The 69,807-nt window shown below is 48.7% G+C and overlaps 3 protein-coding genes across 3 annotated transcripts in view; 2 read left to right on the top strand and 1 right to left on the bottom strand.

Annotated features, from left to right (window-relative positions):
- The window catches only part of MTMR9 (myotubularin related protein 9), a 17,715-nt gene extending 12,951 nt beyond the window's left edge, over positions 1 to 4,764 (top strand). The window contains exons 7-10 of the mRNA XM_014892581.2: positions 1 to 36; positions 1,190 to 1,410; positions 2,832 to 2,983; positions 3,421 to 4,764. The exon at positions 1 to 36 is cut by the window's left edge and continues 106 nt beyond it. Coding sequence (XP_014748067.1) covers positions 1 to 36; positions 1,190 to 1,410; positions 2,832 to 2,983; positions 3,421 to 3,584 — 573 coding nt within the window. The 3' untranslated portion in view covers positions 3,585 to 4,764. The remainder of the gene's footprint in view (positions 37 to 1,189; positions 1,411 to 2,831; positions 2,984 to 3,420) is intronic.
- Positions 4,765 to 24,394: 19,630 nt separating this feature from the next.
- LOC106863199 (L-threonine 3-dehydrogenase, mitochondrial-like) lies at positions 24,395 to 35,748 on the top strand. The gene is made up of 10 exons (XM_088162562.1): positions 24,395 to 24,432; positions 26,801 to 26,914; positions 29,148 to 29,349; positions 29,668 to 29,710; positions 30,828 to 30,898; positions 31,398 to 31,547; positions 31,859 to 32,031; positions 32,980 to 33,070; positions 33,516 to 33,785; positions 33,987 to 35,748. Exons 3-10 carry the CDS (start codon positions 29,166 to 29,168, stop codon positions 34,124 to 34,126), a joined length of 1,122 nt encoding a protein of 373 aa, XP_088018688.1. The 5' UTR covers positions 24,395 to 24,432; positions 26,801 to 26,914; positions 29,148 to 29,165; the 3' UTR covers positions 34,127 to 35,748.
- A 29,746-nt stretch (positions 35,749 to 65,494) lies between these two features.
- FAM167A (family with sequence similarity 167 member A) overlaps positions 65,495 to 69,807 on the bottom strand; it is a 21,024-nt gene continuing 16,711 nt past the window's right edge. Inside the window, exon 3 of the mRNA XM_014892583.2 lies at positions 65,495 to 67,833. Within this exon, the coding sequence (XP_014748069.2) occupies positions 67,570 to 67,833 (264 nt within the window). The 3' untranslated portion in view covers positions 65,495 to 67,569. The remainder of the gene's footprint in view (positions 67,834 to 69,807) is intronic.

Raw genomic sequence — 69,807 nt, 5'->3', positions numbered from 1 at the left:
GGCTTCGAGGCTCTTGTCGTGAGGGAGTGGCTGCAGGTGAGAATTAGCCCTGGACAGAACAACAACCAGTTCCAGAGACACTGGGGTTGGGAAAGAGCCTGAGGCAGCAAACAGGTTGGGCCTTGTTGCATCCCTGCTAAGTGTGAGTGTCCTTTGTCCTAAAGAGCAGCATCATTACCTGAGTCATTTGTCCCTCTGGCACTCCTGGGGCCTCTGCCTCTCATGGCAGGTTTTTTGATTTTGGGGAACTGCCTGTTTTGTGTGGTCTGGGTGAACATCTCTTATCAAGAATGGTTTGGATTGGAAGGCACCTTAAAGTTCCTCTCATTCCAACCTCCTGCCATGGGCAGAGACACCTTCCACTGGACCAGGTTTCACATCTTCCATCTCATTAGAGAAAACTTGTTCAGACCAAACCACAAAATCTGAGTTGTGCTCTTTGTACCTTGGCAATCTGGTCCTCCAGTGCACCCACACCAGCTTGTTCCTGCTCACATTCTCTGATCAAACACAGCCTGAGAAAGGCAGGGAATTCAGACATAGACTCACAGAACAGGTTGGAAAATATGTTTAAGATTGTCAAGTCCAGCTGTCCCCCAGCACTGCCAAGGCCACCACTCATCTGTGTCCCCAAGTGCCACATCCATGTGGCTTTTTAATCCTTCCAGGGATGAGGACTCCACCATTGCCCTGGGTAGCTGTGCCAGGGCTGAACAACCCTTTTCATGAGGAAATTTTCCCTAATATCCAATCTAAACCTCCTCTGGTGCAGCTTGAGGCTGTTCCCTGTCATCCTGTCCCTGTTCCCTGGGAGCAGAGCCCGACCCCCCTGGTTGTCCCCTCCTGTCAGGGAGTTGTGCAGAGCCACAAGGTCCCCCCTGAGCCTCCTTTTCTCCAGGCTGAGCCCCTTTCCGAGCTCCCTCAGCCTCTCCTGGTGCTCCAGCCCCTTCCCCAGCTCTGTTCCCTTCCTTGGACACACTCCAGCCCCTCAATGTCTTTCTTGTAAGGAGGGCCTAAAACTGAACCCCAGATTTGAGGTGCCCCAGCAGTGCCAGCACAGGAACAATGGTTTCTAACAGCTTGGTCCTGGCTGCCTGAGCAGCTGCATAGGCAGAACTCGCTGAAATGTTTTTTCCCCATCCTCCCATCCCATTCCTTGGTGTGTGATGCTGTCCCTGATTCCCTCCAGGCTGGCCACCCTTTCCAGCAGCGCTGTGCCCAGTCAGCCTATTCCAACAGCAAACAGAAGTGGGAGGCCCCGGTGTTCCTGCTCTTTTTGGAGTGTGTGTGGCAAATCCACCGGCAGTTCCCCTGCTCCTTCGAGTTCAACGAGCAGTTCCTCATCCTGCTCTTTGAGCACGCCTACGCTTCCCAGTTCGGCACTTTCCTGGGAAACAATGAAAACGAAAGGTTGGTAAGGATGCTTGACTTGAATCCTTTAAATGTTGGGTTGAATTTGACTAAAAGAAGGTCCCAGAATCATGGATTAGTTTAGGTTAGAAGGAACCTTAAAAATCATCTTGTTCCAACCCCCTGCTGTGGGCAGGGACACCTTCTGCTGTCCCAGGTTTCTCCAAACCTCATCCAACCTGGCCAAAGATCTCCACCCATCACCAGTTTATTTAGTTTCTCACACAGAAACTCTTCCATAGAAGAGTAACCAGCTGGAGTTGATGTGAGTCACAGCTGTGGGAAGCAGACTTGTCCATGCAGGCCTGGAGGAGGAGGTTGAGGCAGGCAAAGGCTACAGGTGACAATTCTGTCCCTCACCTGTGAGGGAGGAACCTTTCTCTGTAGCCTGTTGTTCATGAGATCCCCCCCAGGAGTAGAAACAGGGTGAAACACTGGAGCTGCCCACAGCTGCCAGGGAGGCTTGGGTTCCTGTTTGGAGCTTGGCAATTCTGCCCTCAGGACTCCTGTCTCCAGTAAGGCCATGGCTGAACGTCTCCAGCTGGACTGAAGGCCACTGGACAAGAAGGGAAAACCAGAAGTGATACCCCAGAGAAGAAAGGCAATTTAAAGCTTCCTCTCTGTAAACCTCTCTGTCCTCAAAGTAATCTGGGCTTAGGAGAGACTCTGCTGCCTTCTGCAGGGCTGCTGAAGCAGTCATCTGCAAAACCAAGTTAGACTTGTAACCAATAAGCTGAAATTTGGAGGAGTATTGCATGTTATGTGTAATAACCTGCCTGTCACATCTGAGCACGTCAGCCTGGGAGCACAGACAGGGCTTGAGTCTGATGTTAAGCTTGTGCTGTCTGAAGCATTCACAGGGGTTGTGAATCTCCTGCCTGGCTGGCAGTTCAATTTGCCAGGGCAGGCAGAATGAGACGTGCTGGAATCTGAGGCATAGGGATCCCTGTAACTGCTGGAGGTGGGATTGCCCCAGGAAAACAGCCCTGCTTGCTCCGTGTGCTCAGTTCCTTCCTGCCACCAGAGGGACCTGTCAGACGTGCCCGTTCCAGCAATAAAACTGCTTTTATGTGCTTGAGAATTCCATTTCCATCCTTCCAGCTCTACCTTCACACAGGAGCCTGATCCCTTTCCAAACCTGGCACTCAAACCACAGTGAGGAGGTGACTGATTCTTCACCTGGGCAGCAGGCAGCCAACTTACAAGTGTTATTTCCCCATCTTTTATTCCAAATTAATTGTAATCAGCCAGGCTGAGTAAATTGCTTTAGGTTTACACCCTGTGTCATGATGGCGAAGGGATTCATTTGAATTATCTGGGGGAGTAGCACATGGAAGAACTTGTGGCCTTGTCTGTGTGGTTCTAACAAGAGCCTTACAGATCCAAGTGTATAAAACTGACTTTTCCTGTGGGTTTCTTAGGGCTAAACTGAAGCTGCCTCAGAAGACCATGTCCCTCTGGTCCTGGGTGAACAGGCCTGAAGAGCTGAGCAGGTTCCAGAACCCTCTTTATGAGGCCAACAGCCTTGTCATCTGGCCCTCTGTGGCCCCACAGAGCCTGCAGCTCTGGGAAGGTGAGCCATGTTTGCTTTCTCTTTTGTGATTTTTTTATTTTTATTTTTATTTTTTTTTTTTTTTTTTTTTTTTTTTTTTGGTCAGACTTCATTGCTGACCATTCTGGAGAATCCATGTGCAGTGAGTTCCCTGCTGCAGAAACTTTCCCCATCTCATGGGTGCTGAAGAATTCATGACAGTGACACAAGCAGGCTGTCATGGCAGGGTGGGGACTGAAAATGGAGTGGAAGAAAAAAAGGAATGAACCCCCCCTCATTTTTCTTTTATTAAGCTTGTTTAATAGGCTGGTGAGCTTGGAGAGGAGTGGGGGAAGCCATTTAGGGGGGAGGGAAAGGGAAGAAAATGTGAACTGTGAGCTGCTGGAATGTGAACAACCTTCACGAATCCCTCCTTGTTTCAAGAACCCCTTGTGACCTGGGTGTCTCTGGGCTTCCAGGTGTCTTCCTGAGGTGGAACAGGCCTTCCAAATTCCTGGAGGAGGCTGAAATAGAAAGGATCAACATTATCAAGTACAACAAGGAGCTGCAGGCCAAGGTGAACGCGCTGAGGCGGCAGCTGGCAGAGATGGAGGCGGATGAGGAGGTGCAGGAGGAGCCCTGAGCTGGGCTTTGCCTCAGGCCTTTGCTTTGCCCTTCACATCGAGGAAGAGACATGGAAAGTGCATGTTCTGCTGAGCCCTTGGGTACAGCTGATCCTCCCACTGCTGAACCCTTCACTCCATGAACCTCCCTGCCTTTTGGGGAGGGGTTTTTGTTTTGTTTACAGCTGGGCACAATGTCCCCTCTTGGCAGCTTTTCTGTCTCAGAATTGGGTACAGTGTCAGCAGAAGCTGGAACTCTTTACCTCCAACTGTGTGGATGACTAGGATGGGCCAAGAGACAGGATGTCTCCAATTTATTTTGGACTTTTTCTGGTTTTGTTGAACACTCACAGGATTAAAGTACAGAATTCTATATAGATAGGTAAAGGCATTTTGTCTGGAAGCACCTTTTCTCTCCCAGAGTAGGTAAGGCAGCTTAGTTCTTTAATTTCCTAGGAAATCTAGAAATTGTTAAAATCGAATTATAGGTTCTGCCAGTCTACACAATACTCTCAGTAGCTTTCACATCTCACACTTGGGTTTTTGTGTTCAGCATTGGCTCGGGAGCAGGAAGTTAAATACCAAACCAGAGCAAGACATTTCAGTGCAATACAGAATTGAAGGAGGGATTCTGCTGCTAATGTTTAAGCCATGACCTTCATGTGGAATTGTCCCTCATGGACAAGGATCTCCTAAGAAGGAACAAACTTTTTTTTATTCTACCTGGAAAACACAAAGGTTTAGTAGTTGGTGGGGGTGTTCACTTGCAGAGCAGGGCTCAGAGCTGTCCTTTAAACCAGAGCCAAGCTGCCTTCTTGGAAATCCCAGCCCCCCTGGCTGGCTTTGGACACTTGGCCAGGTTCACAGCATTGCAAGGGTGCAAGAGCAGCACTTCATTTACAGCTCAACAAAACACTTTCGTGGTACCTGATGTGCTTTTCCTTCTTGTGCTCTTATGCCCATCTTGTGAAACCTCAGAAGCAAAAGCTGGAAGTTCAGGTGACCTCACAGATCTGCTGCAGATGAAGGGGCCATCACACTACAGAAAAATATTAAGAGTTTAGATGATTTGTAGCTGCTAAAACTGCTTAAAGACTTTAGGGATAAGCTTTTTCCCATTTCACTTTGTATTTTGTAGCTGCTCTTTCAGTTTCTGTGGCTTCAATCTGCTTTTTATAAAATCAGAGTTCTCTCTTGTGATTTTTTTTTTTTCTCCTTTAAAGGAAAAGACAGGTAAGGGTAGGTCTGAAATACTGCCTGAGGCATTTTTTCAGCTTGATTCTGTGGGTAGCTCCACAGGACTGGGAAAAGTTGATTTAACAGCAGCAGATGTGGCTGGGATTATCCAGAAAAGAGCTTCCTGTTAGCCTGGTTCTGCTGGAATGAACAGAGCTGCAGCAGGTCAGTGGTGGGATCCCTCTGGAAACTGCTGAGCTTCCAAGTTGATGGAATGAAGCTGCCTTTATTTAAAAGCCACTTCACATAGATATGTGTGAAAATGCAGGGTCTGTAGTTGTAGAAGTAGCTGGGCAGGAACCTGCAAAAATCATGTACCCACTAAATGCAGTCTAAGAAAATACTATAACCAAGGAAATGATATAAAATTATGTGATAGTGGTCAAGTGCTACCTTAATGCCTTTTGTTCAGTCCTTATTTCCTTAATTATTTCCTTCTTGCCTAAGCTAAACTTAGCCCTGAAGTCCTATGGCTTAAAGAATAACATGATCCCTTTTAAAGCATTGCTCACTTAAGGCAGAAGAGATTCCCCTGCTTGCAATGCCGATTTCTTTTTGGGTTTGGAGCTTTGTTCCCTAAATCCAGTCTGACACAGGGAATGCTGTTCAGGGTGGCTGGGGATCTGTTCTGGATGACAGGGGAGGCAGAATTGGGCTGTTCCTCCTCCAAACCCAGAGATTCTTCTGGGTTTGTTGCTCATCTCGGCCCTTAAAATGATTGTTCACCCTTTGAAATGATGTCTTTGGGATCTGCACCTGCCTGGGTGGTGTTTCCCGACCCCATTCAGAATTTCTCCATCTGAAATCCATTATCCCCAGCCAGATGGGAAGGATTCAGAAGGCACTATTTTCCCTGTAATAGACTACACATAAAACACTCCTAAAGGTTATGCAATTCCCTAACACAGTAATTATAGATTGAGCTAAATAATAGAGAAGCAGAGAGGGTTTTTTTGGATCTAATTGCCTGGCTGCTCCAGCCTCTCCTGCAAACTGCAGGCATCCGAGGAAATTGGGAAACCAGCTGTGACAGCCAACAAAAGGCAGCACATTCCCTCGGAGCTGGCATCAATTTCAGCTTCCACTTGTGTTGAATCCACACCCGAGTGCTTGGGAATGTGGGTGCTGGGACTGTGCCTTCCTGTGGCAGTGCTGGTGTCCTAAACAGCCCCTGCAGTTTATTCCACAGTTCCTGGGCCATGCAGCACTCTGTCCCTCTGTGTCACAGGCCTGGGAGGGCTGGCAGGAGGTGGATGTGGGTGCTGTAGGTTCCCCTGGGACACTTCCCAGAGCTGTCCTGCCACGCTGCTCCCACATTCCCTTTGATCTTTCCCATTCCCAGGAACCTCCCACGCTCCAGGTTCACAGCAGATCATTCTTTGCTTTGCTGCTTGCCTGCCCTATTCAATCACAGATTTGGTATCAGTGATGGGTTTGCTCCCTCAGAGGGGGATCCCTGCCCCGAGACATCCCAGTTGCAGATTCCCTGTGTCTTCCTGAGCTGGGGCAGTGCCCAGCTCTGGCTGCTCCCTGTGCCACTGCCTTACACCCTCGCTGCCACCCCACTCCTGCTCTTTTGCACACACTCTGTGTAACAAGCTGGACACTGAAAGCCCCATCTCCAAATTTTGGGGCCAATCCACGAGGACACTCTGCCATTTACCAAAAAAAGAAGGGAAAAGGAACTAACTTGCACAGTTTTCATAAGGGAAATACGAAATATGTACCTTCAATATTTTGATTGTATCGATTAACTCTTGAATGTGGCGCTGGTTTTGACGTGCACTATTGTCCCTGTTGCATAGGATCTAATTTAAAATTGCACTGTACAGCATTTTTGGTGTCTCATGTGTGCTTTGCTAAAGCCTTGGGCAGTGCTGTGGTTGTGTGAGGGGTGAGGTTTCTCCCAGCACTGCCTGTGTTTTGTCCCAGCAGCACTGTGTGATTGATGTGAGCTGTGTCTGTTCCCTATTGCCCGTGCAAAGTGATGGGTGCACTGCTGGCCCAACATCTGGAACTGCTCTCTGGACTTGGCTGCTGCATCAGTCTTGATTTTTTTTATTTTTTTTTTCCTGTACAATTTGAAATGCCAGGGCTGGGAGTTGTGTGCTGGTGTTAGGTATTTGCTGTCTGTGTGCAGAATCCCAGCTGCTGTGGCGTGGAATTTCTTGCAACAACAACAACAAAAAAGTAACAAATCTGAGGAAAAGGAAGATGATGGCTCAAGGTTCAGCCATTTGGGGGGAACAAAACAGATACAAAGTGGCTGTAAACTTTGCTGTAGATACCTTGAGAGCATAGTAGATGTGCTGTTTAAATTAAAACCATGGAGACTAAAAAATTCTTTAATTACACTGCTGAATCTTCTTTATTACTGTGTCCTTTGCTTCCCACAGGAGGGAGGTGGGTGGGTGTGACTCGGATTAAGCTTTTGGTTGAAATTTTAGCTTTTCAGCTCAATTGTGTTTTATTTTACAGCTGAACAGGCCCTGTGGTTGTAGAAGGGGGGATGAAAGAAGGGTGAGACCCTGAGGCTGTGAGGGGCTTGCAGAGCTCTGCTCCAGTGACTTTGGGCCTTGGACAGCAGCTCTGCACGTGATGGATAAACATTTTGATTAGCCAAGGTTTTATACTGGTATTGATCCTTTTGTCCTGGTATTGATCTCTCCAAAGGAAGAAGGGCAGGGCTGCTCACAGGGAGAAGGGTTTGGAGCAAAGCAAAGGTGGGTGGTGAATGGACAAGGGGCAGCGGTTTTAAACAAAGCCAGGAGAGATTTAGATGGGATATTAGGAAGGGATTCTTCCTTGTGAGGGTGGGGAGGCCCTGGCACAGGGTGCCCAGAGAAGCTGTGGCTGCCCCTGGATCCCTGGAAGTGTCCAAGGCCAGGTTGGATGGGGCTTGGAGTAACCTGGGATAGTGGAAGGTGTCCCTGCCCATGGCAGGGGATGGAATGGGATGAGCTTTCAGGTCTCTTTCAACCCAGCCCATCCTGTGACTCTCAAGTCCATCAGTGGCTGGGGTCACAGTTGCCTGTTGGTTTTAAGGCGGGGGGGCACATTGGTGCCAGGGGCAGGAACACAAAAAGGACAAACAGCTCCTGGGAAATGGAGTCTGGGAGCTGTGGGAACTCCTGGATCTCTCCTGGATCTCTGGTGAGTCAGGAGGCTGGGAACTACTGGGCCATCTGTTTCCCTGTGGCATCACTGTGGTCTCTGCAGCTGCTGGGGAAGGTGATGAGTTTTTGTGGCTTTTGGGATTGGGGTAGATGGAAGCTGGGGGTGTTTGTGCTGCCCTGCAGCCTGTGCAGCCCATGAGACAACACAGGGATGGGTGCTGAAGGTTTTGATGAGGAAAGATTGACACTCAGCCACTATTTGTGCCCAAAGTCCCAGCTGAAACAGAGTAGGTCTGTTTTTAAATAGTTTCAGCAGTGATCAGACAGTCTGATTTGGGTTACACTTGATTTTTGGGCGGGGGGAGGGGAAATAAAATAACTAAAGAATCATAGAATGGTTTGGATTGGAAAGGACCTTAAAGCTCGTTCAGTTCCACCCCCTGCCATGTGCAGGGACAGCTTCCACTATCCCAGGCTGCTCTAAGCCTATCCAGCCTGACCTTGGACACTTCCAGGGGTGGGGAATCCATCTGAACAAGTGTGCAAATCTTTCTTTAACCTTTTCTTGAATCTGTTGGATTTTTCTCTTGGAAATCCCAAGGTTTTTTTGCTCGGTGCCATTGTAGGAGTCTCTTCCATGCTGCCCATTTTTCCCCGAGCAGTGAGAGGGGAAACAATGAGGAGGAATTCCCGTTGCTCTGGATGGAACTCGGGATGCTGGGCTGGGCTGTGCTGGGCTGCTCACAGCTTCCCCTGCTGGAAAAATGCCACCACAAACCCCTGGCATTTGTCTTTCAGAGCTGAGCTGAGGATCTTCTGATGCTCTCTTGAGAGGGTCTTGCTGATGGCTTTGGATGCTTTATCTGATGCTGCAGATCAGCTCATGGAGGGTTTGCTCTTAAAGCTCCAAATCTGCTCCCTCAGGATCTTAAAATACAGACAGACAACCTGGGCACTGCACAGATGTAGTTACACCACTAAAATCTACAGTGTAGTCACTAAAATAATGGTTTTTATAGCTTGTCACCATTTACATGACCAGTTGGCACATCCCAGTTGGTACTGGTTCTGTTTGGGGGATGGTTTCACGTTTGAAAGGTGTAGCCTGTAGTCACTCTGTGAAGGAAAAAAGCTCTTCTGGCAAGTGGCTCATCCAAAGGTACAAGAGATAAAGGAAATCTGCTTCCTGTTGTTCTTTCCTGATATGGGAAATATTTGTTGGGGTGCCCCAGCAAGGTAAGTGCAGCATTTCCACAGGGAATTTTCTGGATTTGGCTTGTAAGTACTTGATGGAACAAAATAAAACCTTTATGGCAGGAATAAAAGTTGTTCCAGAGTTTGAGTTGGTTCGTTTTGGTTTTTTATTTTTAGCAGAGAATTACCTAGCTTTTCTGTACTGTGCTCCATTTTTGGGGGTCCAACTTGAACACTTCCAGAGAATGGGGCAGACATCCATCAGTTGTTTTGGGGACAAAGCAGTAATTTGTACTACAGTGGGGTAAATAAAGGGATATGGTTTCTACATTAGGGAATAAAACAAAAAAACCCCACAAACCTGTGCCTTACTGGGAAAAAGATTTTTTTTCTAGACATTCTTAGAGGACACTTGTGCAACATCAAGCACATGGAGTGTCCTGGCTGTGCTGCCAGCAGTTGGCAATGCTGTCATTTCTCAGTGGGGAAGGCTGTGGCAATCCTGAATTAAAATTCTGTTCTGCTCTCCTCCCCCTCTTTTTCTAACTCACTTGTGCTGGTCCAGCTGTTTGTGATTCCACGTGGCATGAGGGATTGGAGAAATGTATGGAAAAGTGACACAGCCAGGAGGGAAGAGCCCTGCAGGCTGAGTCAGCATCTGGGGTGTTACACGTGGCATGGATGCTTGGAGGATTTGTAAGGTGAAAACCCACGTGGAGCTGCTGGAGAGAGTCCAGAGGAAAGCATGGAACTGCTCCAAGGGCTGGAGCCCCTCTGCTCTGGAGCCAGGCTGGGAGAGCTGGGGGTGCTCACCTGGAGAAGAGAAGGATCCAGGGAGAGCTCAGAGCCCCTTCCAGAGCCTAAAGGGGCTCCAGGAGAGCTGGAGAGGGACTGGGGACAAGGGATGGAGGGACAGGACACAGGGAATGGCTTCCCACTGCCATTGGGATATTGGGAAGGAATTATTCCCTGGGAGGGTGGGGAGGCCCTGGCACAGGGTGCCAAAAGAAGCTGTGAGCTAAAAGTAGAAGAGAGGAGCAGACACAACCTCGGTCCTTTCCCCACTGCCACGTTACAGGAACCCTGCACTGAGCTCTCTGGGACTGTCAGAGGGACTAAGGGCAGCTGCTCTGCCCCAATCCCACACTGTGGGCAGAACTTTGTCCCCGACAGAGCAGGGAACCAAAGGGACAGCACGTCCCTGCTGTGTCCCCACGTGTTCTGAAAAGCTGGGAAGAGCCCCTAAGCTCTCCAAGCAGGGGGGGTGGTGAGGGTTTGCAGGTTCAGCAGGGCAGAGGAGGAGAACACAAAAACCCCGTGTGTGGGAGGGGGTGGGAGGGAGATCAATCCCCAGGCTCTGGGAGAGGCTGCAGCACAAAGCTTTGAAGGAGCAGCACTTCTGGATGTGGATCCATGGCAAGGGAGAGAAGGAAGGCAGTGGTGGAGAGTGGGAAGAGTGACAAGAACACTCGTGGAGCCCCTGGAGCGATGGCACCATGCTGCCTCTGAGAGGAAGGATGTTGGAATGTCTCCTGCTTTCTTCCCCTTGATTCCTATTTCCAAAATTCCCCCATTAGCCTGTTTCTGGACCTCAGGCTGGCTTTTCATGTTTGCAGTCCTTTGGACATGGATTTATATTTAAAAGATAACCAAAATCAGGCAACAGACCATCCCCACAAAACCTTAAAATCCAGATAACATGAGAAATAGAGAACATACAAACTACTCAGTAGCCTGTGAGCCTCCCTCTCTCCCTGGAGCACTTTTGGGGGCTTCTGTTGACACACATGGAGATTCTGTGAGCAGGATTGGAGCAGGCAGTGGAATTATTACCCTTGTAAATACTCCAGAGGTGTGTGGATGTGATACTTGGGGACATGGTTTAGTGGTGGATTTGGCAGTGCTGGAGAACAGCTGGACTTGATGATTTTAAAGGGCTTTTCCAATTTAAATAATTTCAGGACACACAGGTGAGGGCTGTCACAGAATCACAGAATAGCTTGGGCAGGAAGGGACAATAAAGATCATTTGATTCCACACCCTGCCATGGACAGGGACACCTTCTGCTATCCCAGGTTGCTCCAAGCCCTGTCAAACCTGACTTAGTGAGCTGCAAGCCTGTGCTGCCCACAGAGAAAGACACCCAAGGTGTCTTTGCTGCCCTCAGGGGGGCTCATCAGATGGGAGTGTCAGCCTCAGCTGTTGTTGGAATGAGCCCTCCACATTGCTCAGATGCCATCATCCCACTGGGGTGGAGTTTTCTCCCCTTTTTGGATTTTCTGCCTTCTCTTGTTGGTGTTTTTCCTCTTGTCCCCTTGCTGCTGCCTATCACAGCCTGACAATCCAGCCTCTGTCCTTGGTTTTACCTTTCTTATCTCACAGGGCTCTGTGCTCTTTCTCACAAGCTGGCAGGCTCCTCAGCTCAGGGAGCAGGATTTTCCAGCTGGGCTGTATCTGGAAGGCCTTGGATTGCAGCTGAACCTGGAGGATCGGGGAGTTCAGGGCCAGCTTTGCTGGACACTCCATTTTGCTGATTTTGTGCCAGTTTAGTGCTCCAGGTTCTTGGCTCAGTGCTGGAGGAGGGAATGGAATCACTCCTGCTTCCCTTCTGGGGGCTCTGCCATCCTGGAACCTTCTGGGGCTGGGAGAGAGCTTTAATTTGTGTCCAGGGAAGGGAACAGAGCTGGGGAAGGGGCTGGAGCACCAGGAGAGGCTGAGGGAGCTGGGAAAGGGGCTCAGCCTGGAGAAAAGGAGGCTCAGGGGGGACCTTGAGGCTCTGCACAACTCCCTGACAGGAGGGGACAGTCAGGGGGGTCGGGCTCTGCTCCAGGGAACAGGGACAGGATGAGAGGGAACGGCCTCAAGCTGTGCCAGGGGAGGGTCAGGTTGGACATCAGGAGGAATTTCTCCATGGAAAGAGTGGTCAGGCATTGGAAGGGGCTGCCCAGGGAGGTGGTAGAGTTTCCATCCCTGGAGGTGTCCAAGGAATGACTGGACGTGGCACTCAGCTCTCAGAGCTGGTGACAAGGTGGGGATGGGACACAGGTCAGACTCCATGATCCTGGATGTCTTTTCTAGGCTAAATAATCCTGTGATTTACATTGAGTCAAGTGATCAGATACAGTGAAACCACCAGTGCTCCATGCACTCCCCTTCCTGAGCAGAAAAATCCCTTTTGTTCAACTGTTCCTCTATGTCAGGGCTCTGGGTACAACAGGATCTTCTCCTGTTCCCTCTGCAGAATTCCAGGTGAGCTCTGTCTGCCTTCCCTGCCAGGCTGGACCCACAGTGCCCTTGTGAGAGCAGCCATGGAGCTGTGCTGGAGGCTCTTGCTTTCCTCAGACTGGAGCAGGAATTGCTGAGGTCACGGAAGCACAGGATGGGTAAGGTTGGAAAGGACCACAGACATCATTTCACTGTAAGAAATTCTTCCCTGTGAGGATGGTGAGATCCTGGCACAGGGTGCCCAGAGAAGCTGTGGCTGCCCCTGGATCACTGGCAGTGTCCAAGGCCAGGCTGGATGGGGCTTGGAGCAGCCTGGGATAGTGGAAGGTGTCCCTGGCAGAGATGTGGAACTGGATGGTCTTTAAGGCCCCTTCCTGTCCAGAGCATTCTGTGGTTCTGGGATTCCAGATGTGACAGGAGTGCTGTGGGCACCACTTCATTAACATTCACAACTGTTTTCACTTCTTGTTTGCAGGGCATTCCTGTTCCAATAGGGCATCCTGAAGAGCTGTCCTCAGTGTTCTCAGGACAGATTTCCTTATTCTGAATTCTCATAATATGAGTGACCAAAAAAAGACACAAACCCTAAATGTCCATTCCAACCCAAACCCTTCCATGATTCCATGTAGTCCAACCTGGCTGCTGGTGGCTTTGAGACACCACATGGGATTCCGTGACCCTTGAATCTGACTCTTTTTTGGAAGCTCCTGCTCAGTCTGTAGCAGGTGGATCAATTCTGCTGACCCTCCCATATCTTTGCCTCACCAGGGACTTTAAATGCGTTTTTTTTCCAGCCTCTGCAGTGGAACAAGAGTGTTCTTTGTGTTTCTTTTCCTCCTGGAGCTTTCCCTCTTTTCAAGAGAGAGACATCTGCTCTGGTCAATGGCACTTAACGGGCCTTTCAAACTCAATTAGGCACTCGAGAGCCTCGAGAGCTGCAAGCGCTCAGCTTCCCCAGCCAGCAAAGGATTTTCCCCTCTGCAGCTCCTGTAACACCATGATTTTCAAAGGTTTTTTAAAGGTGTTTAATAACTGGCCATTTGTTAGTGTTGGAATGCTTGGAAATAGCAGCCATTCCTGCTTTGTTTGCTCTCTGAACAATTTCATTCAGCACTTTTTAAGAGGGAGAAAAATTAAACTAAAAAAAAAAAGAAATAATCAGTCTCTGCCCCAACCTTGAACTGGCTCGTATCTTAGATCCACAAAAAATACCAGAGTGGGGGGGGGGGGGGTTGTTGTTTTTTGGGTTCTTTGGGGGGTTTTTGGTTTGGTTTGGTTTGGTTTTGGGGTTTTTTTGTTTGTTTTTTGTTTTGTTTGTTTTTTGGTTTTGGGGTTTTTTTTTTGGGGGGGGGGGGGTTGTTTGTTTTTTTTTTTTAGGCTTGACAACAAAACCATTCCTGCATTTGAAATGGTGAAACCCGACTGTGTTTCCCCTTTGTGGAGCTGCATCTCAGGGCACAGGGGTTTTTGTAGGGTCTCCTCCTGCCCTGGAGCTGTGCCCACGTCCTGCCCAGCCAGGCAGGAGGGATGGGATTAATCGCTGTCAGATGTGCTTGGCTCTGCCTCTGATCTCCAAGGCCGGGGATATCTCTGTGTGTGCACTGCAGAGATGGATTTTGCTTAGCAGAGCTCTGGGAAAGGTTTTTCCCTCTCAGGAAATTGCTTTAATGCTCATCTTTGTCCTGAATGAAAATGATGACCTAAATATATCTATATTTTTGTATGACTTTTTTTTTTTTTTTCTTGATTTAGTTAAGCTCCTCCGAGTGTTTCCTGTGCCTTTAACAAAAGCATTTTAATATTTCAGGATACCTTTTTGGGCTGCTGAGCTAAAAGTTCCAGCTCACTGAGCTGTGTGCTCACAGGGGCCTGGGATACTTCAAGTGTCACATTTTCATGCTCTGAGCACCTTCTCCAGAGCTTCCAGGGGACACCGAGCTGAGGAGGACCAGGCTGGGCAGAGCAAAGGCACCAGCACCTCCATGCTTGGTCCCCAGCATCCAGAACCCGTGGATATTAAAGCAGAAAATGTGGGGAATGGGACCAGGACAACCTGGTCTGGTGGGACTGACCCTGCCCATGGGGATGAGCTTTAAAATCCTTTCCAAACCAAACCATTCCAAGATTCCAGGGATTTCCCAGACTCCAGCAACTTCTGATTTTGATTTAAGACAGAATTATTTAGGAAAAATCCCCTTTTTGTCCCCAAGGACAATTTTTTCTTTGCTGAGATTGCTCTTTTTGCAGATGGAAAATTCCCAACCCGTGTGAGTTGGCAAGCTCTGGTTTTCAGCTAAAGCAGATGCTGATGTATGTTTATATCCTGCTCCAACAAAAACTGTGGATAAATCAGGAGCTGAAGGCAGGAGGCATTTCCTTCCCCATTCCAACAATCCTCATGTTGCCAGTTGGGGGGGGAGTGGGTGGAAAAATGTCAATTACAGTTCAGTCTGCAGGAATATGACAGCAAAATTTGATAAAATATAATTCCAGCTCTCTCACCTGCCTTTCAGGGCACTTCCCTGTAAATTCAGGAAGAATTATTTCATGGAAAGGGTTGTTAAGCATTGGAATTATCCCTGCCCAGGGAGGTTTGGAGTCCCCATCCCTGGAGCTGCCCAAGGAATGCCTGGATGTGGCACCCAGTGCTCTGGGCTGGTGACAAGGTGGGGATTGGTCACAGGTTGGACTCCATGGCCTCAAAGGTCTTTTCCAACCTTAATGATTCTATGAAATTAAGAAAGGCCCAGAAAAGTTGATCTGCAGCACCCACTGCCTGAGAAATGTCGTGTGAGAAGGAGTAACCTGCCTTTATTTTAAGCAGAGGACTATTAAACTTCAAGAGCAAAGTCTGTAGCCTCATCTTGTTAAATTACAGTGATTGTCTAACAACACTGGATGGAAAATGGAATTCTCTAAAGCCTTTGCCTCTCCCTGGCTTGTAACATGATGCCTTATTCCCTCCAGCAAAGGCAAGGAATTCTTAAACTGATTTTTCAGTCCTGCTGTGGCTGCTCTGCTCCTGCACAGCTGTGAGAGGCTGGGGAGGCTGTGCAAAGGTGCTGCCTGTTCCTGGAGGCATCCAGAATGCTCCCAGCACTTGATAAATGACTTTTCAGCGGTGGTAGTGGCTCTGTTTTGCAGAAGTGGCCAGTTTAGATTTCATTTTTAAATGCTTCTCAACTTCTCTGCCCCGAAGTCTCTCCCTGAGGTCCCCTGCCAAAAGTCAGCTTTATTTTAGAGTGGTTTTTTGAAGTTAATTGAACAAAGCACTTGGGAGATGAGAGATTTAGGTCTGTGAGACCTTGCATATTTCATGGAATGCATGGACATGTTTTCAGCAAGCTCAGGTTGGGTCATTACATTCTTCAAGCCCAATGAAATCCAGTGGTTCCCTGGACCATTAGGAATTACAGATTTCCAGTACCTGAAGGAGGCTCTAAGAAGGCTGGAGAGGGATTTTCACAAGGGTGTAGAGTGATAGGATAAGGGGGAATGGCCTTAAAGTGAAAGAAGGGAGACTTGGATGAGATATTGGGGGAAATGTCGTGGCTGGTAAAGGTTTCTCAGAGAAGCTCTGGCTGCCCCTGGATCCCTGGAAATATTCAAAGCCAGGTTGGATGGAGCTTGGAGAAACCCGGGATAGTGGAAGATGTCCCTGCCCGTGGTAGGGGGTGGAGCTGGATGGGTTTTAAGGTCTCTTCAAACCCAAATCATTCTGTGATTCCCCACTGAGCTGTTGTGTCTCTATTCCCACATCTCACAGGGAAAGAGCTCCTGACAGGGAAGCTTAATGTAACTCAGATGAAACCTGAATCCTCTTCATGAACTATTTATTCTCCAAAGTCTCGTTAACAAATGTGCTCAGTAAAGAGAATTGGGAAAGTGCTTTTTCACTGGTCACAGGGTTTTTCTTCTCCATCTGGTTCCTGGCAGAAAATGACCCTGAGGATCATCACCTGCATTTCCCGGTGAACTTTTTTCTGAGTATTCAGTGTTTCAAGGCTGATTCCTGGTGTTCTATGGGTTTCCATCTCTTGGACAGATGGAGGTGAAACACAGAATACCCCACAAGGATCCCTGAAGTCCAATTCCAAAGGAGGGTGGTGATCTCCCACTGTTCTTTGTGGTGTGCAATAACCTTGGTGTGAGGCTTTGTCTGGATTTTCAAACAGTTTGGTTTTCACAGAGTACATTCCTTAACCCTTACTTTGCAACATCTGCTCACCACAGAGCCCTGAATGAACTTGTTTCCACTGGGGTTTGTTTTGTTCAGAAGGACACAGACTTTTGGGAAAGCAGGCCAGGATTCACTGGGCAGGGAAGGGAAAGCTTACAGGGAGTGAACTCTCTCCTCCTGGCCTGAGAGTGTTTGATATGCTGCTCCTGCTCAGTCTGGTAACTCATCCTCCTCATTAGCAGCACTAATTATGCATCTTCTTTCCACAGGCTGCTTGAAATGAATCCCTGTGTGGAAACTTGTGCTGTCAGGGCCAGTAAGGAAGGAGGAAAAATGGATTCTGTTTACACTCCAGACACTGTTAGTGAATCCAGCTCTGCAATGGCAGCTGCTGAGGGTTTATAACACTTCCCTTCTGCCTTTGTTTCTGCCTGTGGTTACTCATGTTTGTTTCAGGGTGAATGGTTTTGGCCTTTTATGACAAAGCTGTGAAGGGCAGAAAGATTCCTTGGGCTGTTTCTGCTGAGAGACTTCCGTGTGGTTTTCCCAATGTGTTATAGAAGCCCTGCTGGAAAACTGAGAAATCATCACAGACTGGTTTGGGTTGGGAAGACCTTAAAGCTCATCCAGTTCCAGCCCCTGCCATGGGCAGGGACACCTTCCAGGTTGCTCAGAGCCCCGTCCAACCTGGTCAGCAAAAGAGAATTGAAAATCATTTTAAATTAGAGCACTGCCCCTTGTGAGCTCCCTGTATCCACTCCAAGGTATGAAATTCCTGCTTAAGTGACAACTGCTGTGTTTTCTTTAGCAGCATCAGGGCCCCTCTGCAGGCAGATGTTCATGAAGGGCAAGACCCAAGGCCTGATTTTTTTCCTCAAAAATCCCTCCTTTCCACCACCCATCTCAAATCATTGTTAAATTTGTGACGTACCCTTCATCCATTCTGTTTGCTGAGATGTGAGGCTGCAAGGCATGGATGAACAGGTAATAAAGGAAAGCCTTCAGGGGGCAAAGGGAGCTGTTTCCTTCCCCAAAATAACAAAGTGTCTGTCTGGGCTCTATGAATTCCTCCTGGCTGGTTGCACTGCAGGCTGGGGCTTCTGGAGGATTGTGTAACCTCAGAACTTGTATCTCTGACCTTTTTATACATTTCCAGGATAAACAACTCGTTATTTTGTGTCTTGAGCGGAGAGGCAGCAAGAGAAGGAGAGAGATTTCAGGTGCTGAATCTGAAGAGGGGAGGTCTGTGAGCCCCTCTCTTTGCCCTCAGACAGGAGCCACTGAACTCACATCTCTGCTCATGGTTCTTACCTACCCTGCTCTTAAATCTCTCACCAACACAAACTTCTCCCTCCCCAGGTGATCTTTTCCAGGACTTCCTTACAGCTAAAGGTTTGTCCTAAGGATTAATCTGGCCACTATTGGAGCACATGCCTTCTAGATTGATTTATCTGGAGGTTTTTCTTTCTATGATTATGGTGGTTCATGCTGTGAGATTGTCCCCTTGTCCCCCTCAGCCACTTCTGCTCTTCACAGGTCTGTTTTCTTCCCAGTTTATTTCATTTTTTTTAATAACTCTTCTTGCTGTGGGCCGTCCCTAATTGTGTTTCATCTGTCTTTAACACCTGGATTTGCCCTGGTCTCATTGACAAGGTGGGGTCTGGTCACAGGTTGGACTCGATGATCTTGAAAGTCTTTTCCAACCCTAATGATTCTGTGAGTATAAAACCAATCACCATGAAGGTGGCAATAAAAATTGTAGATATAAAGGAAAGCAGATCCTTTATCTGCCATCAGTGCTTGAGCAGTATTGGGGTGTCTCCTGAGGGGAGATGCTTGCAGGACTGCTGCCCCACAGCCACAGAAAAAATGTTAATTGTAAGAAAGCAGCAGCACAGAAGCATCTGGGGGGCACTGAGGGTTTGATCCTGGTCCATTACTGTGCAAGATGCCAAAAGGTCCCTTTGCACAGGGAAATGTGGCTGCAGCCATTGCTGTCCCCAAGCTGTGAGCACCCAGTAGGAGTTAACCCTGATGAGAGGCTCCTTTCAGGCAGGGATCTCACAGCCCATGTGGAACAGCCAGGTGGAAGATTCCACAACCAAAGACTTCCCCCCTTCCCAGCCTACCTGGAGGGGGAACACCTGTGTTTTTGTGTTTTCCCTTTGCAGGAGCTCACAGGGAGAGGAATGATGCCAAGAGAATGTGTTGAAAAGCAAGGCGTCTGTGGCTCACACAGTGCTTTCACCCCTCATTAAAAAAAAAAAAAAAAAAAAAAAAAAAAAAAAAAAAAAAAAAGGCAAATCTAATTGAACCAAAGATCATCAAGTGTGTTCTTTTAATTAAAAAGAACAACTTCTAAATAAAATCTTCCCTTTTATTCTTCTCCAAGCAGGCAGCAATGCAGAGTGACACACATGTTTGGGTGCAAAAGTGACACCTTCACTCAGAGAGGGAAGATGAGACCTGACTGTGATCAGTGTGAGGTTGTCCTGTGCTGCCAACACGATGTGACACCTCCCTGTGCCTGGGCACAGCCCGTGTCACATCTGCTGGGCATGATGAGTGTCAGGGTCAAACCAGTTCAGCACCACAGGGAGATGTTTCTTCCTTTCTCATCCTGTGTGGCTGAGCTGTCACCGAGGCCCAGCTCAGTGTCCCTCCTTGGTGACTCTTTGTGGCTGCTGTGGCACATGTGGACACAGGAGGAGATCCTTTCAGAAACTGAAACTTTGCTTGGATCCAAGGGGACGGAGAGCCACACAAAATCCAGGCAAAATTCCACTTCCTTACTAATCTGTCTCTGGCAACAGTAAAGGCTTGTGGAAAAAAACCATAAGAAAATGAGCTGGTATAGATTTGTAGGCTCCCCTTACAATGGGGAAGCTCAAGAGGGGTTTCTCCTTCAGGAGCTGTAGTGATAAGACAAAGAGTAATGGGGTCAAACTGAAAGAGGAGAAATTTAGGTGAGATGTATGGACAAAATTCTTCCCTTGAGGGTAGTGAGGCCTGGCACAGGGTACCCAGAGAAGCTGTGGCTGCCCCCGGATCCCTGGAAGTGTCCAAGGCCAGGCTGGACAGGGCTTGGAACAGCCTGGGATAGTGGAAGGTGTCCCAGGCTGTGGAAGGGGTGGAGCAAGATGAGCTTTAAGTTCCCTTCATACCTAAACCACTCCATGATTCTAAGAACTGTGATAGATCCCTGCCCTCCTCAAGTGACCACAGCTCAGTGGGGCTCTCTAGGTTTACCTAAGTGGGAGATCTGGTGCAGGAATTGTCTGCTGCCACCTTTCCTGTGTGGCCTGGGAGCAGTTCCTGCAGGAAACCTCCAGCTGTTCTCTCTGCTTCCAGTGTCTGGTTCACTCTGTGTGCTCGAGGGCTGTTGTGCAGCATCCACATTCCTGGTCAGGACTGCAGCTCATCCCAGAATCCCAAGTTGGGTCAGGTTGAGAAGGACCACTGGAGGTCATCTGGTGCCACCTCTCTGCTCAAGCAGGGCCATCCCAGAGCAAAGGGCACAGGGTTGTGTCCAAATCATTCTGGAATATCCCAGTGAGGAGACTCCAGACCCCCTCTGGACAATCTGTTCAGTGCTTGGTCACTGCACAGGAGAAAAGTTCTTCCTCATCTCCAGGTGGAACTTCCTGGGCATCACTTCCTGCCCATTGCTTTTATCCTATTGCTGGGCCCCTGGAGCAGGGCTTGGTCCCTGCTCTGAGCCCTCCCTGCAGGCAGAGACAGGGAAGACATCCCCTCAGGAATAAATAAAGTATTGGATATTTGCCTTTTTACATGGAAGAAAATGAAAAAGCAAGAGCTGGAAGGTACTTTAGCTCCTGTCTTCCTCACTGTGAAGTTTAAGACTTGTTTATAGGCAGAAATTAAGCAAGATGGAAATACAATTATTTGCAGAACACTGTGAAATTCAACAGACTTCAGATAGGATAGGCAGTGTTTGAAACAACATGTTTAAATGTGAACTCCATGTCGAAGGAGGAGATTGGTTTACTTTCAGCAGCACCTTCAAACACAAAGTACTGCTCAGAGGGAGGGTAAACATGACTCGAGAACAAGTAGTTTTTGAAATAGAGGCTGATAAGCTGAACGCCACGTAAAAATGACTCCATTGTGTGAATAACAATCAGGTGGGTCCAGCAAACATAAATGACCCGTGCTTCACAAATATAATCACACTTGGCTCCCTCATGGCTCAATGCCCTGCTTATAACAAATGGCCTTGAAAAACAGCATTTTTATAGAGAGTGGTTGGTGTGCCGAGCTCCTCCTCTGCTCCTTGCTGTGCTGAGGCAGGAATTGCTCATCACTCAGGGAACCCAACTCAGAACATAAAAGCAACCCCAGCAAATCAAGGCAAGATCCTCCTAATCCTGCTCCTTTGTTTCCAGCAGCAGCTTTGTCCCCACAGTCCTCCCACAGACTCTGGGATTTATAGCTGAAGGACTTTCTGAACCAGACACTGTCTCTGCACATCTAGGATATTTACAGTCACTCATCATTAATGTTTTTCTCCTCCACAAACTCACCCATTTGCTTTAGAAACTCAAGTAAGCTTGTGCCATCCACACTGGATAATATCTCTGCTCCATCTATAATTTTATGCCCTCTAATTATGTGTAGCTAAGCTATTAACAATCCCAACCTGTCTGCCACGGGGTGGAATTCATAAGCAGGAGGGGAAAAAAAGGCTTATAAACACGTCTGTGGCAAGATAATCTTATCTCAAAGCCTTTGTTCTTCAAGATTGCTCAGGCAGTTAATGCTTGTGATTGTGAAAGATAGATGTGTTTGGAATAAGAGGGGGAAGAAAAGTAATAACATTGTTTGCTGGTGCTATAGTTCAGCAGAAGGAAGCCAGAGGAGAAGGATCTGGAAGCTCTTCGTACAAATGCTGCTGGGAATGAGAAGACTTGTCAGGATCAGCTCAGGGAAAGGAGGGTTTGATCAGTTTCTGTCTGAAGAGTTGCTGGATCAAACTGAGAGATCAAATCACTGGTCCATCAAACATGGAATTCTGCTTGCCAGCAGTTTGTCACCTTGTCCTGTAGAGGACACCCCACTGCCCCACACCCTTCCCAGTGCTCCTCTGAGAAGGGCAACAATGCACAAGCCTCCCATGTGGGCAGTTCCTTGTGCTGTCAAAAATCACCCACTCCCTCAGCTACAACAGCAGGATGGTCCTTAATGTCCCTTATAACTCTAATAATCCCAAGATTCTATGATTCTATCCTTAATTTAGGAGTGGGATTCCCATATCAAGCCCTGCTTCCGAGGCTACAACATCCCATCACACCAGGACTCTGCTTGGAGACTTAGAAATTGTGATGTGGGACCGGATTAAACTCCAAATACTCTGCACAAACTGCTCCAGGTCCTCTAATCCCTCCTGGTTGCTTATTAAGAACTCCCTTAAGAACTTCCTGCTCCATGCAGCTCTACTGGATGTCTAAGAGATTGGGCAGTGCCTGGACTGCACCAAACCATGATGTGTTTCTGGATTTCTGCAGTTTGGGCCAAGTAAGGCCCCTCTTTGGAAGGATTCTTGCCTGGGAAATTTGCAACTTTGTCCTTGCTACCTCCATACAGTCTTGGGATGGAAGGGCCATTAAAGCCCATCCAGTTCCAACCCCCTGCCATGGCAGGGACACCTTCTACTACCCCAGGTTGCTCCAAGCTCTGTCCAGCCCAGTCTTGGAGACTTTCAGGAGTGGGGCAGCCACAGATTTTCTGTCAGGCTACCAGTTGGAGGTGCAGGGGCTTCAAATTATGAATAATTCCCCAGAATGGAAAAATTAAAAGGTAGAATTTGCAGGCAAGAAACACAGCTCCAAAACCTCAGCAGAAATAGTTCTGAAGGACATGGTAAAACATAGGACTGCATTTGTCATGTCACAGGGCACATTCCTGTGTTTGAGATCCAAAAATGCTGAACCTGGGCTCATAACCCACCAGACATTCAGCTTCTCTTTGTTCAAGAAGAATGTGCTCATTCCAGCACTCTTGTCCTCTAGAGAATTGTCAAGTTCCCAAACAGCATAAAAAGAAATGTGTCCAATGGAATGTGCCATCCCATTCCAGCTCAATATACCTGATCTCAAGAGAATTTTCCCTTTCCAAGGTTATTTTAGTTCTCCCTTGTGGAGTCCAGCAGAATCTGGGTGTCAGCCTCACCCCAGTGGGTTCCTTGCTGTGGACATGCAGCTTCACCAACTTTATTCTCTTCATGGCCTCCTGCTTTAAAAGAAGCATTGATAGGATGAGTTTTCTTCTCAGAGCAGCCACTCCCATCTCCAGGACACAATCGGCCAGCAGGCTCCGTCCTGTGATACGCTAAAGGCTGCCCAGGAGTTCGATGAGCAGCTGTGAGTGTGGGTGCTGATAGGAGGGTGGATCTCCAGTTTTGAGGCACGGTGTCACAACTCAGCTGAGCAGAGAGCACAAACACGATGATTCCTACAGCCCCTGCCCCAACAAAGAGCCCCTTGGCTGAGCAAATGGTGGTTTCTGCACCTGAGATCAACCAGGTGGCTCATTCTGCTGGGCTGAAGCCATTTAGGACTTGGCCATATACATGAGACCTTGATGGGAAAGGGGGAAATATCTCCTTCAAGTGAATTTTTAGGAAACAGTGTAAAACCTAACAGGTCCTGCCTAACCTCTGTGACCTCAGTAAGAGTGGGAACACTAAAAACCAGAGTCTAAGCAAGGGAGAGCGAGTTTTAGAAGCTGTTCATGTAGGACAGCCACCTGAAGGATGTGAATGCAGCAGAGGAAATTTGAAATGCAGAGGTGATTTTTAGCAACTCAAAGATCATTCGGGTACTACATCCCTCTCTGATGTCTGGGCAGTGGTGTAGCTGGTGGCACAGCCTAGGAGAGACAATTGTAGTGGTGTGATGGAAAGGTGATGAAGGGACTGGAGCATCTCCCTGCCCAGGAAAGGCTGAGGGAGCTGGGGCTGTTCAGCCTGGAGAGGAGATCCTGAGAGGGAACCTCATCCCTGGGTGTCCCTGTGTGCAGGGAGGGTCAGAGCAGGGCCCAGGCTCTGCTCCAGGGGCCCAGCAATGGCACCAGAGGAACGGGCAGGAATTGATCCCAGCAAGTTCCACCTGGACAGGAGGCAGAACTTCTTTATGAGCAGTGACCGAGCACTGAACAGATTGTCCAGAGAGGGTCTGGAGTCTCCTCACTGGGATATTCCACAATGATCTGGACACAACCCTGTGCTCTGGGATGGCCCTGCTGGAGCAGGGAGGTGGCACCAGACGACCTCCGGTGGTCCTTTCCAACCGGATCCATCCTGGGACTCTGGGAATTAGGGCTTCTGGGATTTGGGGATTCTGTGACCAGTGCTGTGTTGTTGTACTACAGCTTGGCCGATGAATGCTGACCAGAGAGCTGGAGAGTGACTTGGGACAAGAGCATGGAGTGACAGGAAGAGGAAGAATGGCTTCCCACTGCTAAAGGGCAGGGATGGATGGGATATTGGGAAGGAATTGTTCCCTGGGAGGGTGGGAAGGCCCTGGCACAGGGTGCCCAGAGAAGCTGTGGCTGCCCCTGGATCCCTGGAAGTGTTCCAGGCCAGGTCTGACAGGGGTCGGAGCAACCTGGGATAGCGGGAGGTGTCCGTGCCCATGGCAGGGGGTGGGATGGGCTGAGCTTTAATGCCCTTTGTCCCTCAGACCACTCCATGTCGCGGTGTCCCCATAGCCGGGCCCCGCCCGCCCTCAGCTCCTGAGGGGCCCCCGCGCCCCGCCCGGCCCCGCCGCCCCTCACGGCGCGTGACGTCACGGCGGTGTGACGTCACCGCCCAATCCCTAGGGCGGCCGCCGCTGACATCAGGCCCCGGCGCGAGCGGCCCCGGCTGAGGGACGGGGCGGCGGCGGCGGCGGCAGCGGGGTAAGAGCCGGAGCGGAGCGGGCAGAGCAGGGGGGCTGCGGGACAGAGCTGCTTTGCGGGATTGGTTTTGGGGATTTGGGATCGCGGGGCTGCCCCGCTCCCGGCGCGACCGAATGAATGAGGTGGGGGAGGGGCGGCTTCCCCCGGCACCGCGCGGTCCCGTCCTTTGGGGACACTTCGGGGACGGGACCGGGGTGGGGACGGCTGTTCGGTGCTCGTGGCACTTTTGTGTCTCTCCGCAGACTCACTGGGAGCGGGCGGGTTTTGTTCGTGCCCATCACCCGCACCGGTCCCGTGGCTTCATCAGCGGAGACTGTGCCGGGTGTAGTGCCAGGGAATCGGGGAATGGTTTGGCTTGGAAGGGACTTTAAAAATCATCCAGTTCCACCCCCTGCCATGGGCAGGGACACCTTCCGCTATCCCAGGCTGCTCCAAGCCCCATCCAACCTGGCCTTGGACACTTCCAGGGATCCAGGGGCAGCCACAGCTTCTTCTGGGCACCCTATGCCAGGGGCTCCCCACTCTCACAGGGAACAATTCCTTCCCAATATCTCATCTAAACCTATTTTTTTTTTTAATGTTTAAAGCCACTATCCCTTGTCCTGTCCCTCCATTCATTGTCCCAAGTCCCTCTCCAGCTCTTTTGAAGCTCCTTTAGGCACTGGAAGGGGCTCTGAGGTCTCCTTGGAACCTTCTCTTCTCCAGGGGATTCCCCCCAGCTCTCCCAGCCTGGCTCCAGCCCTTGGAGCACCTCCATGGCCTCCTCTGGACTCTCTCCAGCAGCCCCACTGCTGTTGGTCTCACCTGAGAGGGACAGAGGTGCAGAGTCCCCTCCCTCCCCTCCTGCCCGCTCTGCCCAGCATACATTGGACGTTCTGCACTAATCTACCTTACCTGCTCCGGGAGTTTCACACCGTTCCGCAGCTTCGTAATCTCCCTTTTTTTTTTTTTTTTAATGTTTATTTTTGGTGGCTGAGGTCAGGTTTCCAGCGGGTTGCTCACGGCTCGGGCTGACGTCTCTTCTTGGCGAGCTCCGCCAGGGGCTCGGCCTCACCCGCGGCCGTGCGTCACCCCTGGGCCAGGAGCCGGCCGTGTGTGTCAAGGTTAATTCAGCCGAGCTCCCTGCCAGAGGGAACAGCTCCAGCCTGGACACTCTGGCACATCCACCCTGCCAGGGAACACCGGCAGGGACTCAGCGTCCCAGCCTGGGGGCTCTCGGAAGCAGAGGAATTGCCAGAGGGGAATGTGTGATGCATTTGGGCTGTCCAGCTGTCCGGGCAGCAATCACTGGGGTTGAGCTGAGAGTGTCCCTTAGTTCTTGCAGCCTGAGTGTTCCCAAATGCAGGGATCTGATGCAGTTTCCACTTGGGCACCAGAGAGGCTTTCCCATGGGCAGAGTGACTTGTGCTTCATCTTCTGGATGAAGGTGCTGTCTTTCTCTTGATAGAGAGAGAGCTGTAAAGCTCTGTATCAAGAGCTGTCAAGCTCTTGATACAGTTGGGAAAATTAGAGGAGCTTCCCAATGCTTAAGCAAATCTGCAGGTCTGAAGCAGAAACTGTGAGGTTTGGAGCCCATTGGGAGCTGAGAACTTGGAGCTCGGTGTGCTGCTGTGGACCATGTTCCCGAGGATGTGGTTGGGAATCTGTGAGATTCTGTGCCCTGCAGAGTCCCTTAATTTTCTTTGAAAGAAGGAAGTTCTGCATTCTTTGGTTTAGCTCCCTGGAGGAGCATCCCAGCAGCTGTGCAGCCCCAGAAATCCTGTGGGAGCTCTGGGGTTTGGTTTCATCTTTCTTTTCTCCTTCTCTCCCATTTTCTTTGAAGCTTGCAGTGGGACTTTCCAGACCAAGCCCATGACTTTCTTATCTTTCTTATCACCGTGATTAATAACTAATTAACAAGAACTGCTGGTTCTCATAAACATTTTTGACTTCTATGTGAGCAGCAGGTGTTGCTGCTTATGTAACACCTTGGAAACCTCACAGAGGATCAGCAGCTGGCACTTCACTCACTAAATGTCATTTTATGAATGCATCTTTTTTTTTTTTTCCTTTTTTCCCTCTCCCCATGTTTTAGTCCGCTTACAAACCCCAGAAATTTCCTGCTATCCCAGGCAGATTATTGTACATTGGAGCACGTGTTTGCTTTCTACGAATCTTTTGCACTGCCACTAATTAGTTTAAACTCTGTCCCTCGGCCGTGACCTGAGGCTGGCTGGTTCTGGGACTTGGAGGAGCTGCTTGTGCACCTTCAGAGCCCTTTCCCTGCCTATCCCAAACTTCCAGGCATTTCAAAATCAAGCAGGAGAGACTAGTGACATCCCTGGCTGCTGCTGTTCTCAAATACGTTTTTGTTGGTTTTTTTCCTAAGGTGTAGGACAACTCCTACTCTCTGTCAGGTTTTGATTGGCTTTCCAAAGAGGCTGTGTCCTATAAATTGCCTTCTCTGCTCTGCTTCTGCCTTCTGCCACCAGCTGAGACCCAGGTGAGTACAGGAGAGAGAAAATTCCATTGCCTAATCCTTGAAATTAGCTTTGGTTTTTGGTTTAAATTAGTGGGATGGGGGAAATAACTTTATTTCAGGATAAAGCTTCCTTATTTTGCTGAAGCTTTTCTATATTCAGTTGGAGTTGATAAATGAGATCAGGGACTGAGAAACTATTCAGAAGGGGATATGGGAGGGAGGTTTGAAAATATATCATGGAATTATGGAATGGTTTGTGTTGGAAGGGACCTTAGAGCTCATCCTGTTTCATGGGCAAGGACACCTTCCCCCATATATTACATATGCTACATATATTCTTCTACATATATTGTGGAGATAATTTTTTTCTCTTCAGTTCCCAACACAACAGAATTATTCTTCTTCGGGATAGTAAAAAGGAAAGCCTATAAAAATTTAAGTTATTTTACATCAGTTAAATTAATTTTTTGGTGTGTTCAGAGCTGCTAATAACTCCTGGAAGTTTTTTAAGATGGGAAATTTGGATCTGGCAGAATGGGCTTTCCTGTCTGAGTTGCTTTTGCAAGTTATTCACTGTATGGGGCTGACTTCAGCTGTTTGTGGAACTGTTTTGAAGGCATAATATTGATTTCTTTATATATCTGTGCATTTATGGCAACTTTCGTAGCCAGTCACATGTGGTTTTCCCCCCTTTGTATTTGAAATAGAAATAAATGGCATCAGTGGAGGTTTTTGCATCAGCTCTGCTGTTTCAGTGCCTGTATAAAATGCATTTACTGTTCTGAGTCAGACCTGGGAATAAATTCTCAGCTTAAGCCTTTGTGGTTTCCAAGTGTGTTTGCAAAAACCAGTCCAGACATTGGGAAACCAGTTTTAGTCACAGCCAACTTTTGTTTGTACTTTGCAGAGCTCAAAAATGCCTTTTCAGGTACTTGGAGTGGAAATTTTTTGTCACACAGACCACTGAGTGAATCTCAGTGCTGGAAGATTTTATTTTTCCATGCTGAAATAGGAAGGGATTAGCATGAGAGCTGGTGCTTGGGTCTGTGTCCACATGGAATTTGGATATTTCCAAGGATGGACACTCACCATCACCTCTCTGGGCATCTCAGACCAAGTCTTTTTGATCAGTTTAAATGTGTTTTTTTAATAATGCAATTTCATGAGGCTGTCTTACTAGACAATAGGCAGTTTAGCAAATCTGTATTTAAATAACAAAACGCTCTCAAGTACCAGAACATTCTCAGTCAGGTGACCTGAGAAGAGAAAGGAACACCCACATTAATCACTAGTTTGCTTTTCTCTGGAAGTGGAGTTCATCTGCAGCAATTTCTTGTGGGGAGCTTCCTGGTTCTCCTTTTTAGAATATACGCCCCAAGAAAGGATTTGACAGGGTAACCTCATCAGGCAAGTTTGAAATATGCTTTCATCTGAGAATTTACATATTCTAGACCCTTAGGAAAGAGTTAAGAATTGGTCATTGTTCAGAGGGGATAAGGAAAAAAATTAATGATTGTGCCTTGAAGATTTTATTTGAGAGAATTAAATTTGCACCACAGAAATGACCAGTTGTGGCTGCAGGTATCATTTATTTGGGATATTTTGCATTTCCTTTCCCAGTATGAAAGATTTGGAGAGAAAGAACCCCAAACTTGAATGCAGCACAGAGTAAATTATAATTATGTGAAATAATTAGGACATTTTCTTGATGCCTGGCTAAGCCCTGCCACTCCTCTGTTTTTGCTTTCTGGGTACCGTCCATCCTGAGTGTTAAATCGGGCTAAATCTCCCTTTTTCCCCAAGAGATTTCCTGCTGCCTCCTTGGCTCAGCAGCTCTTGCTGATGCAATCCTGAGGAGTTTTGCTTATTCACAGCAGCCTGCAAAACTTTCACTCCAAACGTGGCATCACAGCAGCTCTGTTTTATTCTGTATTTATGCTGAAAATCACAGTTTTGACTAATGTTCTAAAAAAGGTTTACATTTGAGTTTTACAGTGCTCTCCCTGTTCATTTTCCTGGAGTGTGGATGTTTTTCTGAGCTCACTCCAGGGAATACATTACCTCTGCTCTTGTTACATCCCAGGCTGCTTTCAGCCCTTGCTTGGCACAATCCCCCAGCCCTCGCATGGCATCAAATTCCTCTGGATCCCTGCAGAGTTTTCTGGGGGAGCGTTTAAAAGGGTTTAAAAGCCGTTTCATGGGGTTGAATCACTCGTGACTCACCTTTTCTCTCTCTCTCTCTCTCTCCTCGCAGCACACCTGAAAGGGGAAGATGCCAATCATCAGGAACCTGGGCAGAGCTGCCAGCCAGCTGCTGCAGAGCTCTGGCTGTGGCTGTGGGGTGTCCCTCGTGCCTGTCAGGGCCATCGGGGTGTCCCCACGCCAGGTGGCTTCCGACGCCAGCTTCCACTCGGTGACATTCTCCGAGTCGGATCACCCCCGAGTGCTAATCACAGGTCAGCATTCCTGGCACAGCTGGGCTCCTGCTTCTCACCTGAGCTTTCCCTCTGCTCTCCTCCCTCCCCAGAGAGCAGTTCTGGAAGTAAAAATGCCCCAAATATCCTGGAGTTGGGGATGATCTTTCCCACCGAGTGCTAAGATCAGAGTCCCATGTGAACTTTCCTATTTTAAATCCAGAACTCTTCTAAAACCAGTTCCTTAAGATAAAAACTTCCTGACTCACTGAGAAAATCATACTAATTCTTGATGTGAGAAGGATATTAATGGAATTCTGCACTGTGACCTCTCATTTTCCTCTGATTTTTGTCTCTTAGGTGGTCTTGGCCAGCTCGGAGTGGGACTTGCAAAGCTGCTGAGGTGGGTCCCCATTCCCTGGCTTGCTGTGAGTGAGGAATTCCAGCCTTAGCCATCACTTCTAGGAGCAAATGTTACCTGGAAAGTTGTTTATAAAAGAAATCCTATTTTTCAAATGCTGTTTTTGCCTCTTGGCTTTGTAAATAACGTTAATGGCTGGACTTGATCATCTTAAAGGTCTTTTCCTTAATGATTCTGTAATTAAATTTTCACCATAATTTTGTTTGTCCCTCCTGTGCTTGCTGTGGGTTCCTGACGTACTTTCTGCGTGTCCTTTGGTCATGATTCCCTAAATAGCAGGATTTTGTCTAAGGGACTGTCTGCTGAGTTGTTTGCTCCCAGTTAAATGGGAGTATTCAGAGCCTGAACCCTCAGAGTTTCCCTTCTTTTTCCTTCTCCTTTTCCCCTACCTCAAGCACAGTTACCTCCTTTTTTTTATGATTTGTTTTCAAGAAGTGTGGAATGCTCCAAGAGCTCTCCCTGATCCTTGTCCATATCCAGCTCAGCTCCAGTTTATCATTTGCTCACAGTCTTTACTGGAGGGCATTTGAACCAAGACCAGAAGTGAGCAGACTCACTGCACTCAACACTGTGGCAGTTTGGATATTTTCTACCATTTCTAAGATACATTTTAAAATTAACCAAATAATGGGAAGCCGGAATGTTCTCCAATGCCCCCAGATTTGCTCTCTCCAACAGCCTTGTGTTGGTTAGCACATTGTCACAATTTCTCTCTTTTATTTGCTTAGTTGATATAAAAGTAGCTGCAGTTACAACAATCCCAGTGGCTTTTGTTGTCTGTATGGGAGTAAATTATCCCTGGGTAAAATTTCCAGTAAGAAAAGGGTAGGAAAGTCTTTTCCCAACATATTTTCACTTTCTAAGAAATGTCTCTATCTGTATGCAGACCTTGACTGCTACTAGAAATATTTTATCATTTTTTAAGATGCTGTGTTGACATTTAATGGATTATTGGGGTGTTTTTTTGTTTAGTGCAGTAACTGATTTTATTGTGGAAAATATTGTTCCTCTGCTATCACTCCTGCAAAACAAAATAGCAACTGATGGATTATCTCAGAAAGCTGTGGACTCACTGTTCCCTGTGGGTATTTTTACACAGGAAACGCTTTGGAAAGAACAATGTGATCTTGTCTGACATTAGAAAGCCTGCAGATAATGTTTTTTATAGTGGTAAGTGACTGGGGAAGCACAGGGAAAAAAAAAATTGACTTTACCTCTGATGTTCATAAACTAATTATCAAAGTGATAAGTGGATTACACTGACAAGCTGCTGTTCAAACCTTCTACATAATACCTCCTTGCTTTGAAATCTTCCCAAGATGCTGTTTCTTCTCTTATTCCCTTTTCCTCAGTATTTCTCTTTGCATTTTTCACTGCTGCTTTTCCACTTTGAGGAACTATATTTCCTGCTGTAAAAAGAGGTGCTTTTCTGTTAGAGGGAGGAAGCTGGAAATGAAACTTGTGCTTTGTTTTTACATGCTCAGGGAATTTTTATTATGAGGTGGATATAGAGTAGTTTAATTTTCACTGGAAACCTGCTAAAATTTTCCCTCAACATCGCTGTTTAGTGATGTATTTAGGTGGTAGAAACAACAGCCTGAGCTTCATGCAGAACCTTCCTCCCATCCATTCCTGACAGCCAATTTCCCCCTGCTCCCATCTCCTCCAGGTCCTTTTATCTTCGCTGATATCTTGGACTACAAGAACCTGCGGGAGATCGTGGTGAACAATCGCATCACGTGGCTGTTCCACTACAGCGCCCTGCTCAGCGCCGTGGGAGAGGCCAACGTGCCCTTGGCCAGGGCTGTCAATATCACTGGTGTGTGCTGGCTTTGGAGTGCTCAAAGTTGGCTCAGGGGAGATTTAGGGGAGGGGGATATCAGGGAAAGGTTCTTCCCCAGAGGGTGTCAGGTACTGAACGGGCTCCCCAAGGAATGGGCACGGCCTCAAGGTTGCCAGAGCTCCAGGAGAGTTTGGACAATGCTCTCAGAGTGGGATTTTTGGGGTGTCTGTGCAGGGCCAGCAGTTGGGCTGGATGATCTTGATGGGTGTCTTCCAGCTGAGAATATTCTGTAAATATTCAGATATATTTATCTGAATAAATCCTGTTGTTTTGGGGTTTTTTTCCAGGTTTACACAATGTTCTGGATATTGCAGCTGAGCATAATTTGAGGCTTTTTGTTCCAAGCACCATTGGAGCCTTTGGACCCACCTCTCCTCGAGATCCAACTCCTGATCTCTGCATTCAGAGACCAAGAACAATCTATGGAGTCTCCAAGGTCCATGCTGAGCTCATGGGAGAAGTAAGATTTTCTTTTTATTATTTTTTTATTTCCTAAAAGGTCTGGGAGAATTTCACTGAAACAGATTTCTCAAAGAAGCTGTGGCTGCCCCATCCATGGAAGTGTCCAAGGCCAGGTTGGACAGGGCTTGGAGTAACCTGGGCTAGTGGAAGGTGCCCCTGTCCTTGGCAGGAGGTTGGAATGTTCTTTAAGGTCTCTTCCAACCCAAGCCATTCCATGATTCTATGATTGGAATTTCACTTTTAAGATTCCTCACTCATTCTTTTCTCCATTTTTCCTTCCTTCAGACTTTAGTACTCAGCGTCAGCTTGAGGCAGCTCTGAAGGTCAAATATCTTTTGAGTTTTGTTGGGGAAAGCACAAAGCATAGAAAACTGGCAAACAGCTGACTTTCAGTGTCATTTCTTTCCCTGTTTTTATGGCTTTGGCCTCTGTACCGATGTGAATGGCACTGCAGAAAGGACAGTGCACAAAGCCTTGTGACAGCAGGTACACGATGACTTTTTGCTCCTCCTCTCCAAAAAAAGACTTTAAAGCCAAAGCCTTGTGAGTCTGCACATGCACAACTTCTCTTTTGGGTTTATAGTTATTTATAAACAACATTTTTAAAGCTGGTATCTTTATACAGTTTCCTCACATTGGTCTGAGGACTGTATTATCGTGGAAAGTCTCACAAACTTGGGAGTGTTCAGTTTCTGAACATTGTAGACCCTACATGGGTAACATGACAATCCATATCAAAAGATCCATATTTACTGATATGGATGTGAGCTGAAAAAGGGCAAGCAGGGAGAACAGCAGCCAAGCAGGGGATAGGAGTTGTTCAATAATTCCTTTCCTTTCATCCCTGTCCTGGGACAGCTGAAGGTTCATCCTGTGTCAGATTTTTCCTGTGAAATCAATGGGTGTGTGACCAGCTCCTGGTGTGTAACTCTGTGTTTCTCCCCAGTACTACCACTACCGCTATGGCCTGGACTTCCGCTGCCTCAGGTATCCAGGGATTATCTCTGCTGATTCCCAGCCCGGGGGGGGAACAACTGGTGAGTGGCTGGTGCATGACAGGAGGGCTGGGGAGGATTTTTCACAATTACATGGAATGACAGGACACAGGGAATGGCTTCCCACTGCCAGAGGGCAGGGATGGATGGGATATTGGGAAGGAATTGTTCCCTGTGGAGGTGGTGAGGTCTGGTACAGGGTGCCCAGAGAAGCTGTGGCTGCCCCTGGATCCCTGGAAGTGTCCAAGGCCAGGCTGGGGGACTTGGAACAACCTGGGATAGTGAGTGGCATCCCTTCCTATGGCAGGGGATTGGAACTGGATGATCTTTAAATTCCCTTCCAACCCAAACCAATTTGTGATTTCATAATGAATATCACACAGTCCTGCTGCCAGATTTGAGACAGGACACTTTGGGGTTGGTCTGAGGTTTGACTGTCATGAAGTGCACAACACAAATCATACACATCCATTATTCTCTTCCCCAGATTATGCTGTCCAGATTTTCCATGATGCCATAAAGTCTGGCAAATTCAAGTGTTACCTGAGGCCAGACACCCGGCTGCCCATGATGTACATCGATGACTGCCTGAAGGCCACGCTGGAAATCATGGAGGCTCCTGCAGAAGCCCTGACCATGAGGACCTACAACATCAATGCCATGAGCTTCACTCCTGAGGACCTGGCCCAGGAGGTGCAGAAGTATGTCCCTGAGCTCCAGGTGACCTACAACGTGGATCAAGTCAGGCAGGCCATAGGTTAGTATCTTCTCTGGCAGTAGGTAGGAAAAAACATCATCAGGGACAAAATAAAGTCCCTTTCCTTTTTAAGAACTGACAAATTGCTCCTGTGCAGTTCAAGTCTTATGGTTCAAAATTCAGATTTAGTAGTGATGAAACATCTTAAAGTTCAAAGAGATTTTTCCTAAACCTCACCTTTCTTGGTTCTTTTTCCTGCAGCTGACAGCTGGCCCATGAACTTCGATGACAGCAACGCCCGCAGGGACTGGGGTTGGAAACACGATTATGACCTCCCCGAGCTGGTGACCACGATGTTTAGCTACCTTGGGTCTGACTCTAGGATTGCCCAAGCTAACTGAAATGCTTTCAGATGTTTCCAGATTTCCACAGAGGACCAGGAAGAAATGGCTGAATTTTAGTTTCTAATTTTGTCAGTTTTAGAGCATATCAGTTACAAAATTTAGTAAGTAGTGACTTGGGCAGAAGCATCCTGTAGCTGGAATGTCCTTTAGATAAACAACAGCACTGGGTGCTGTCCCCAAACACAGCACTGCTGACAAACAACAAACACAGAGTTCTTGAACTTTCACACTTAGGGAAAACCACCAAAAGTAGCACTTACTCCTGGCTGATGGCTCTCCAATCATTCCTACCTCTTCCTTGGCAAACAACGTGGGATAGCATTGTCCAGCCTGGCCTTTCAGGCATATCCCAAAAAGTTAATAATAGGTTTTGCATTTTCCTGGTGGAGGATGTTTAACCAAGCAAGACCCTTTTTACTCTTTACTTACAAAAGAGACATCAGAAAAGCTGTCTCATGTTTCCAAATTGCAGAGGGTCGTTGCAATTCCAGTTTGAAATCAAACTTTGCTCTATAGCTCCTATTTATATCTCTCTTTTAGTGCTGTCTAAGCATACACTTTTCTATACCAAGGGCATACAGAGTAGCATTCCTATGATGCTGCTTATAAATGTGAAGTGGAATAGAACTTGAATTCTCATCATGCTTTAAAAAAATCAGGGTTTACAAGCAAAGCTTTGTCCTGTTCTCTGCAAGTGTCATTGCTTTCAGTGTAACCTCAGAGGCAGAGCTGAAATCCGAAGAATTGTTCCATGGGTGTGTGAGTTTGGGTGGGATTTCAGGGAGGCCAAGCCCCTGGCTGGAGTTTTTAATAGTATTTTTGGTTCTCCCAGTTGTTTGGTGTCCCTGCATAGTGTCAGACTGCCTGGAACAAGTTTTAAAGGTGGGCTGAGGATGGAGCCTTACAGTAGAGTCGGATCAGCCTTGGAAATCTTTCCAGTTTCACCCCATTTTCCACATGCACTGTGTTTGTAGATGCTATTTATATGTAGCTCATACCCTTTTACCCTTCAGAGAGGGATCCAGAAGCTGAAACCATCTTCTAGCTACAGCTGAGAGCTGTTCTGCTCATTGACTTTCATGCACAGGAGATTCTGGGATGAACAAGGGAGTTTTGGTAGATGTGTGAGAGGAAGAGGTGTCAGTTCAAAAGCTGCTTAGGAGACTTCAGGAAATGACAAACTGGAGAGACAGGAAAGTCATTGTAGGTAAAATACCAGTTTCAATGGATGTGAGTCTGAGCTGTCAGCTACTCTAGCTGAGAAACAGCCTCCTCTGGGAGCTTTGGACTTTTTTTTTCAAAGAAAAAGTATTTTTCATTTTCAAAATGACTGGAAATTCCCTACAGAAATCTTTTTTTTTTTTTTTTTTTTCTTGTATACTCCAGTAATGTGTGTAGCTAAAAACATTCAAGTATTTTTATTTTTTTTTTTTGCCTACAACTTGTTTGCTCAGTTTTCTGTGACGGTGCTTGGTGGTTCTGAGTCTGTCGTGTTCTCTGTAACCCTGCCATGAGCAGACCTTTGTCTCTATGTGCAGGAGTTCCCCTGCAGGGAATATGTTTCCTCACAAAAGTAACCTTCCAATGAAGATTCTGTGGTGAAACCCACTTATTTGAAACATTTGTTACACTTGTATCTTTTGGTTTTGTACTTATTTTATCCTTTCATCTGTGTGCAAAGTAGGAATTTCCCAGGTATTTAAGCCCAAGAGTTGTGACTGTTACTGAAACATTTTTATATTGTTTACATTGCTGAAAGAACAAGTTTTTAAACTTTTGGCCACTGTTGTAACTCTCCCATAGCTCAAGTGTAATTTTTGGCCCAGTGGGCCAGTGAAGTCGGCCCCCCCTTCACACCCTGCTAGCAGAGGCTGCCTGGGCTTTGTCCTCTGCCCTGCCCAAAAGGATGGGATCCAGACTGGGTTATCTCCCAGGGACCTGGAGCCACCAAATATTGGGCTGGAAAGGAGCTGAAGTGTCTTGTCCACTCCTCAGTGCCTCTGTTCCACCCTCAGGAAGTGTAAAATAAAGAGTTGTTGATGGCTCTCACTCCATTTCCTTACATCACTCAAAGTCCTGGGGTCTGGTCCCCTCACCCTCATTCCCAGCTCCAGTTTAATTGGAGTCAACAAGAGGGAGGAGCAGGAATGTTCTTTCTTCTGAAACACTGTCCTTGGTGGTGGAATTACACAAAAGCCTTGGAACAGGTGTCAATTCAAACCTATGGCATTTTGAACACAGTTTTGTTTCTGCTGCCATAAGATTGCTGGCCTCATTTGGGAGCAGCCTTGAAGCAATTTAAATTTTTTTAAATCTGAAGTAAACCGTGTTCCAATAGAGAGTGGTCTGGAGGAAACTGTGGTGACAATCAGGAAATGTTACTAGATGTGTCTGCAAGGTCTGTGTCCTGTTTGAAATTCTCATTTTCAGTCTCACCAATGATCTGTATATTTTCCCCCTCTGTCTTCACATCAACTTGTCCTGTAATGATGTCACATTTTTTTTTCTGTATTAAACCAACTTGATGTGGTACAAAATATCTACCTTTTGCTACCTGTTAGATGTTTGACTTCTGGGCAGAGACTTCCCTCGTGACACTTGAGCACTGTGACTGTTAAATTACCAATTCAGGACAAAAAAAAAAAAAAGTAAAAAACAAAAAAGGTTGTTCAGAGTATTTTTTCAACTATTGTTAGTTGTGGGTAATGCCTACTTTAATAAAATCCTTTGCAGATGGATCCTGGGTTTGTCGTCCTTGGTGAGAGCAGTGCTGGAGTTCCTGCTCAGTGCTGGGAGCTCCAGGAGAGCTGGACTTGGGACAAGGGAGGGAGGGACAGGACACAGGGAATGGGATAGATGGGATATTGGGAAGGAATTGTTCCTTGGGAGGGTGGTGAGGCCCTGCTGTGTTTGTTTCTGTGTCTGAGCAGGTCCTGCCTCCAGCTGTTGCACAACCTGTGGTGGGTCAGCAGGAGTGAGGAGATCACACTCTTAACTCCCCACAGCCCCACCCTGCCTCCTTAATCCATGGATAAACCCTCCCTGCAGGTGAAACGAGGCCTTTCCTCCTCCCACACCTCAGCTTTCTCATGATGGGAATCTTTGGTGCAGAGAACATTCCCCTTGACCACAGATTAATGACTAATGTGGCCATTGTGCTTCGGAGGGTGCAGCACCGAGCTCTTCCCAGCTGCTTCCCTTTGATCCTTGCTCTGGATCTTGTCGAGTCCTGTTTGACACAAGCCCAGCCTGGCTTTTACAAGTGCCAGAGGTGACAGTGCTGCCTCCAGAGCTGCTGCAGCTGGAGCCAGGCTGGGAGAGCTGGGGAAAGCTCCAGGGAGAGCTCAGAGCCCCTTGCAGAGCCTAAAGGGGCTCCAGGAGAGCTGGAGAGGGACTGGGGACAAGGCATGGAGGGACAGGACACAGGGAATGGCTTCCACTGCCAGAGGGCAGGGATGGATGGGATATTGGGAAGGAATTGTTCCCTGGGAGGGTGGGGAGGCCCTGGCACAGGGTGCCCAGAGAAGCTGTGGCTGCCCCTGGATCCCTGGAAGTTGAGATCCCAGGCTGGATGGGTTTGGTGCAACGTGGGATAGTGGAAGGTGTCCCTGCCCATGGCTGGGTGTTGGAACTGGATAATTTTATGTCCCTTCCAACCCAAACCATTCCATAATTCCATGATTCTGTGAACTCTTCCACAGGCAGATGTGAAGCTGAATGGAAAACTGGGCTGGGAATGCATCCTCAGGAACTTCCCTGATGAGCTTTGGACCAATCCTAAAAAAGGAGGAGGTCCTTGGCAGGGCACACCCAGCTCCAAGGACACCAGGATCATTTTTTGGCACGGCATTTCTGCCTGGCATTGCTACCAGGGTGATGTCACCTGTGTGATGCAACGAGTCCTTCATCTCTCGAGCCTTTCCACATTTCCAGGTTAAAGATCCATCACTGGCAGAGCTGTTGCGAAAGGGGTGAGTCAGAGGTGAGAAAGTAAAGTCCAGATTTCATCCCCTTTGACCCAACACAGCCCAAAAGTCCCCAGATTTGGTGCATTTTTAAAGCTCTTCTTCCTGGACTCTTGTGATGCTGAGAGACTCTCACAGGAGGTTTAGGATAAATCCTTACCTTTCTAATCCTTGTAACTTTAAGGGAATGATGATGGTGATGATGATGATGATGATGCAGTGGCAGCAGAGCCACTCACACTGAGCTCAAAGCCTGGATGCTCTTCCAACACTGTTCCATTGCTGCCAAGAAGATTCCACTCATGGCTCTGGCTGATGCTTTTTAATGATTTTTTTTTTCCATGGCTGGGGATTAGGTATTTGCTGGGCTGGAGGATTGTGCCACTCTCCTGCCAGTTCCCAAATCCCTACCCATGGCAGCCACCTGCCACTCCACCAAAAGCTGCCTCTCCATCTCTTCCAAGACACTTGGAGCCTGACACAGCTTTACTTGTCTGCCCAGGGCAGGGGTCTCCACCCTGCTGAGGTGCCTGTTGAAGTGGAAAGTTTAATTTAAGGCTTAACTTGTCCTCTCCCCAGAAGCCATTAAACAGCTGGTGCTGGTTTAGCTGGGAGGCTGGAGCTGAGGTGGTGGAGGTTGCTGTGCTCTGGGCACAGAAGATGCAGAAATTACACAAATTTGGGATGTTCTTGGGGCAAGCAGCACTGCTGGGGAAGGAGAAGTTTATGGAAAGAAGATGCTCCAAGGGCTGGAGCCCCTCTGCTCTGGAGAAAGGCTGGGGGACCATGGGATGTTACCTGGAGCAGAGAAGGATCCAGGGAGAGCTCAGAGCCCCTTCCAGAGCCTAAAGGGGCTCCAGGAGAGCTGGAGAGGGACTGGGGACAAGGGATGGAGGGACAGGAAAAGGGGCTTTAAGTTGGAAGAGGACAAAGCTAGATGGGATATTGAGAAGGAATTTTTTCCTGTGAGGGTGGTCAGGCCCTGGCACAGGGTGCCCAGAGAAGCTGTGGCTGCCCCTGGATCCCTGGAAGTGTTCCAGGCCAGGTTGGACGGGGCTTGGAACAATCTGGGGCAGTGGAAGTTGTCCGTGCCCATGGCAAAGGGTGACACTGGCTAATTTTTAATTTCCCTTCCCACCTGTTCTGGGATTCTATGGAAAGTTTTTTCCATGTCCAAGCTTGGTGTCAGAGAAACATCTGGTCCAGGATTCTTCTTTAAAATCGAAGAAGCTGCTCAAAGAATGATTTTGAAGAAGTGGGAAGGTGGAGGATTCTCCATCCTCACACATTGAGCCCAGGACAAAAAGCTGCTTTGCTTTATCACATCCTCTATCCCCTGCACCCTGGATTTTGACACCAACAGGGGCTGATGATTCAAAACTCCCCCAGTACTGGATTTTATTTGGATATTCGATTGTTTCGTATTTTGAAGGGAAAAGGATGGTTATGCACAATTGGGATACACTGGTTTGTGTGAAAGCAGCTGTCCCCTCCTCAAATGTGTCACTATTTTCATGGAATTACAGAATCACAGAATCATGGAATCACAGCATAAGCATGAGGCCAGGATGGAAGACAGGAAGAGAAAGAGAGAGGAAAGAGCTTCTTGAAATGAATCTCAATAAATTCCCAGTAATGGGAATGGGAAGTGGTGGGATGGGAACCAAATCTTTCCCAAGAAGGTCAGATTCAGTCAGGGAACACAACCAGGTGTTCTGCTGGGACAGGATACACGGGACCAGCATTGTTTTTTTGGTTTTTTTTCCTAAAAGTCTTGAAACCTGGCCATTCCCCTTTTTTCTCCCCCAGTCTCCCATGCTATAGGTATTTTACAGCCTTTTTTCCAAGGAAATGAAGCATTACATGTGTTATTCCATTTGCCCATTAGCCATTCCCAAGCAATCCTTGCATCCCAGGATTAATTTCAATGAGAGGCAGAGAAACAAAAAAAATGCCAAATATATAGAAAATTTGAGGCAGGAGCAGCTGGAAGGAGCGAGAGAGATGCCCTGGGGTGAGCTGAACCCCATATCAGACACAAGAAATCCCAACCTTGGCCCAGATGGTTCCCAGGTCTCTCTGCCACTCGTGGTTACTTTCACCCCAAAATGTGAGCTCGTCTTGCCATCTGCTGGTGTAATCTGGAGCCCTTCAGAGGAGCAGGACTGGGGGACAGAGCACACAGGACAAGGACAAAGGGAGGACTGAGCCCTGTATTGTTGTCAACCCCAGAGGGGACAAGCCTGGCCAGGAAAAGCTGGCTCACTGCCTTGCAAGGTAATTTTTTTGTTTTTCGGAAGGATTTCCTTGCTCCTGGAGCTATTAATTCCTCTTGAAATGTGTTTATCCCCATGATGCATCATTCCCCTCCTAAATATCCTTCAGGATCCCTTCCCTGAACCCCAAGTTTGGCTCAGGGATGTTCCCTCCTCTGTCTCATCACAGCTGCTGCTCTCCTGCTTCCACCTTCCTCAGCACAGAGATCCCGAGGATGAGCTGCAGGTGACCTGGATTTTGGGATTTTGGTGGAGTTAGGAGGCCATGAAACACATCCCAGATATAGGATGGACACCAGGGCTTGGAGAAGCAAAAGGATCTGTCCCACATGAAAGCACAGAGGCGCTGGGAGGAGATGGACACGGGAGACTCTCACTGTGGCCTGGGGGATGTGTCCCAAATATGCAAGGCCATGCTTGGCACGGTGCTGGTGGTGTTTTGATTTGGTCCAACATGTTTAACAGGGTTTATTGGAAGAGCTTTTGAAGCACATTGCACCCTGTCATTCCTTCTGAAACTTCAGTGGGTGAAAAATCTCCCAAACTGGATTTTGGGGATGCTTGAGCCACTCAGAGGGTTTGTTCGTGCCCCTGGCTTGGATCTGATGGGTGAAAAGCAATCCCAGTGCCTTCCCCTCCAGCTTTTAGAGGATGGCTGGAGCAGTAAAAGCGGTCAGGAGAGGGAGCCAGAGCCTCAGCTGAGAGCTGTGAGAGCTGCAGGGAACAGCTCTCACTGCTGCAGGGACACCCCAAATTACACAACCACCCCTTTGGAGCTGGTCCCAGCCACATTCGAGGATGCTCAGGGCATGTCAGGGCCCTCATTTATGGGGACTGTCCTTGTTTCATAGAATCACAGCTTGGAAAAAATCTGAGATCCTTGATTCCAGCTGTTTTGGCTGAGATAGGGTTAATTTTCTTCCTAGTAGCTGGCAGAGTGGTTAAATCAGGATGGAGACACATCCTGGGCTAGTCAGGACAATAATTTTAAGTCCTGTGTGAGTTTTGCCTGGAATTTTAACTTCATGGAGTGCTCTGTGCTGTGGGTGGGATGTCCCCTTGTCCCCTCTCCCATGGCATGAGGAACCCACATCCCATTTTTATCTGCCTCAACAAATGTAACCCCTCTGTTTTACTGAGTCCACCCAGGAGCTCAGCTGATGGGAAATGCATCCAAGGGTGGGTTGAACTCACAATTCAGCATAACGCATCCCCCGTGCTGTTAACTTCAGGCTTTTTTCCTTCCAGCTTTCCTTCCCTCTGAATTTAAGGGATGCTCAGGAAGATGTGGCAGCCCCAACCCGATGTCTCAGGGATAGGAAGAGAGAAGCATTTCTGTCCATATGGATACTCCAACCCCAACCTCGTGAATAAAACCCAGTTCTAACAAATTCAAAATCTTACCCAGGACAGAGAGAAGTGCAGAGCTGAGTGTGGGAAGAGGTCACCACCTCTTGGGACTTGTGTCTTTTTTTTTTTTTTTTTTTTTTTTGTGAGGAATCCTGGAGAGAGGCAGGATCCTGCCACCTTCCCTTGTCAGTGAAGCAGGAGGAAGGATGGGGAGCCCGAATTCGGTGTCTGGCCCTGGAAATGCAGAGGTGACAGAGCTGCATCCCACTTATTCCCTGTGATTTGGCCACCCTGACCCCGGGTACTTCAGGCACTGAACGTGCCCTGTCCTGCCATTCATCTCCAGCTCTGTTTCAGAGCTCCCTGAATTATTGATGGCTCTGATGCAGGAGTTTATAATTAGCTCCCCAGACCTTTTCCCTGTGGGCTGGAGCTGGGAACACACTTTTTCAGTGGTTTTGCTCAGAGTTGAGCAGATTAAGGAGGAGGAGGGGAGTAAGGGATGGGTGGGGACCTTAGGGGACATCAAGGATGGCTTTGAATGCGTGGGGGTGATTTAAGAGTGGCCACCTTCAGGGAAAAGGGTCTGGGGAGAGCCTGAGCTGTCTGAGGGGTCTTAAACCCGACTTGAACAACTGGGAGAAGGCAAAGGGTCCTTGTGTCACCTTTAGGGACCTCCTCAGCCAAAATGCTCATGGATTTACAATCAGAGGGAGAAAAACTCTGAGCCCTGGCTGCTAAGGGAAAGCCAGACTTCATCTTGAGGGGACAAAGAGCTGTGTTTGTGTGTGTCTGGATATAGAAAATGATGGGTTAGAGGCACAGCTGGGCAGCAAAGGGGCAGTTCAGTATCTTAAAGCTCTTCTTTAAGAGCCATTCATAGCCTAAAAATGGCTCCAGTGATTTCTAGGAGGTCTGGGTGCAGTAACACTCATTCCTGGAAACCCCAAGTCCCAATCAAAACAGGAGCACAAATTCCCTGGGGTTCTGAGGTCAGAGGCACCAGCCCTCAGATTTAGGTCTATGAATTGCTTTGTGAAAACCAGGCAGTTTGAGCTGAGTTTAACCCAGTCTAAGCTGCAGCAAAGAGTGGCAGCAAAGAGTGCAGAGTGCATTGGCTCCCAAAACTCTAATGCAGGGGCTCCTGAATTAGTTATGCTGGGAATATTTTGATTATACACTAATAACACTTCCCTGGAAGTGTCCAAGGCCAGGTTGGATGGGGTTTGGAGCAGCCTGGGATAGTGGAAGGTGTCCTTGCCCATGGCAGGGGGTGGGACAGGATGAGCTTTAAGGTCCCTTCCAACTCAAACCATTTTATGAGAAGCTTGGCCAAGGGCTGCTGGAGACCAAAGACCCTCTCCAGCCTGAGGTCTCCCTTTTTTCACTGGTGGAAATCCCACTGCCAGTGGGAAAAACTGGCAGGTAAAGGAGGGCAGGATGTTTTTGGCAGCCAGAAGAATTGTGAGACTGAGTCTGAGGAAATCATCTCCCCCTCACCTCGGCTGAGCACAGCACTGACCTCCCTGCAAGCCCTGCCTGGAGAATCCTCAGGCATGGAGCAGCAGGAAAAAACTCCCAGTGAGATTTGTGCCACTGCTGCCAATGCTCTTTTGGGCTGGGGGTGATCAGGAGAGCTCCCATTCCCACATTCCTGCTCCAAGGTGGAATCACAGAATCACAGAACAATTTGGGTTGGAAGAGATGTTAAAAACCATCTCATTCCAACCCTGTGCCATGGTCAGAGAGCCCTTCCACTATCTCAGGCTGCACAAATCCAATTAAACCTGGCAGATATTTATCTGGGCTACTTTAAAAAAATGGATGGAGATTAAGGAATTTCCTTTCTTGGATGAGACAGACTTGACCTTTCAGGAGGACACTTCTTCCAAGGAGATGCAGCAAGTCAAAGGGAATAAAGACACGGAATTATCACATCTCAACAAGAAGGAGATGAGTTTTCTTCAGCCCCAGAAAGTCTTGGACTTCCCCAGCATGGTGACAGGGGCTCTGTCTTGGAGAAAATCTGGTACTGGGATCAGCCTGGGCAGCACTGAGGGTCACTCTTGCCTCTTCCAGCACACCCTCCACATTCCTTGGGGACCTCAGCATCAAGATCTGTCCTGGAACAGCAGCAACCAGGCTCCAGCAGGAAACTGCATCTATTTATAGGGTATCTGCATGGTTTAGGGCAGAGCTGACCTGTGGCTGACCCTTTGTATCCCATTCACAGGGCAGGCTGAGCAAGGCACAGGTCACCTTTCCCCCAGCACCACCAAGAGCCCATCCTGCCCCAATCCCATCCCCTTGGACACCCCTCACTCTGCCCTTGGAGGTCTCACTATCCCCTGCTTGCTTCAAGATGTATATTAAATATATATATTTAAGCACATCCCCTAGAAATTGTCCCTTTTTTGAGAAACCTGGCGTAATTAAGAGTTGATTTATTTCCGGCAGCATGGGAAGGGCTGCAGGCAGGCTCAGGGCTGTGCTCCTGCTCTGCACCTGCTCACTCTGAGCTTTGGGCAGAGGATGAATCCCACCGACCCAAATACACACTGCACTTGTGCACAAGGGGGTGATGGACTGAAAATAATGGGCTTTTTGGGGAAAAGGAGGATTTTCCTGAAGACACCTGCAGGGTTTGGATGGAGATAAAGAATTCTGATAAAACCTGTGGCTAGTCCATCCCTGGAAGTGTCCAAGGACAGGTTGGGCAGGGCTTGGAGAAACCTGGTTTAATGGAAGTTGTCCTTGGCATGGGAGAGGGGTGGAATGAGATGATCTTTAAGGTCTCTTCCAACCCAAACCATTCTGTGATCCTCTCTCTACATCACGAGCATCACCTGGGGTGAAAAGACAAAGATGAGGATGTGCAGCCATGGAGCCAAGCAGGGATTAAGAGGATTCCTCAGCCTGTGGCACAGGAAACCCAGGGCAGCTGGGACAGAAGGTGATGGGCACCATGTGGGGGTGGCACTTGAGACCCTCTCTCCCATGGATGCTGCCACCTTGGATTTATTTATGTGTAATTTCTGCTCCCTCAGAGCAGGGAAATAATGGGAAAAACCTCTCAAAGCTCTTTGCAGATCTCTTTATCTGCATTTCTGAAGGGCCTGCTCACCCACAGGCTGACCCTGCCTTCCACCCAGCCAGGCAAAAACCCAGAGATGAGTGGATAAGGGAGCAGGGGGGAGATGGGAGTTCAGGGCACAGGTCATGGGAGCCCGTAATAAATAAACAAGGCTTGTTTAGGAGATGATTTATGCTGCACTAACATTGTCCCCAGTCTCCCACTCATCACTGAGAGCTAATTACCCTTCCTGGAGCCATCACACTTCCCTTTGCATTTCCATGCCCTGTGCAAAGGCCTGGACATGACCTGGCAGCTGGGGGCCGGGGCTGATCTTTCTGTTTCGGTTTCTTTCAGCTTTTCTGCTGTAATTGGTCCTGCAGTTCCACACTAATGAACTGTCCTGGCCTCTGAGGGTCCCTCCACGCTTCCTTCAGAGAATGTGGGGTTGATAGGAGGTGAAATCCCATATAAATGTTATGTAAGGCTCTGTGCAGATGGACTGGGACTGACGTGGGATTCACTGCTGTGTTTGTGTCAGCAGAGAGGGCTCCTGGGTGCTGCATGTGGTGGACCATGGACATCTCCAGCTGGGTTGTGGTACTTCCTCACATGGTTTTGGCCCAAAAAAGAGGAGTTTTTGTGTCAAATTTTGAGGGGAGGATGGTGGAGAGTCTGGGAGCTCCTTCCCCATGGTTGGTCTGTGTGGCCTCTCAGACGTGGAGCTCCTTCTGCCAAGCCAGGACCTCACGGGGTCACAGAGTGGCTTGGGTAGGAAGGGACCTTTAAAGGTCATTTATTCCAACCCCCTGCATGAGCAGGGACACCTTCCACGACATCAGGACCTGCCTGAGGACACATTTTATGATGGAGAGCAGCAATCCTCCCTCTGTGCTCTGTTTGCCCTTTGACTTGGTTGAAGCCCAAGGCTCCTTGGGCCACCTTTGTCCTGTGGTGTCACGGTGGGGAAGGTGGGACCCTGAGCAGGGAAGGGTCTGCTTCATGCCAGACTTGCCTCACATGGGATCAGTGGGCCAAATTCCCTCCCAAAATCCATCCTGTTGGAAAAGATCTCTTTTTCTGACCTTAACAACACCCCATAGCTCCTAAAAGCTTCATTTCCACCCACCCACCATGCTCCCAGGGCCAAAAAATTGCAGAAAACGCAAAATCCAAGGATTTTTTGTGTGTGTCTGCATCTGAAAGGGGTTGATTTTGGGTGCTGCAGGCTGAGGGGAGCCCTGACCCACCTCACTGATTTGGGTGCAGGGTCTGACTGGAGGAGAGGAGCCTGCACCAACCTGCAGAACATCCTTGTTAACCCCAGGGATTTATTTAGTCATTGTTAGAGGACATTTGGGGGTTGTAAATAAAATCCCAACCTCAGTTTAGCTGCAGTGCAAAGATCTAGAGCAGAACACGGGCAGATGGAAATCAGGTGCATGAGACAGGGATGGGATTGGTTTCCTTTGTGGTGGGAAACCAGGAGGAGGCCTGGGAGTCTCTGGAGCTGCATGAACTGATCTCACCCCTCTCAGGAAAATGCTGGAGCCAAGCATAGCTGAGAGCATTCAGATGCCTCATTTGGGAGAAATTATCCCAAATATCAAGACAAACCACAAAACCTTGTTAATAAGAACAGGCCAGGCAAGGTGTAAAGAGCTGGAGGATGGATTGCAGAGAATTGTGGAATAATGGAACAGTTTGGGTTTGAGGGAATGACCCTTTTAAAGGTGATCCAGCCCAAAAACCCTGCCATGGGCAGGGACACCTTCAAGGGTGTTCTGAGCCTTGTCCAACCTGGCCTTGGACACTTCCAGAGATGGGGCAGCCACAGCTTCTCACCTTTGCCAGTGTTTTACAAAAAAAGAAAAAATAAAATCTCTTTTTCTAATCTAAATCAACCCTTCTTCTCCTTAAACCTGTCACCCCTTGTTCTGCAACAACAGGATGAGGCAAAGCTAAAATATCCTGCCCCAAGAAGGATTTGGCTGTGCCTCAAAATATTCCTAAATTTATCTGTTGTTTCTGTCTGTTTTTCTTTTTTTTTTTCTTTCTGTTTACCAACACTGAATTACCAACACAAAATAACCCAGCATCCCAACAATTTTCTATCAGCTTTTAGCACCTTGCAGTGAGGAGTTGCCACATTTCTGGGAAGGGAATCCATTTTTAAGCACTTTCCCAGCTGAGTTGAGCCTGGGTGGAAAACAGGGTTCCAGTGAGTCTCTGGGAAATACCAACACCTCCTCCAGCTCCTGCACACAGCCTTGGCTTCTGTGCCTCGAAAATGCTGCTGCCTCTGGAGCAGGGATGGGGACAACAGATCCTTTCATACTTCAGAGGAGAAGGAAGCAGGGCCACAATGCAAAACACCCAGATTTTCCAAGTTTTCTGGGCCAGGCAGGTGGAAAACAGGGCTGCCAGCAAAACAAGGAGGGAAACTCAAACACCTTGGGTGCAGCGTTCCATGGTGCTCCAGCCAAATGTGAAATTCTTGCCCCTGAAGGTTTTAAAATTGCTCTTCCTGAGGGCTGAAGATTGATGGGTTCATTCCTTCCCTTCCCAAGTGTAATTTCTCTCATTCTGACCCTATTGTAGCAGCTCCAAGTGTTTAATGTCTGGGATATTTTCCAGGTAGTGTAAACATCAGCTTCAAGGGCTGACTTGATGGTTTCCTGCTTTAGCTCATGCTGCAGTGGGATGCAGGAATGGATGCAGGTGATTTCTCTCTGGTTTTCCATGAGGTTTCCATGCAAAGATGTGAATTTGCCCCTCCTCAGAATTCACTTTACCCTTGCCACTGGAAAGGCAACACCTGCTTTACTTTTGGAAAATTGCTCCAATATGAAAATTGCTGAATCTGAACAGCCCCCAAGAGATCCCATTCCCGCCTTTGAAGAGCTTCCTGCAAGGCTTTGCCAAAACATTTCTGGGTGAGTGGTTCCCATTTATTCCAGGTATTGGTGTCACTGATGGTCAAAAACAATCTGGGAAAGTTTATCTTAAAAAAGAAACCAACCACCAGATGTAACACCAGGGGGGGAACTTTTTCCTGGCCTGCTGGCTGGTAGTAGTTATTTTATTAATATAAATCACAGCAGCAATTCAAAATCGTGGAATAATTTGGGTTGGATGGAATTCATGGAGCTCATCTCATTCCATGCTTTGAGCAGTGCAGGTCTAATTAAATCAGATCACCATGTCCAGGTGTGTTTTAAACACCTGTAAGACCATGGAGGATGAAGAAGGGCCTGGCCATGTTGTGTGAAGTTTTGGGGAAGGATGGATGCCTGCTCCCCACATCTGGAATAGTGTCCCTGGTCTAACATGGAGCCAGGCAGGGGCAGTGATGAATAAATGCAGCTCTGCAGCTCTGGTACTCTAGGCTGGGTAGGGAAATGGTCATTTCTGTGCTCTTCACAGTCCTGGGCTTTGGAGACTTGTCCTGAGGGAGCTGGGAGAAGAGAAACTCCAGGGAGAGCTCAGAGCCCCTTGCAGAGCCTAAAGGGGCTCCAGGAGAGCTGGAGAGGGACTGGGGACAAGGCATGGAGGGACAGGACACAGGGAATGGCTTCCCACTGCCAGAGGGATGGGATAGATGGGATTTTGGGAAGGAATTATTCCCTGGGAGGGTGGGGAGGCCCTGGCACAGGGTGCCCAGAGAAGCTGTGGCTGTCCCTGGATCCCTGGCAGTGTCCAAGGCCAGGTTGGATGGGGCTTGGAGCAACCTGGGATAGTGGAAGGTGTCCCTGCCCATGGCAGGGGGTGGGAATGGGATGAGCTTTAAGATCCCTCCCAACCCAAAACGTGCTGGAGTCAGACCCCAAGGGACTCATATTCCTGATGGGAAATATCCCCTGGTGTTTGGCCATCCTGGCACCCTGGGGCTGGACAGCTGTCCCAGAGCTGTGTCCCAGCAGGATTGATTTCCAAGGGCTGTGAGTTGCACGTGCTGGATGGGAGCCACCAGCTCCCAGAGCCAAAGGACACGTTCTGCTCCACCAATCTGCTCCCTGTTTTTCCTCATTAACTCTACTTCCATGCTCCAGCAGTTGTGATTTGAATAATTTGGACTGATTAGTGTTTACACAGCAACACTGGGAGGAAATGAAACCACACCAGAGCCAGCAGCCAACTCGAGGCTCTGAGACACCATTTTTGGGGGGGTTTCTAAAAAAAAGGGCCCACACCACCTGCAGACCTTTGTCACCTGCTTGCCTGCGAGTTTGGTCACCTGAAATAGGTGACAAATCACAGCCATGTCTGATCTGGGGCTGCAGCTCTCAAAGGTTGGTGGTTTTTGAAGGTTTTAAGTGAAATTGGCTGAAGGACAGGAGATGTTTCACTCTTGGCACTGAAGGAAGGGCAAGGCTGGCAGTGCCTGAGATTGTTTGTATTCCTTAAAGCACAGATGCAGCAAGCAGGATGTGCCTCTGCCTCCCTGCTCAGCACCTGGAACGTCCCAAACAAGGCCAGGACAGGGGGAATCCACGGCCAGGAGGGCAAGGATGGGGAGCAGACAGGGTCAGAGGAGAGAAAGCAGTCAAAAATGGCACCTGGGAGATACAAGGGAAAAGCAGAAAAGATAAAGGTCATGGGAATATCTTGGAGTCCTGTGTGAGTGGGTAAAAGCAGCTTTGGAGCTGTGGGACACAAAGATGAACTCTGTAGAGATTCATCCATTTCATGGAGCTTCTTTGCCTTTTTTCCTGATCTGAGGCCATTTTTCAAAGGTTGCTGAGGATGCAGAAACCCTTTCAGCGAATCCTCTGCCTTCCTTCATCTGCATTTATTCCCTGGAAATAAATGTCCTGCCCCCATCTCCAAAGGTGCTGCTGGCAACTGTGATCCTTGAGAATGTTGTGTTCAAAACTAAGAAGGTTCCTTCTCCTCCCTGCTCTGCTTCTGGCACTGCTCACTTCTGCTTTTTCCTGCTCTTCTTGCGGCTCAGCACTTGGTTTGAGCTGGCTCAGGTTATCCCAGAAGTGTCCTTGTAGATCCAAATTGGGGATATTCACCTGGAGAAGGATCCAGGGAGAGCTCAGAGCCCCTTCCAGAGCCTAAAGGGGCTCCAGGAGAGCTGGAGAGGGACTGGGGACAAGGGATGGAGGGACAGGACACAGGGAATGGCTCCCACTGCCAGAGGGCAGGGATGGATGGGATATTGGGAAGGAATTGTTCCCTGTGAGGGTGGGGAGGCTCTGGCACAGGGTGCCCAGAGAAGCTGTGGCTGCCCCTGGATCCCTGGAAGTGTCCAAGGCCAGGTTGGATGGGGCTTGGAGCAACCTGGGATAGTGGAAGGTGTCCCTGCCATGGCAGGGGGATGGAACTGGATGAATTTTAAGGTCTCTTCCCATCCAAACAATTTTATGGCTCTGTGAAATCCCCCAAGGAACAGCTGCAGGGGGGACATTTCAATGCAGGGGCAGAATCTGAACACCCTCAATGGAGCTTTTGAGCTGCACCAGGTCACTCAGCCCTGCACAGGATTCCCCACCACAGAGGGATGGGGAGAATATAAAGACTCAGAGATCCTTTTGTGCTTTGATTCCTGTTGTATTTTCCCCTCTCCTCCAAATCCACCCTCTGACATTCACCTGATGAGAGCATTTCCCACCACCCTCCCTCTCCTGTAAGCTCCAAGCAACCAGGAAAAAAAGGGAGAGGATTTAACAGAAACTGAAATAATCAGTTAATAATCTCCCAAAGTCCTCCAAAAGCTGATATTTTATCTGAGGAAGGGAGCAGCTCCCGAGCCCCCTCAGTGCCTGCTGGGAGTGTGATCCAAGCACTGACATTATCCAGGGGATGCTCAGCGAGCTGAGGGCAAAACCCTCAGAAAACTAAAGAAACCTCCCTGTATTTATTTCTTTATCTGACACTGTGTGCGTGGGCAGGTTTGTTTGTGTGTGTAGAGATTTCTGAGGGAGCACAGCCTTGGGTTTCCTTGCTGGCTGAGCTTTGTTATATTTTTTTTAATTTTTTTTTTTTTGTTTGTTTGCTTGTTTGTTTTTTTGGGTTTTTTGTTTGTTTTTTGGGGTTTTGTTTGTTTGTTTGGGGTTTTGGGGGGGGGTTGTGTTTTTTTGGGGGTTTTTTTTGCTTTTTGGGGTTTTTTGGTTTTTTTTTGTTGTTGTTGTTGTAGTTGTTGTTGTTTGCTTGTTTTGTTTTGTTTTTTTTCTCTGTTTTTTGGGGTGTTGTTGCTGTTGTTGTTGTCGTTGTTCTAGTTGTTATTGTTGTTGTTTTGTTTCCTCTGAAAAGATCAGATCACCCCTCTAATTTAGGAAGATCTGGGTGTTGGCAGTGACCAGAACCCCCCAGCTGCTTCCCCAGTGTCCCTGTGGATGGTTGAGCAGCCTCTGGCTATGGCTGCGTGTCCAGGTCCTCTAGAAATGAGGGAAGAGCTCACATTCCTGCCTTTTCCTACCAAGGAAATGCAAAATCATCCCTTCGTGGCTGCGAGGATTAATAGCCAGCTCATGGAGACAAACAGCACCGGGCTCAGCCCGTCCATGGCTCAGGGAATGCTGATGCTCTGCACTCCCAGCTCTGCACATGATGCAGCCAGAGCTGGAAGGCTGCTCCAGGGGGGAATTCTGACCCCCATGAAGTCTCAGCTTCCTCACTTTTCCAAGGTCTCCCTCCCTCCCTGTGGGATTTCTGGGCACTGTGAGATTTTTTTGCCTTGCCCCATCTGCCTCCCTGCTCCCCAAATGGATGGAGGGATCCCTCAGGATGTGATTCCATGGAGGTTTGGGTGGAGGAGCATCAGCCCCAAGAGGGACTGTGAGGATCCAGGTGGTACAGGCAGGAGGGGATGTAGGGAACCTCTCCAGGGTCACAGCACAGTCCCTTGAGGCCACACAGGCCAAAGAGATGCTTTTTAGGGAGAGTTTGTTAATCCAAGAGCAGGAGTTGTCCTAGAGTGCTTCCTCAGCATCCTCATCCCTGGAGTTAGGGATGGACACCCAGGCCTGGTCTTTGACATTCATTCATGGCCTTGCTGCTATTTCTCACCCTTTCCCCAACATCCTTGTATTTTCTGATGCCCACTGTGCCAAGAGCTAATTTGTGTTTCTTGTTTTAAACTGATTCACTGAGGGTTTCATTCCTTGTTCCCCAAGATTTGGGGAAAGATGGGTCTGTAGGTATAACAACTCCTCCTTTGTGGCCACTTGGCACAGCCAAGGGTGTTTTGGGCCAGGGAACAAGTCCAGGCACTGGTCAGTTCACTGGTGTGGGTGTAGTCTGTGTCCAGCCTATGTTAGATCCTAGAAATATGGAATATTTTGGGTTGGAAGGGAAAATAAACATTATCTCTATATAACCCCCTGCCATGGGCAGGGACACCTTCCACTGTCCCAGGCTGCTCCAAACCCCATCCAACCTGGCCTTGGACACTTCCAGGGATCCAGGGGCAGCCACAGCTTCTCTGGGCACCCGGTGCCAGGGCCTCATCACTCTCCCAGGGAACAATTTCTTCCCAAAATCCCACCCAAACTTCCCCTTTTCCACTTTGAACCCCTTTCTTGTGTCCTGTCCCTCCATGCCTTGTCCCCAGTCCCTTTCCAGCTCTCCTTTAGGCTCTGGAAGGGGCTCTGAGCTCTCCCTAAAGCCTTCTCCTCTCTAGGCTGAAGAACCCAACCCTCTCAGTCTCCTCTGGATAACTGCACTGATGGAAAAGCACTTGAGAAACATTTGTGGGAATGTGACATCTCTGAGGTTCACTGGTCCATCAAGTCTGGCCGGGATGAGGAGGCTCCAGAGTGGTTTGGGGGTAAGAGGAGGTGGGTGACAGCAGGATACACAATCAGCGTCATCCTCAAGTGTTGTGAGAATAAAACAAACACTCCAAAAGCAGCTTGTGCATCACCAATCCAAACTGAGACCAGGAACAGGGAAATCAGGACAAGTGGGAAAACTCCACAAGGCACAATTAATCAGATCCAAAAAATAAACCCCAGCTCTGCCTCTGAGGCAGCCGGAGAAGCAAAGAAGCAGAAAACGAGGCTGAGCCTCTCCCCCTCCACACACCCAGCATGCAAATCCACCCTGAGCAATTTCTGGAGCAGCAGAGGGTCAGTAATTGATTTGGAGACCCGAATTTCTGACTACATCACCATGCAGATGTGCTTCCCAGCCTGGCTGGTGGCTGTGCAGCTCCCACTGCAGCAAATGAGCCTGGAATACCAATGGAGAGGGGAAGGAGCACTCCCTTCCCTTGACAGAGGAGCAATGAGGAGACAAAAACCTTTCCATGCTGCATTAACCCAGTTTTGTCCGCGGTTGCAACCCCCCCTTCCCTGCCTCCCTTCACTCTTCAGAGCAAAATTCCTGTTCAGGGTTTCCTTGCTGGGGTGAAAGGGAACTGGGAATGCTGGAGGAGCAGGGGATTCACCTGGGGTTGTTTTTAACTTTGTCTGGGAGCTGCTGGCCTTGGGAATGATGGTGCTGGTTCAAAAATCAGAGTGGCTCTGGTCCTTCCCACTTCTCAGCCCTGCAGCTCAGGCATCTTTTGGGAAGCACTGGGAGCACAGTGAACCTCATTCCGGGGATGAATCCATGGTGCTGTGGTGAGGAATGGCTGCTCCTGGCTCTGGAGGCTGAGCATTGGCCCAAGCACCTCATCTCCCAGCCTGGATTTGAGCAAAAACCTAAAAAATCTCCTCCTCCTCCCCAGGGACTGTGGAGATTCAAGGAAAGGATGAGAGAAATTCAAGCAGGGTTGGTTTATCCATAGGAATTAAATGAAATCTCACTCAGGAAAACCTCACACGGATGGCAGAAGCTTAGAAGTGGGGCCCGGGGTGAAGATGAGATCCCCCAAAACGAGATCCTGAGGAGGCAGGATGCCTTCACCCCTTCCCATGGAAATCCTGTGCCTGCTTGGCCTTTCCCATGATGAGGATGACCCCAGCTTGGGCCAGTAAAGGCTCTTGGGATGCTGCCACTCATCCTTGTAGGACCTGAATGGAGAACCATGGATTTGTGCAGGGTGATCCAAACCTCTGGGTTTTGGGCTTTGTCACCTGAACTCCACAACCTCGGAGTGCAAAGCAGCTGCCCATGGAAGCCATGGCATTGGGAGATTTTGCTGCTGGTTTAAAAAGTACAGAGGGCCTCTAAGCTCAATTTTGTGGGTGTTAAACCCAGCCTGGCTCCTTATCAGCTCTGGATTTTGCAGCAGTGGAATTGGAGGAGTATCTCAAGAGCCATTATGGAAAATCCAGGAATAAAAAGGAATGTGGTGCCCAGAAGAGCTTTGGGCAGTGGGGTCTCCAACCCTCATCATCCCGATGTGCCAAAATCTGCAGTGCCAAAATCAGCTCCTGCCTGCTGCAGGCTTGGAGTTTGCATGTCTGTGGTGCTCCAAACCCCACAGCAGCCAAGAGGGATTTCCTGGGATGCAGCCAGTGCAGGATGAGCACTAAATGAAGCAGAGAAATATCTGGGAACACGACTCAACAGCAGAGCAAGACCAGCACAGCTATTCTTTATTTCTTCTTTAATTATGTCCTTTCTTTTAAAGAGATCCACAGTGATACAGGGGACAGATGGGCTGGGTGAGCTGAGACCATTCCCTACTCCCCCTCATCCCTGTCTGTACAAAGAGATGCTGCAAGGAAAGGCAAATATTTGACTGTTTGGGATGCTGAGGAAAGAGAAACTGGAACGTGAGCCAGCAAGCAGCTCCTTACTCAAGCAGAGCTTTCTGTGGCATGGATGCAGCCCCCCAGAGGGGCTGGAGCAGGGGGTGCTGGAGGCAGGGGAAGGCAGGAGGGAGGGAGAACATCTGCATCCTTTCCAAGCCTGTGCCCTTATCTGGGTCCCACAGCCGGGGGTGTTTCAGAGGGAAAATGGTGTTGGAGGGGATGCTTGGGAGGAGAGAGGAGGAAACCTCCCTGGGAGACAGCAGTGTAAGGAGTAGGCTTGGAATACTGGTGTAAAGGAGGGAAAAGGGATTTGGGAATGAAATATGACACGGGGATCCATCTTCTGGCAGTGGCCCTTGAGGTGTTACTTCAGTTCCAAAGAGATGCCCTCCACCTGCTGTCCCCAGGGACAGCCAGCACTGATCTCCGTGCCCTCCCTGCCTGTGCTGGCACAGCACTGCGGTTGTCACCTGTCCCTGGGTGTCCCCTGCGGCCACAAAAGCTCCAAGGAGGTAGGGACAAGGTGGCTGAAGGTCACGGACACATCAGACAGCCCCTGGGGGACAGGTACCCAGGGTGGGTGTGCAGTCCCGCCCCAGAGCATAAAATCATGGAATCTTTAAATTGTTTAGGGTGGAAAAGACCTTTGAAATCATGGAGTCCAGCAGTTCCCCCAGCACTACCAAACCCACCACTAACCCTTGTCCCCAAATGTCACATCCAGAGGGCTTTTGAACACATCCAGGGATGGTCACTCCACCCCTTCCCTGGGAAGTCTGTTCCAATTTTTCTCACAGAATTCCATGCACGTCAACAGACGTCCCAAAAAGTGCTCCAGGGAGAGAGGGAGGGTCACATGCTACTGAGAAATTTATGTATTTTATATTTCTCAGGCTACTGAGTAGTTTGTCTATTTTATGTTTTTCATGTTATCTGGATTTTTAAGCATTTGTGGGTTTGTTTGTTTCTTGTGTTTGGGTTTTTTTTTTAATATATAAATCCAGGCCTAAGAGACTGCAAACATGAAAAACCACTCTGAAGTGGAGGAATATTGGAAATAATTTATGTTGAAAAAGAGCTTTAAAATCCTTGAGCCCAACCATTCCCCCAGCACTGCCAAGCCCACCACCAACCCATGTCCCCAAGTGCCACATCCATCTTTTAAATCCCTCCAGGGCTGGGGACATCAGCACTGCCCTGGGCAGCCTCTTCCAATGTCTGACCACCATTTCAGTGAAGAAATTGTTTTTAATATTCAATATAAACCTCCCCTGGTTCACATTCAGCTCCAGAACCTGGTACTCCCCCTCTGGCCTGTTCAAAGAAACATCCTGAAAATGAAAATGGAATTTTGTGAGGAGCCCCAGGCACAGAGCCAGCCCCCACAGTGGGGCACAGGGAAGCACACACAGGTTTCCACACCGATGTGCACAGGTACAGGAACACTTTGGAGCTTCTCTGGGGTCTGGAGATGTCCCATGGCTCACACAGGCACCCCAAAATCCTGCCCCTGCCATCCTCTGCTGTAAATTCCCCCTTTCCAGCACTCACACCCCAAACGTGGCACGATCCTGCAGGAGAGCACGGCCAGGAATGCAGCACAGGGACATCATTTCCCAAAATATTCCTGTACCAGCCAATTTTGGCCCTTTGCTCTGGCACATCCAACGGGCAGATGGTCGCAGGACATGGCTCAGGTAGGGAGGCAGCTCCAGCACTCTCAAAATCCTCCTTTTTCCCTCTGCTTCCCAGCAAGAAAGGGGCTGATTAGCACAAAATCCATGGCAACCCGGCCAGCAGCCTCGGAGCCAGCTCCTGCTCCCTCCCCTGCTCGGAAGGAAAGCCTTTGTCTGCTGCTGGCACATCCCTCAAGCCCTCACTTTTTGCTCCCCTGGATTTTGGAGGGAGAAGCTTTGCTCTTCTCTTCCCCTCTGGCTGGGGAACAGAAAATTCAGGTTTCCCCTTTACCTCTAAGGGACACTTTTACTCCTTTTCCTATTCCTAGGGAATTTCTGAAGAAGCCATGCAAGGGATATGTCCTAGAGATGGGTAAATACCCTGGACTGCTGCCCCTAAGGAGATTTCCACCTGCAAACAGCACAGGGGAGAAAAAAAACCCATCAGGCTGTGACTGCAAAAATCTTTTCAACAACCACCTGGCAATTACAGATCAGGGTGCTCCCCTGAGGAAAGACCCTATAATGACAGTCAGGTGAGGTCTCCTTTGGGGTGAAGGGCATTCCTGGAGCAGTGAAGTAGAATATTTTCCTTGTGGGACTCATCCTGGCTAAAACCAGCCTGCAGTCCAGTCCGTGTCTTGCCTGAAATCTGAAGGTGCAGCCTGCTGAGGATAAATCAATAGAAAGAGAGGAATTTTCCTTTCCAAGAGAAGCCAGGCTAGAGGGAATCCCCCCATGAATCCCTCTCACCGAGCCCACTCCACACATGAAAACCATTTTAAAAAGCAGCCCTTGAATCCACCCTTTTCCTCCGCTGAAGGAACCAGCCCCTGCAGGGCACAGAACCCTCGGGGTACCCGGGTGAATTGAACTTTTACATCCCATACTGGCAGAGATTCCTGCCATTCCCCCTGCTCCTCTTGGCCATCACTCCGGGACACCGGGGTGAGCCCCCGAGGAATCCTGAGCTGGCAAGAACTTCCGAAATCCTGGCCAAGCAGCCCAAAACCCTCTGGCTGGTGCCAGTAAGGGATGGCAGATACCCACAGCAGCATCATCCCCTCAGTGAATACATGGAAAAACAGGCAATTCTTGGCAGTGGGGGCTGGAGCAGGGAATTTTTTGAGTGCTGCAGGAGGAGCTCGGGTGCCTGGCACGATGCACTCAGCGTTCGAGCGGTCCTGCTGAAGGCTGGAAAGCTGGCTCTGCCTAAAGATAAGCCCGAGCTTGCAGTCTGGGCTGGCTGGAGCCCAGGCTGGCACAAAGAGGCCTTTGTGCCACAGGGATGCTCCGGGGGATGGAGCAGAGCTGCTCTCGGCGGGTATTGAGGGCTCGGAGACAAAACGGGGAGAAGCTCAAAGGGGACTTTTCTTTCTTTGCTGTCCGGGAGATGGAAGGGAGCTGAGGATCGGGATTAAAAAGCCGCAGGTGATCAAACCCCGCGCCTCGGAGCAATGGAAGGCGAACAAAGAGGCGGAGAGGGGGAGGCAGAGCAAACACTCCACGGGATCTGCTGGGAAAGAAAGGAGCTGGGAGGCTGAGCCGAGACCGCAGCTCTTGGATCTGCCAGGCTTGAGCTCGTTCAAAGCCGTGTTTCCATCCGGGCTGTGATGCCAGGCTTGAGATGATGAAGGGTGAGAGCCAGGCAGGGGGATAAAAGGAAAAGCATTTCCCTGTGTCCTGTACCGGGATGGACACAAACACAGGCGTTTGTGCAGAGAAGGCACCTGAAAATGCCCAGCTGAAGGATTGCAGCTGAACTTGTGGCAAGTGCAAGAGCTTCAGTTCACGGAGTCACAGAGAGGTTTAGGTTGGAAGGGACACTGGAGGTCACCTAGCCTGAAGTTCCCCTAGAGCAGCTTACTCAGGGTTGTGTCCAGGTGGCTTTAAAACATCTCCAGGGAAGGATAAATCCAGAACCACAGAATAGTTTGGGCTGGAAGGGATTTTAAAGCTCATCCCATTCCATCCCTGCCATGGGCAGGGACACCTTCCACTATCCCAGGTTGCTCCAAGCCCCATCCAACCTGGCCTTGGACACTTCCAGGGATCCAGGGGCAGCCACAGCTTCTCTGGGCATCCTGTGCCAGGGCCTCAGCACCCTCACACTGAAGAATTTTTTCCTAATATCCAATCTAAATATCCCCTCTTCCAGTTTAACACTGTTCCCCTTGTCCCGTTTCTCTCTGTCCATGTAAAAAGTCATTAATCCTCTTTTTTATAAATCTGGAAGGGGCTCTGAGCTCTCCCTGGATCCTTCTCTTCTCCAGGTGAGCATCCCCAGCTCTCCCAGCCTGGCTCCAGAGCAGAGGAGCTCCTTGGCCTCCTCTGTCCTGCTCCAATGGTTCCTTGTCCTTTTGCTGAGACTCCAGGGCTGGATTCAGTATTCCAGGTGGGATGTCACAAGGACAGAGTACAGGGAGAGAGTCCTTGGTCAATTCCTGTCCACATGCCGAGTGTTTGACCTGCTGCTCACAAAGGAGGAGGAGCAAAGAACAATTGGGGTCAGGGGTGGCAGGTGGGGCTCTCAGAGCTGTGAAATAACTGGACTTGCACCAGGAGAGAGGCTTGAGAAGCTCTAGGCTGAGGGCTTTGGATTTCAGGAGAGTTGATTTCAGCTTTCTGGGGAACTCTGAGGTTGTTATGAAGGGGAGAAGGTGTCCAAGACAGCTGGCTGATTTATTTTTAAGGAAAACTCATTCAGAGCTTGGGAACAAACCCTGCCTTTGCTTATGAAAATCAGGAATTTCAGCACAAAGCCTCCTTGGCTAATTAAGACACTTCTTAGTGAGCTGAGCTGTTAAAAGGGAGCATACAAGAAATGGAAATAAGGAGGGGAAATGAAAGAAGAGTGCAAATGCAAGACTTAGGGATGAAAGCTGGAGGGCTGAGGACCAGCTGGAGCACAGAGTGGCCAGGGATGCTGAGAGTGACAAAAAGGGGGGTTGCAAGTGTTTTAACAGCACACTTCAGGGAAAATGTGTGTAGGTTTTTGGATGGGGCGATAGCCTAACAAAGGGGGATACTGGCAAAGGTTAAATGCCCTTCTTTGCCTCACTTTCTATAGCTCAGACTTGCTCCAAGCTTCTGCACAGGACAAGCAGTGTTTGGGAAGGAGAATAACCAGCAGCTGGGGAAATAAAATTTTAGGGGCTGTTTAGTGAAATTAAATGTTTTTACATCCATGAGGCTGGATGAGAGTGCTCTGATGGAACTCTCATGGTGGTGGAATTGTGGGGCTGCTGCTTGTCCTCTGCAAAAACCTCCTGCTGTCTGATCTCTGCCCATCCTCAGACATCTCCAAGATTTAAACACACTTTAAAAAAGGGGAAAAGGGCGGTTTGGAGAGCTCTGGAGGTCAGCCCCACCTTAGACCCTAGAAAAATCATGGAGTGTGTCCTCTGGGAATGAATTCTGGACATGAGAAGAGCAGAACTCACAGACCCCAAGTTTAATTCTCTGGAGGCTGGTGCATAAGGTGCTCTGCAGAAATGGAATTCTAGGTGACAGAAAGCACACAAAGCAATCAGACTTTCTTCTTCTCTGGCAATAGCTCTGAACTGGGGCTAGGAACACGGCTGGCATTTGAGGATGTGAAGAAATCCTTTAGGAATCGAATCCTGGAGCTAAATCCTTTCCTTCCCTGCCAGAACTGCGATGAAATGAGCAAAGAGGCAAATTTCACATCACCCTGTGGCACATGGCAAACCTCGAGGCTTGCACCAAGATCAGTCCCTGCCCTTGTTCATCCCGAAGCTGGGATGGGAGAAAGGTGAAAAACTCCAAAAAGGGCTTTTCCCAGGAAATTTGGCTGGATATATACAGCCAACCCCAGGCTTGAAGTGTTCCTTTTAGCTCAGGACAGGGACTCAGCCTGGCTGTTGTGTGACATCCTGGCTTTTCCCACCCAGGAAGATTTTTTCAGTGGTTGATTTTTGCCCAAAGGAAGGTTTCCAGGAGCACCACATCTTTCAGAGAGGTGCTGGACACTGCAGCTCCTCCCTGCAGAGCCCCTGGGAAATCCTTCCTCTGCCATCCTCTCCTCCTGCATGGCAAGCAACTCTCTGATAAATAATTCCCTTTTTTTTTTTGGCTGATTGCATGCTGTTACTAGGAAACCTCCTGGCATCCCTGGGATTGCAACTCAGAGCAGGCTGGCAGCTAATGGAGATAATTAAGATTTTATAGCCACCTTTCTGAACGAGCTGGCCAACCCTCCCTGTGGGGGTTTTAGAGGGTTGGGGTCCTCTGTCTGTGCTGAGTGGGCTTGGAAGAGACCCAGGGAAGGAAAAATAACTTCTCTAGGACTTTGTTGGTGTCCATGCTGGGACTGCACTCTAGGGTTGGAGCAAACCAAAAAGCTGAGGAGCATTTCCAGGTGCTGGATTTCAATGGTCATCACAGTCCCTGGCATGGCTTAGGCATGGCACAACAACCCCCAGGCAAATCGGGGAGCTTTCACGAGTCAGGGAAACTCCTAAAATGTAGTTTGGTGTGGCTGCTGTTTTGTAATTAATAATAAGGGCTTGATCAGATTGGGCACTTGGCCTTAGGCCAGAGGATGGCTCCTGGGTGCTGCTGAGGACACAGCTCCTGCTGCTCCCACCCAAATGAGGGATTCCATTGCTGGGGGGGAGGTTTGCATATCCCAAGTCAAGAAAACTTTGTCCCTGGGCTTAAAAATGCACTGGGGAATTGTCCCTTTGCAAGATTTCTGAGTCCTCAGTGATGGTTTTATGGGAGAAAGGATTACTGCACTCTGTCCTGGCTGAGGTTCCTCAGCTCTGTGGGTGAACTGAACAGCACCAGGGCCACTCCTGTGCCCAGGATTCCAGCAGGTACAGCCCAGACAGGTTTGTATGGTTAACAGCCTGCTGGTTGTTGGGGTCAGTGCTGGCTGGGCTGCACCCACACCATGCCAGGGACCTCGTGGAGGAGGCAGAGCCCACCCTTGGCAAGCCACATGCCAAAGGCACCGAAGCCTTGGCTGGAATTGGCAGCCTGGGAAGGGATCAGCACACTCTGAAAGGCTGCTGCCTTCACAGGGTGAGCTTGAGAGAATTAACAACTTGATCCCTCTGATCTGGTTAGAAGCCTTGCACCAAGCTTTCAGTTTTAATTTACCTGTAGGACAAGATTTCCTCTAAAATCCCATTCCCAGCAGGTGCCAGGGTGGTGAGGGACGAGCCCAGGAGGGGCTGAGCAGCATCTCAGGCTGAGCACCCACAGCTTGGGCCATCCCTGCTGGAGCTCAGAATGCAAGAAATCCTCAAAACATTGGGCCTGTAAATCAAAGCCTGGAAAAGAGCACAGGATTTGAACTGAAGCCTTGGGAAAAGTTTCCAAGCTTAGCTGCTAGAAGTAAGAATGTAGATTTAAAGCTTAAAGCAGAGGCATGTTAAGTAGGAAAAAGTTTAGCTATAAAGTTTAAGATATAGAAAGAATAAAGTAGGTATAAAGGTGACAGAATAGCCTCAAGGATAGATCTATGTGTTAGAACAGGATTGGCTGAGAAAGATCACCCTGTAATTTGATGAAATTTCTTAGTATTGGATTAGAAACACAAATATCCTTGTTGGCAGTGTTTTATTGGTTAATAAGTCCTTAAAAAATCTTGCAACCATAAGTCTTGTGACTTCTGGTCACGCTCTCAACACCTGAGACAAGAACTCAGGTTTTCTGTAGAAGGTAAGAAAAACAAACTTTGTTTTCTAAGCAGCTTGAAGTCCCATCTCTCTGCCTCATTTGGAATAAGAAAGAATCCCTGCAGAATGATAGATCATTTCCCACCTTACAACCACAGGATAATCCCTCCAATCATCTTCCTGGAGTGGCAGGATGGAGCTGAGCTTTGCAGATCTCCACAGGGCACTGTCAGCAGCATTCCTGAGCTGCCTCCTTGGCTACCCAGGCTGGGAGCTGGAGCAGTGGAGGGCAGCTCCCTCTGCCCCCCTGAGCATTCCCTATCCAAGAGAGATCCCCTGGCAGCACATGGCATTTCTGGAGCAGCTCCTTCCTTACCCCCATTGCTCCTGGGAAAGGCAGACAATGATCTAAGAATGCAAAACTCCTGAAACCCCTCCAGAAAGACGAAATTTATGAGCAGCCTGTTCCAACTGGCAGAGGGAAATCGTCAGTGGAACAAAAACATTGTGTAATAACCTCCCTCCTCCCCCTCATCCCCCTCTGGGGGGGAGCTGGGAGAGGGGGGTCGGGGAAGGAGCAGTGGTGAAGCACTGAGCATCCTCATGGAATCACAGACTGCATTGGGTTGGAAGGGAAAATAAAGATTATCTCATTCCAGCCTCCACCTTCCACCATCCCAGGTTGCTCCAAGCCCTGTCCAGCCTGGCCTTGGACACTTCCAGGGATGGGGTAGCCACAGCTTTGGCACTGCAGACCCTGTCAGTGGCTGCCCCAGAGCATTTCAGAGCACATTTAGGTGCTGAAGGAAACAGAATGTTTTGTCTGAGCACAAGGACTCTGTAATTCCCACCTTTTGCAGGGATGGGACCAGTCCAGGCCTTGGCTGTCCTGAATGATGAGTGAATGGTGATTTCTTGATCCTTCGTCATAAAATGGACTGAAATGATGAAAAATGAAAGGCTGAAATCAGGAATTTTGCCCAAATTCAGTTGTTGCTTACCTCAAAATCCCACATTTACATTTCACCTGAACTTCCCAACCTTTGGAAGCCAGTGCTCCCAGGAGTGAGTGTCACCATCCAGGGCTCAGGAGGGTCCCATGCCTGGAGAAGGGAGGGAAGTGCTGGTGCCAATCAGCATCCCAGATTTCCCAGGTCACACGGAGATGAGTGAGGATTTTAGGAATGGTTTGCACGTCTTTGGCTGCTCCTCCTCCTCCTTAGAGCTGTTGCAGGGCTCCTCTGGCCAGCATCTGGTCTCTAAGTGATGCCAGAGGGGTTTTGGGATGTCTCCCTCCCATGTGTGCATCCCCCCAGACACAACACTTGGTTGTAAAACGAGTCTGGCTCCGGTTCTGGTGTGGAGCCTGCCACCTCCTCCTTGCAATCCCTTGTTTTCTCCTTCCCCCTCCTCCTGTCTGCCTTGATCTGAAGGAAAACCCACTCAGCAGACAGCTCAGGCTGTGAAATAAACCCACGAGGTGCTGGGAATACTCCAGCTGGGATCTTTTCCCATATATATCCATGTCTATATCATCTGTATCTATAAAAAAAGGTTAAACTGTGATCGTTGAAACCCTGTGTAGCAGAGTCAATCTGAAAATTCAGTTTTTAAGTCCCTGAATGTGTCACTCCTTGGCTTTCCTGGTGCAGTGTGGCATTTCTGTGACCGTGTCTCCACTGAATTTAATTAAGGTTTTATGGGGGTGATTGTGGGAGACCTCCAATCACTCACTGATTATGGGATGGCACTTCCCAGTGCCAAAAGAGTGAGGAATGAGACACTTTCCTGGGAACAATGACCCTTTTCATCATTTCTGCTTTGGGGCTGTGACAGAGGAGCAAGGTCCTGTCCATTACTGGGTTGTGGCAGCCCATACCAGGGAGAGCAGCAACTGATTGTGAAGTAAAATGTGCAGAATTTCTTTGTGTTTCCTCTTAATTGACCCAAAGGAAGTAAAAAGAATAAAAAAAGAAATCTGGGCCAATTAATTTTTAACTGATTTTTTTCATGGTAAAAAATTATAGAGCTTTGGACTGACTAAAACTTCAGGGACTGGGTCTAGCTGAAGAATAGAAAGTGGAAAAGTTTTATTAAGGGTCCTTCAAGGAAAAAAAATTTAACAGTTAATAGCAAAACAATATTTGAATGAAAATGAACTGTTAATGTCTCAGCAGTAATTGAAAATTTTTAGAACTATTTTTGCAGGATCCCAGAATGGTTTGGGTTGGAAGGGACCTTAAAAATTATCCAGTTCCATCCCCCTGCCATGGCAGGGACACCTTCCACTATCCCAGGTTGCTCCAAGCCCCATCCAGCCTGGCCTGGGACACTTCCAGGGATCCAGAGGCAGCCACAGCTTCTCTGGGTACCCTGTACCAGGTCCTCCCCACCCTCACAGGGAACATTTTCCTCCTAAGCAAAGAATTTTAAGTGATGTATTTAAGTTGTGAGTAAAAGCAAAATTTATCCAATTAAAACGCCAGACTGATCCCCCCCTTCCCCCTTTTTAAATTTTGCACTGAGCTTTTGGGGGTGAGGAAAACGAATCTGAAATTTTATCTTCCACTTAGCCTGGAAAAACCCACAGTCCTCCAGCCTGGCCACCTAAATTAAAAATGCATTTAATTATTCCCATGGATTAGTCTCAAACTGGCTCTTCCATTCCATGAGGAACGTGTCTCACTGCTGGGTGGCCGAGGACAACTCTTGAATCAGTGCCCAGAAGATTCCTGCTTCCAAGAGATGCAGCAGCAGCCTCTGCTGCTCCAGATGGAGAGGCAGCTTTGATCTGTTGGTCCACAAAGAATCATTTTTAGGATGGACTTCAGCAGGACCAACCTGGATTTCCTTTTATCAGCTTTTGTCTCCAGGTGTCTGGGAGAGGGAATGTGGCTCTAAGGCACAGCAGAGGAACCATCACTCCAGGGTTTGAATCATCTCACTGTGGACAGCTGAGACCTGCAGGCTCCTTTCTGGGAATTTTGTGGTGAGAGCAATAATCTGTGCTCATGTTTCTTGGATCTGACCCAGCATTTGGGTGACTTTTTATTCTAAACAAAATTCAGCAAAAATCAGATCTATTTTTATTTATTTTTTCTCTCTAGCCTGATATATTTTAAATGCCTGGACTGTGACATGGACCCAATTTTTACTCAGTAGCTAACTAACATAAAACATAAAAATATATATATTTTTTGCTTTCTTTCCCATGTTTTTGTCCAAATACACCATAAGTGATCCAACCTCATTTTCCTCCCATCTCTCCTGGACTGCCAAGTGGAGCTGATGGTTGTGAGTGGATACAAAAACCTGCCAGGAAAAAACCTGGCACACCTGTAATCCTGGAACACACCACCCTGGTGCTTCCCCAGCACAGTGAGACACCAGAGGCAGAAATCAATACAGACAGAGTTTTTATAATTAAAAAATTGTGCATTTCGACAAACAGCTGGCAGTTACACTCATCCCTCATCCCCCTTAATGCAGAAAATACACGTCTGGAACCCAGACGTCTGATTTTCTAATGCCACGTGTAATGACCCACTGAGGCTGTGCTTGAATTAACCTCCTGCTTTTGGCTACCAGACAAGAGCCCAAAGGCAGGCTCACCCTGTACTCGATTCCACTTGACCCTAGAGACAACCAATCCCCCTTTCCAAGGCATTATTTTTATGGAAAAAAACATCATTTCTGATTAAAAACACCTCTGAAAACCAACACGTGGGACACAAACTGATTTATTTTTATGAAAAAAAAAAATAAACAAAGAAGAATTTTAATGAGGTTTGTCTTTTTTTTTCCAAGATGTCCATGGGGAAATAAGGCTGTTCCTAGTAAACTGAATGGCACCGTGGCTGGTTGTCTTGTCCAGAGGCCAAGGGACAGTCTGGTCACAACCCAAAATAAACTTTCCTCACCTGGGGAGCACAAGATTCAGCACCCAGGCATGGTGCTGATGGTATAGATAAAGCTCTGGTGCTTAAAATTCCTCCCTCCTTAGCAGAAGGAAAAGATATTCAGGGAGCTTTGGGGTGGCTGGGGAGGCATCACACAGGGTTTGGGGCATCTGTGAGCCCCTTAATTTGTCCCTACCATGCAGACCTGTGGTGGCACATGAATTATTTGTCTTCTCTGCACCAACCCAAAGCTCCCCGTGGAACCCCAGGTCTGGAAGCCTCCTTGCACCTTCCCAGGCACGCTGGAGCCTCACTGGGCCCCAGTTCCCATCAGATTTTGGAACAAAGGCGTGAACCCAGCCTGGAGCCTCCCGGGAGAGGTGCCCTGCAGGCTCTGATGCACACACAGTGACTGACACACACACACACGGAGCTCACAGACAGCTACAGGCACATCAAACACAGCCACAGCTCCCAGAGCAGGGGGATTGCTCCTCCTGCTCCTTCCCAGCCCTTGGGATGGTGCTGTGGGCACAGCCAGGTCTGCTCAGCCCAGAGCTGCTCCTGCTGGGGCACGTGGTGGGGAGCAGAGTGGGGCTGAGACCCTACAATGGTTTGGGTTGGACAGGACCACGAAGATCTCCTGGTTCCAACCCTCCTGCCATGGGCAGGGACACCTTGAGCAGGATTGTTGCACTCTGACAGGGTCAGGAGTGGTGTGGGCACAGGAGGGAGAGCCTGAAGGCATCCATGCTTCATCTGTACTGTCTTGGCTGCCAGGTGTCCCAAAATTGCCATAGCAAGACCTCTGGAGTCCCTTGCTGGGCAGCACCAGAGGTCTCTGTCCCCTGTGCCAGGTACGGGCAGCCTTGTGCACTGAAAGGCAAGAAAATACAGCATCCATCTCACAATCTGCTGGGCAGGCAGGGAGGGAACCTCCTGTGCTGCTGCAGGTCCAAAGCTCATCACACCAATTCCTCCCTTAAAATTTAAGTCCCGTTTTGAGTTCATTACCCAAAAGTCCCCTTTCTCCTCTTGAAGTTCCTCCCTCTGATGGATGTGTGTTGCTACAGAGGACCCAGGGTTTGCTGGTGCTGCTGTTGGGAGGTGTCAGCCTGGGGATTTCTCTGATAGGAGGGGTCTTGGGTACAACTTTTCCTTGTTTGCAGGGTGAACCACAGCGTGTCTTGTGGCTGACAACAGGATCCAACAGGATCAGAAATGTGTATTGCTCTGGGTATGACTTCCAGGGCACACAGGAGACTTCTGGTCAGCTGGAATCTCTGAATGTGCCCATGGTGAGTCCATAATCTATACCACAGACAAAATGAAGCTGGACTCTATGGAGCAATCCAACAAACACATTTCTCACCACTTCTTGGGGCTGGTACCATTGAACCCACGGCCCTTTGCTTGCTGGGAGGGCTCTTCCCACTGGAAAGAGCCCCATGGATCCGTGCTTGGAGCAGCAGAGGCTGAGGGCTGGTGCCCAAGGGGACATCCATGGAGGAGAGTGACATTGCTGCTCCTGGGAGGAGGGCAAGGGAAGAAGGATTTTGCTTTGTGGCTGATTTTTTGACCCCTCCTTTGATTTTTCTGAGCACAACCACCCACACCCAGCTGCGTCCTGTGGGAGGAAGAGGAGGAGAAGGGACTTGGCAAAGGAGCTGAGTGCATGTGTTGGGTTTGGATGCTTTCCAAGCTTCTTCCACGCAGGTCCTGCCTTCCCCATGAGCATCCCCGTGCCCTTCCAGTGCCCACCTGTACGCTGCCCCCCAGACAGCTGCGGGCTCCCTGTTTGCTCCCTCTGCTCCTCGTTGGCCTCTCCTCACCCACCCGCGAGGCAGAGAGATCCCTCTCCCTCCTTCTCCCCCATCCTTCCCTCTCCTTCCCCCCCAGTTCAGCACAGCGAGAACCGGCGGGAGTTGATGTTCATCTTGGTGACCCCGATGAGCTTGAGGGGCGTGGAGAGGCTGAAGGAGCTCACGAGGGGGAAGTCACAGAAGAGGTCAGCGAGCTCGTCCCTCTCCTCCAGCTCGTAGGTGGCATCGTTGAGCATGCGTTGGTGCAGGTGGCACGTCTGCTCGATCTTCAGCTTGTTGATGTCGCTGCGCAGCCTCATCAGCTGCCTGGCCAGCTGCTGGTCCTGCAGGCGCATTTCTGCCTGAAACAAGGAGAAAAAGAGTTTGTTTTTTTTTTTATAGTGAAAAAATTTGCTGCCTCACTGCTTGACACGACTTTGCCGCTACAGAGTGGGTCACACTCTGGGAATAGGAGGCCTGAGATGGTAACAGCAATGCAGGGGCTTTGCACCACTTGGTTGGTGGCTTGTCTCAGTCTTGTGTGCCTTCACTCACAGCCAGGGTTAACAAAAGCACAATAGAAATTTTCTCGTGTTCGGTTTTCTCGTGTTCGGGCTTGGCTGTTTATTAAATCTTATCCAAAAGTACAGAGGGCTCGACAGCACTTCCAGCTACTTGCTAGAAGTGAGGGAAAATGGTGAAAGATGCAGATGCTACGTGGTCTTTTAAGGCTGAACAGTCTAATAGAGAATTAACATCTATATTATTTATACTTTTGACCCAATAACTAAATTCCCATAACCTTTAGTGTGACACTGACTGACCAACCAGAAACCACCAGCTGAAATCCATGAAGAAGAAGGAGGAAGAAGAAAGATGAACAAAGAAAGAGACAATGCCCCAAATTCTCCATGTTGTCCCATACCTATTATTATACTATAAAAACCTCAAATTTAAAAGCCATCACCACGTGAAAGCACACACTTCTAATTCCTTTTAATTCACTGCACAGCCGTGATTTTAACTCCATCACTCAAATTTAGAAGCTTTCTCCAAGGCCTCAAGTCAAAAGCAGTGTTCTCCTGGGGGTCAGTGCCAGAAAGCACAGAAAGCTCAAAACCCCCAGGTTTCTGGGATCCAGCATCAGATGTAGCTCGAGCTGTGGCTCCATGGCCTTTTTGGCTGTCAGATTGTGTCTGAAGGAGGCAAGGAGGAGGGGAGGTCTTTTGCATAGGATAGAAAGGAGTGATTACTTTAGGGAATACAGGGGGCAAAAGACAAAAATGGCAAAGATGCAACAACTTAAATATGAAGGAGGTTCAAGGGGAAGGTACAAAATCTTAGCAAATTGGAGGAATTCTTGGGAGGGGTAAAGGGTAGGGTTCACAAAGGCACTGTGCAATGAGGGAGGTAGGGGGGAAGACTGGGTCACACGGACTAATGGGTTTGTTTAGCCTGGAGAAAAGGAGACTCAGGGGTGACCTTATCACTCTCTACAGCTCCTGAAAGGTGGCTTTGGTCAGGTGGGGTTGGTCTCTTTCATCAGGCAGCACTGACAGAAGACACAGACTCAAGGTGCATCGAGGGAAAATTAGGTTGGATATTAGGAAAAAGTTTTTCACTGAAAGAATGATGAAGTGCTGGAATTGTCTGCCCAGGGAGGTGGTGGAGTCACCATCCCTGGATGAGTTTAAAAAAAGCCTGAATGTGGCACCTGATGCTATGGTTTAGTTGAGGTGTTAGGACATGGGTTGGACTCCATGATCTTGAAGGCCTCTTCCAACCCAGTGATTCAGTGAATTCTGTGAATTCTGTGAATTCTGTAATGAGACATGGAGATTTAAGGGATTTCCAAAGGGGAGTTCCAAGCAGGGGGTTGGCACAAAATAGGACTGACAGGTAATTCAGGATGGATTGCCAAGGTGGGTGGGAGGGTACAGTTTTGGACTAAATCATTAACTTGAGCAATAACAGAACACACCATTAACAAGAAGCACAATGCAACACCTGCTGGAGGCTGAGCTGGGGCGTGGGGAATGGAAGGATGTTGAGGTGCTTGGATGCATCCAGAGAAGGGTGACAAGGCTGGGGAAGGGTCTGGAGCACAAGCCCTGTCAGGAGAGGCTGAGGGAGATGGGAAAAGGGCTCAGCCTGGAGAAAAGGAGGCTCAGGGGAGACCCCACCACTCTCCACAACTCCCCGAAGGTGCAGCCAGGTTCTGCTCCCAGGGAACAGCAACAGGATGAGGGGACACAGCCTTGAGCTGTTCCAGAGGAAGTTTAGGCTGGACATTAGAATATATTCTTCACAAAAAGGGTGATTGGGCATGGAATGGG

Source organism: Sturnus vulgaris, chromosome 3, assembly GCF_052056855.1.
Source record: "Sturnus vulgaris isolate bStuVul1 chromosome 3, bStuVul1.hap1, whole genome shotgun sequence".
Taxonomy (NCBI): domain Eukaryota; kingdom Metazoa; phylum Chordata; class Aves; order Passeriformes; family Sturnidae; genus Sturnus; species Sturnus vulgaris.
This window is presented reverse-complemented; position numbering and strand designations above follow the sequence as displayed.

Excerpts from the sequence above, each read along its gene's own strand:
- LOC106863199 (XM_088162562.1), top strand. The coding sequence starts at position 29,166 with ATGCCAATCATCAGGAACCTGGGCAGAGCTGCCAGCCAGCTGCTGCAG. Across the intron at positions 29,350-29,667 it reads CCCCCGAGTGCTAATCACAG|GTGGTCTTGGCCAGCTCGGA; the intron begins GTCAGCATTCCT and ends TTTGTCTCTTAG. Across the intron at positions 32,032-32,979 it reads ATGCTGAGCTCATGGGAGAA|TACTACCACTACCGCTATGG; the intron begins GTAAGATTTTCT and ends GTTTCTCCCCAG.